Source organism: Rhea americana, unplaced genomic scaffold (genome assembly GCF_003343005.1).
Source record: "Rhea americana isolate MKP2758 unplaced genomic scaffold, rheAme1 scaffold_208, whole genome shotgun sequence".
NCBI classification, from domain to species: domain Eukaryota; kingdom Metazoa; phylum Chordata; class Aves; order Rheiformes; family Rheidae; genus Rhea; species Rhea americana.
This window is the reverse complement of record NW_028186239.1, coordinates 296,108-368,196: the sequence shown is the minus strand read 5'-3', so window position 1 is coordinate 368,196 and position 72,089 is coordinate 296,108. Positions and strand designations below refer to the sequence as shown.

General features: G+C 38.1%; 2 protein-coding genes across 3 annotated transcripts in view; both read left to right on the top strand.

Annotated features, from left to right (window-relative positions):
• Window positions 1-27,413: 27,413 nt before the first annotated feature.
• On the top strand, window positions 27,414-66,107 carry LOC146596182 (putative N-acetylated-alpha-linked acidic dipeptidase). Of its 2 annotated transcripts, none has more exons than XM_085304364.1 (19): window positions 27,414-27,603; window positions 29,051-29,159; window positions 31,715-31,901; window positions 32,683-32,784; window positions 40,244-40,369; window positions 42,365-42,551; window positions 44,002-44,095; window positions 49,539-49,637; window positions 50,486-50,571; window positions 51,621-51,740; window positions 53,128-53,210; window positions 53,521-53,584; window positions 54,137-54,204; window positions 55,930-56,021; window positions 56,834-56,924; window positions 57,539-57,803; window positions 58,999-59,080; window positions 60,947-61,039; window positions 62,054-66,107. In XM_085304364.1, exons 1-19 carry the CDS (start codon window positions 27,486-27,488, stop codon window positions 62,241-62,243), a joined length of 2,256 nt encoding a protein of 751 aa, XP_085160490.1. In that variant the 5' UTR covers window positions 27,414-27,485; the 3' UTR covers window positions 62,244-66,107. The 2 variants fall into 2 exon arrangements, with proteins under 2 accessions (XP_085160490.1, XP_085160489.1); XM_085304363.1 differs by having other exon boundaries at window positions 32,680-32,784.
• Window positions 66,108-69,476: 3,369 nt separating this feature from the next.
• NAALAD2 (N-acetylated alpha-linked acidic dipeptidase 2) overlaps window positions 69,477-72,089 on the top strand; it is a 32,846-nt gene continuing 30,233 nt past the window's right edge. Inside the window, exons 1-2 of the mRNA XM_085304365.1 lie at window positions 69,477-69,590; window positions 71,211-71,322. Coding sequence (XP_085160491.1) covers window positions 69,509-69,590; window positions 71,211-71,322 — 194 coding nt within the window. The 5' untranslated portion in view covers window positions 69,477-69,508. The remainder of the gene's footprint in view (window positions 69,591-71,210; window positions 71,323-72,089) is intronic.

The following is a 72,089-nucleotide window of genomic DNA, read 5'->3' as shown; positions in this document are numbered from 1 at the left end:
ACTGATTCACATCATCCCCTGCTAATACACGGTCTAGCACACACCCACACTATTAATGCATCTGTTTTCTTCAACTCAGAGAGACTGCAGCATCATAAACCACCTGCTAGCATTGCTCTTTGAAGACAGGGCTGAAGAAGCAGCATGCTTGCATTAACAATTTCAGGCTCGTGTGATGCTTGCTTCAAACTTGGACTCACCTTACTCAAAATMATCAAGTTCACCATTAAGCCAGGAAGAAAAGTAAAACAATAAAGTAGGACTGAATTCCCAACTGTAGCAATATTTTATGGCCAAGAAAACCAAATCTCAGCAGAACATGAGAGATTCAGGAAGCAGGGAGCTGCAGAGAATCTTAAAATATTCTCTTCCACTGTACAACTTACACAGGGTAATTAAAAACATATACAGGAAGAAGTTATGTTTTGGGACAATACAGAGGAAGGTGATTTAGTTGCTGTAAAGAAATACAAAGAAATTATGAATACTTACATAGGAATCAGGAGAAATTAAAAGTAAATTCCTTTCTTTACAAAACAGACAAGCCAGTTACAGGGGAAAACATGTAGATTCTTCTTGATTCATGAGCCAATATAGAAATTAAAGGAAGAATGCAATAGCATTGAGACTCTGAAGTAAAAGGAATATGGCACTTGCTCACATTCATAAGAGCTAATGAAAAAGCATGGGCTCCAGTATCATGAAATCCTCTGGAAAACAAGGAAGAAAATAATGTAATCCAACGAACCATAAAGTCTAACTTTAGAAAAAAGTAGGGTAATCTCAGCAAATTCACAAAAAGTGTATCTAAAAGAAAGCTAGCTATGATCATTAACAGTGAACTGAGAGGAAAGAGATCAAAACAGTCTCATTAAGAATGTTTTTACATATGCACACACTGCTCTCAGCAAAGCAAAGTTCACAGGCCAATTCTCCTCTTAATATTCTGACATGAAAGGGGAAACACAGTATTCGGTCAACTATTCAAATTTAGACCTACAATTCAATAAAGCAAATTTCTTTTTGGCAATCAAAGTACACGGGAACCATTACTAAAAAGCCCTACAAAAAACAAAAACAAAAAAAAAAAAGGAGTTCCTATCCACAGTTGATCTCACCCAATGAGAAAGAAAAAACTCCATCAATTATAGCAAAATTTCCGCAGTAGTACAACTCACTCATTCCAAAAATCAATGGCACTCCGAGTCATCTTCTTGCATTTAATTCACTCAAACCTCTACTGCTATACAGGGAAGTGTATGGGGTGGAATGTAGCAAAACTAGAAATATTGTCCAGTTTAACCAAAGCAGTATATCTGGATGAACATTTAACAACATACAACACTAACATATCTTTATGGCTTCTAGAAAGCTGCCTTTTGGGGAGAATGATACAGGCAAAAAATCCCCCACTGCATTCCYGCTTAAGAGTTCAGAAGCTGGTTTTGACTGACTGGCAGCCCTGGTCCTGGTTGTATGACAAAGACYGGCAGACTGCTTCCTCACAGAAATTCAGCCTGGAATCAATGTATAGGAGTCAGTAACACCATCATAGAAAATCCTGTGTACAACCCTAACCATGCCATGACAAATTGGACTAATAGAAAAAAATGTCTAAATAGACATACAAATCACATCCAGTGGGGAAGATACTACTAACCACAGAAATGGCTCTTGACTCCAAACAAATCCTTTGTCTGAGAATCAACAAGAAACAGCTTAAGGACTTTTCTTTCACAGTATTTCAGTGTGGCTTTTGTCTATTATTTCTAAGAACAGAAGCATGCTTTTCTTCTAAGTCAATACTGGCAAATAAGACACATAGCTAGATACCTCAGCTCCCTATAAAGCTGTTAACAGCAGGCATTCAACACCTCAAACACCTTAATTCCTCTCTCTCTCTTCTTATAAAAAGTACTTGTGATCTAATTGATACCATTTCTAAGAAACAGAAGAGAAAACCTTATGTTTTCATTGTGGTATCTGGGAATTCCTTTACAGAAAGTGCATCATGTTACCCTGAACATGTCTGTAGGGCTTTAAGAGCAAGAYAGAGCAGTGCAGTTTAAATTGATTGCTTGGGAGAAATATCTTTAACTCTGCCCTGAGAATGCCTTAAAAAAGGCAGAGAGCTGAATGTCAGGTAAGGTTCCATATCTGAAAAATCAATGTCGAGTACTGTTCTACAGTCTGGAGATTTACTGCAAAGTGAAAGAGTTAATTAAATACTTAATTAAGTAACCTCTTATATTTGGGTATTTTAGCTGAAGAACACCCATCAGCCAAAGTTGCCCTAACSACACCAGGGCAGACTGGGCTAATAGAAAGAGAGCAACAACAAAACTTATTTAAACAGATACATAACGAGGAACAGGACAAGACGGAGGATTTGTTCTGCTGTTACCAGATGATCAGCAAGGAGACGTCTGAGTGAAAAGCAATTAACTTGCTGGCTAAGTGTAGCCCATATATACACTAGATTTATGACAAACAAACAGGATGACATGGATCATATTTTGAAGCAATATTTACAGACTCCAAAATGGAACTGGTTCAGATCCAGTCTCACAGATGCAGCTCCCATTGCAGTAGATGGAAATTGTATCTAGCTAATTATCTCTATGTAACCAATTATAAAATTCCAATCCAAGATTTCATTGAATTATTTTGGCATTGTTTAGTTGACAAAGTGTGGCACCTATTACTAGCAGTTCTATGTATTTTAATAGTCCCATTCAAAGAAATAAAAAGGGTATTTCAGTAAGCCCCGTAAGAAACAGACTACAAAAATCCTATTTCAGCAGCAGGAAGAAACATGTCCCTTCATACTGGTACTCCGTATTCTACTCACCTAGAAAATGAGCAGGCAAATCAAGCTAAAGCAAAGAAAGTTTTCAGACAAGTAAGAATGGAATTTCATTGTGTTCTCATCAAATAYTGGTCTTTACATCATGATAGACATGAAAAGAGGCATAAGAGAGAGAAGAATATGGCTCTGTATGACTCACATGTTTGATGAAACATTTAATCTAGCCTCTTGCATGTAGAAGCAAAATTCACGTTATAAGATCTCTTTCAGGYATCCTCAGAGAAAGGCCAATTAGGCCATAAATTTTTTGTAGATGATCTACAATAGGGATGTTTTAATTGTGGCCATTTTCAGTAGAAACAGCTGATCGTTGAGGTTATATCTTCTCCAACTGCATTAAGACTGGCTGGGTCAAAACAGTGCACATCCTGTAAGAGACAGAGAACTGCATACATGCAATTCCAGAGTCCTCTGCTCTTCCCATTGATTTGCAGGGCTAAGAAGATGTTGCCCTGCATAGTCCCAAGGTATCTCTCTGAGGATAATAGAAGAGATAACACCAGTCCCAGCATTACGGAGCTAAGAAGAAATAAATCGGTTAACAAAACTCATGTTTGAGAAGGTACCATGTTGAGATCATGTGAGTTCACTCAGTCCTCCATTCTGCAGCACTAGGTTTGGAATCTAGGTTGCCTCAAATTGTCAGCCACGGAAACTATTTGTACACACCCCAATGAAGCAGGAATTTAACAAAAATTCTGTTAAATTTTCCATTTTGTAATTTTGTATAGGATAAGACAATATCATATCACTCTACCAAGGTACTGCACTGAAAATAAATTTTGTAACAGCTTTTTCTTTTTTTTAACGTGTGCAGGAAATGTGCAGGAAAAAAAATTTAGTTAGCCAGAAAACAACCATTGACATTTCTAGTTTAGCTGGAAATTGAGAATTTAAACAGCAGCAATTCAGTTATTTTCTTTCAATAGTTAGTAATGGTCTGATTTACTGACAGAAGCACCTATTATCTCCCATGGCCTGAYAGAAAATACATTAGTTTCTTTTATCATCCAGTGCATGGAATTTAATATAATGTTACTGTGGCAGAGGGCACCTGCAAATGAACCAGATGTTGTTAGTTCATGATGATGACTGAGCAATACACTTTTGCATGGTCCTCATTTATGCTTTAGCAGTTGGTCAGAACATCTGGTGCTGGGAATTCATCAGCCATTCTTCATCAACATACTAACATACTGATCTTAGGAGTGATTGTGAATGTTGATTGGTTTTCCCTAAAATCCACGGAAATCACAACAGGTACGTGCAATATAAAGGAGAAAGAGAATCAATGCATAACTATGAACAAAATGAAAATAAAACAACAAGAATAAAAAACAAATTTTAGGAAGGAAGGGACTAGGTAAAAACATAWATTGATCTGATACTTTTCTATGTCAGAAGCTCAGAATTGATGCAAGAATATGTAAAATCACCATGTTAGTTGTTTTTGGCAAATTAAAACTTCACAAACAGCAGTAGAGAAGCATCTATATTACAGCAGACTTGGGTTACCCTGGTATTTTTACCTCTGTAAAACTTCTATTATTGCAGTCTACCCTGGCAACCTTGCAATCATTGTCTTAGAAAACAGGCCAGCACTACTTGCACCTCTGCAAAATATAGACAATAAGCAAGAGGCAACTCTCATGCTGAGCACCCTCATGTCCTTGAGCAATGAATTACTTTCCTTTCTACTTAAGCATTTAAAGAAAGCCTTAGAGTTACCACACTTGTGTCTATACTCGCTTTTGACTGGAAGAGCAGCTCTACAACCATGTGGCAAGCTGCCCTGCAAAATTCTAAGGATGTGCTGAATTTCAGCTTTCTATATGCATGTATCTGCAAGCATTCCATTCTGTCAGACAGAAGACTATAGCTCACCACCTGTATCTATTCCAGAACACCTCTTTACAAGTCCTGTATATAAAGTCATTTAACTTTCCACATGGTAAACAAGAAGGATGCAGATCAACTGAAGAAAGTTCAGGGAATAAGGCTAGAAAAAAAAGACAACTAACATTTCCTAAAAGGAAAAAAAAAAAAAAAAAAGAGAGAGAGAGAGAGAGAAAAGAGCGGGGGGACTGTTTTCTTCTGTTTTCTTTGGAGAGGGAAGAATGATGAAGTGTATATTGATCTTCAAATAGGTAAATGACAGCTATAACAAGATAAAGGGTATAAACTCCTATTCATTCCCACTGCAAGTAAAATCAGCAGTAATGCGTTAAATTACAGCAATAGAGATTTTGTTCAACATCAGAAAAGAAAGGCTTCCTAACAATAAGGAAAATAAGGCACAGAAAAAGTTGCCAGTCAAAACTGGTGAAACCTCTCTCACAGAAGATTTTTAAAAATTGTTGGATAGGCATGTCAGAAATGGAATCCACCTCATAAATACGTACATTCTTTTCTGCTTTCTGTGGTCCTTTCCAACCTTATTTTCTATGATCAGATTTTCTATGATCTTTAARTCAGGTTCAGAGAGACTTTTCAAGGCAGTGCTATCCACTTCAGAGAGCAGTTAGACATCTGTCTGTGACTTCTGATGTACTTCCAACTTTAATATTTTCAGATAATATAAAAAAGCATTTCAGTTGAAGATTCTTTGTTTGATGTTTAAGTCATAGATTTTTCTATGGCTCTGAAATGCAATTGCAGTTTCTCCAATATATGTCATTTTTTCTCTTTAGACATCTCCATTGATTGAGTAGAAAAAGATAAAACTATTAAGTAATATCTGATGTCTCTATTTTGCTACACATCTAAGATCACCAAATCTAAGAAGGGTTGTGTGACAAGTGGATTTTAGCATTCTGTCAGTCTACAGAATTTTGATTATGCCCATTTTACCTTTTATACTTATCTTGCTTGCCAGAATTTGTGATGTACAATATTGAAGTATATCTCAACAGAAAGTTGTGTAAGGGAGAAAATTAAATAACTGTCTATGGACTTCTCTGATATCAAAATCCCAAGCTTCCAAGAATTCCACCTGAATCAGTTCTGGGAAAAGAGCTCCAATAACTTATATATTCTCAGCTAATTTGATTACTTGTTTCATTAACATAACAATTTGTTCTAGACCCTTGAATGATGACTGTAAAGTATAGTCAGTTGTTAACTCCATCAATGTAAGTCAAACCGACCATTGGTAAAGGGTAGAAGAAGGCTTTATTATACAAGAAAAAGTATTCTGCAGTTACTTTACGGAGCTTATTACAGTGCTTCACTCCTTGTACAGTTAAAAAGTTGTCCTAATACTCACCCTAGTTCCTCACCACTGAAAAACATCTGCAATACCCTGCTCTTCACAATATTGTGAAAGTATAACGAAATTCTATTTTCTTTCCAGTTCTGAGGCAGCTGAAGATCTAAGAATCTTAGAAAAACATGAGGCCATTAAAGATCTAAGAAAAGGGCATTAGTATGATTTTTTGATACTAAACTGTGAACTAAGAACATATTTTTAATCAGTCAAGTAATAAACACTAGATGATATGCAAACAAAAGTACTGAAAGAGAAATGGAAGTCATTTATGAATTATTGTAGGTTCTGCTTCTACAAAATGCACCAGTTAGCTGAGTATTGATTTTCTAGAGCAAGGAGCTCTACAGGAGCTGTTTGCTAAATGATCAATGTACTATTGCTTGTTCAGTGAGTGATGAAGCTTGCCTGCCTGACAGATCATTATCAGCCCTACTGATCACATATCTTCCACATTCTCTGACTAATACAAAGAAGGGCCATGAGGAGTGGACAGATATGACAGAAATGCAATCCACAATGGCACTGCCATTATCACACAGAGATCTATAGTTGCAGGATTCTTCATGCCTGCTGCTGATACAAGTGACTGAAAAAAAAAATACTTCAAATTAACCTATATGTTCTTTTTAATACCATACTCATTTTTTTCCTGGCACATTTCCCTGACTTTTGACATTGTAATCATGAAGTGCAATTGAAGGATAGAGCCCATCTCCCCGCTCAATCACTCCTCCCCTCTCCCCCAAACCACATTGGTTTATCTCACCTGCTTTTAAATGTCTCCAACAAAGGAGATCAGGCTCTCACAATACGCTAGCATAGACAGTCCGCTTCTGTTTTTCATTTACTAGTTAATTAACTAATATCTAAGAACAGCCATACTAGCTCAGCTCAAGGGGCTGTGAGCCCAGAATTTTATCTCCAAAGCTATAAACAGAAGAGTGCAATAACACGGCAAACACATAGTAATACTTCTACAGACTGTGCTCATTGCCTTTAATGAATTCTGGCTTGGTAAATCATTGAGCCAGAGCTGTTTAATTTTAACCTTAATACACTGCTTAAAATAAACCTATAAAGCGTAAATTATAGGCAGAATGAGTGAAGTCTATATACTGAAGAATTTTACATACTCAGAGTTAATTCAACATTCAGTCTTGTGTGTTGGGGTGAATATCAACTGAAATTCTTCAAAGGAGTTCCATTAACTTTCAGATCTTATATCCTACTTCACCTATCTTCACTACTATCACTTATGCCAATGGCTCTTGCTAGACTTCAGTATGTTCTGAATTTGGCTCAGGAAAACATTCAAGTCTAAACTTTTCAAAATTCATATTTAGAAAAAAAAAAGAGCCAATTAAAAGATTTTCACAGAATCACAGAATGGTTGAGGTTGAAAACGACCTCTGCAGATCATCTAGTTCAACCTCTGTTGGACTAGATCCAATAGGATTTCCTTCCCTCCTCCACTTGAAAGAGCTTCTATTCCTCTCCTCCTCTCCAACCCTCTCTCCCAACCTCGAGAGTTATCACTAGTGACTTTATCCCAGGAACTTTTTCATTTTCAAAGAAACAAAAAGAATTTTGTTAAAAAAGGTTTGGAAAAATGACGATTTCAACAGAGGAAGTCTTACAAAAATCGTAATTGTATTTGTTTCTAATTTTTTGAAATATAAACATTTTAAAACAGTATTTTTTTTACATAATTTTCTTTTTCCTGTCCAGCTTGCTTTCATATATTCATTTCTGCTTCAAACAACACAGAAAGAAAAGAAGCCAAGAGAGTCTGCCAAATGAAAAATGACAAATTGTTAGTGAAAGAAATATATCCAAATATAACAGGTGTTAAAAGAAAAAACAATTTGCATTTATAAGAAGTATTGCTTGCATGCCCTTGAAAAATTATGATTGAATTAACATTGATCTAACATCCTCATTTTGTAGATGCACCTCATTGTACTTGTGATTTTCTCCTTTATTTTGATTTGCCTCATTAATTTCTGCCTCTTATAAAGATAACCCACTTTAGGTGGTTATATTCTGCAGCAAACAAGAAGCTGGGAATATTTCAGATAGGTAATGACACAGCATTTTAATATTTTCTCTAAGTTCAGTATAAAGATATCTGCATGCTAAGAATAATTTTTAGATTTTSGAACATCTCTGTAGTATACTCATGAAGGATTAAAACGGTATTACACAGTTTTGCTTGTTATATAGTAGATACATGGCTGAGCCAATTGAAAAGATTGCAATCCGAATACTTAGAAAAATTAGCCTGTTACTAATTTACTAGGCAGACTACCTTGACATGATAATAGATAGAYAGAATGGAGACAATACAGAAATTCTTTTCATTTTTAGATATGGGCTTATGATGAGCAGTGGCATACTTAAGATACCCACCTAGTAAAATTACTAGATTACTTCGACTGCCAAGGAACAAATTTAAAAACATGCAAAATACTCTTTGCAAAATACTCGAATGACTGAAGTATCTATACATAYTTTTTGGAATACTCTGAGCCAAGAGCTGGTATCCAAGTCAAGTTATGAGGGGATTCAGTAAAGTTATTTTAACCTTCTTTGGATGTTTCTTTCTTCCTCTTTCAGCCTGGCTCCCCTTGGATGGCTTCAAACTAAGATTTTAGACTTTGAGCAGAAAAAGGACAAAAGGAGGGGAAAAAAAGGGCATTTTATTTCTGTTGTGTAGGAAAGTCCTGGTAAATATTTGAAGAATACTGATAGGTTACTCAAATCATAAAATCTCTTAGTTTAGATGACTAATATAGCCGCAAGCGTGTAGCTCTGAACAACCAACTTGAGGAAATTTTCTTTTTATTGATCTTTCATTGATTAAAAATGGGGAAAAATAACCGGTGATCATTTGACACTGGATGCAGAAGACTAGCACATGCACACAATCTGCAATTCCTATATTGCTTTATTATTTCTAAAAAAATAAACTGAAACTGTGAAAAGGCCTGAGTTACACACAAACATATGCCCATTTACAAACTGACCGAAATTCTTCACAGAAAATAGTGCCCTTAAAGGGTAAGGGCATAAATACTATATTGATATAGAGCTGTATTTGGGATATGAACCTGTTTACCTTTTCCTTCCTGAAATTCCCAAGGGCTTTATTAGCTATAAGGCAGTATATTAGCTGTAAGGCAGGAAAAAACTTACTTTTTTAGGGCTCTAGAGAGGAAATAAAGGGCACATGCCTTTGCAAAGCTCCAGTAATGTTATTTTGATTACAGGGAAAATTCTTTCTTAGGGAAGCTATTAACTAGAAGAATTTAAAAATGCTATTTTAAGATACAGGAGTAAAGCAGTTGCACTTCAGCAAACATTAGCAGAATGATTTCTGGTTGCTTTTAAAGAGATACAGAGGGGTTAATTGGCTTGCCTCAGAAACACAGAAGGATATGCTGACAGGCACAAGTAGTATTCTGCACACCAGACAAAGAAATACAGATATATGCTGTTTATGGAAGTACTGTCAGCAAAACTGACAAGCACTGCAAGTTGTCCATTCACACAGTGGTGAAAATCATGTAAAGTCACAATATAAACCTCAGAGGAGAGAAAGACAGCCTAGTGGCAATGGCTTGCTCATTTTATGGGTACGCTGAAGGAAGATTTCGAATACTCCTCCAAAGAAAACTTGGATGACTGTGAAAGGCCCCTTCCGACCTGGTCTAAGAGCACTGTAAAAAGGAAAAACAACTGTTCCAAGCTTTTTTACAGGTATGAGAGTCTGTAGCAGATRCTTAGCACTGGGATTGCTGGGTGGGGACTACTGAGGTACAGTGACTATCAAGCTCTTTCAGTCAGTCTGGATGCTTTTGGATAGGAGAGTTATCAAGTTGTTGGTGCTGTTTTCAGTCACGGATCATGTCAGTCCCATCTTGCTCATGTGAAAGGGGCCCAGCACAAAGCAGCCTTGGAAACAGACATGCAAGACTAAGGAGGCRGAGACTGACTCCACAGTGAAAACACAGCAAGCCTGGTGACTTCCTGTGCATGTAAGATTTATACAGCAAGCCCCCAAAGCCTTGGAAGCCTCATTGGCAGTGTTGCCCACACCACCAGTTTGTTCCTGCAGAATGAGATTAACCCAGCATTGCTCATACATGCACTAAGGCTAGGATGCATCTCCCTTTTGCCACATTGGGGGGCGRGGGGGGAAATAGCAATTCCAGTGATGGATTATGTCTCTCACAAGAACAGGCAGACCAAGATAGCATCCTTGGCATCCCAGTAGCAGAAAGAAGACACATCATGCCACTCACTAATACTCAAGTTAGACAACCATCTCTTTCCTGAGTTTACCAAAGTTCTTCATCAGTTCTGCTCCCTGCATTTCTGTAATATGAGCAGCTTTCATACTGGCACTATTTTTCTACCCACTTCATCTGATATTGTCAGTCACAAATATAGTAAAGGGCCTTCTGGTTTTGGAGTCCTTCTCTTACACACATTTTAAGTCCAAGAAGGGTGGTTAGGCCTCAGGATTCTTGCTTGGTATTATATAGGTTACTTTAAATAAACTGGTAGTAAAGTCCTGGATATGCCTTACAGCAACTGTGCCTATTTCGAACCGTGAGTGAAAACAGATCTTTGATCCTCAGTCTCTTCTGAACAAAATCAAGGTCATTTATCGTATCCYGGCACTCTTGAGACAAGGTGCACAACTGAACTCTAGAGATGAAGGACAGACCATAGCACTTGATTAGGGCTACAAAAATGTAATAGCTAGATAGATCTATAWTCAGAAATTCAACCATCTGATAGCAAGGCAGACTTGAAAAATCCATAGACATAAGTAAAAAATAATACAGTTAGTAAGACTACTGAGAGAAAAATTATACAGAATGAAGAAGCTTCTTGAAATGCTCTTTCAAGCCATGACTCAACTCTTAATTTCTATTTGATTTTTGCAGRAATTGTGCTGAATAGTGAACAGAACCTGCTTGAAAGGGGACATAAAAAGCCAGCTGTTTAGTGTGACTCCTAGGAGCTGGAGTCTGGCCCTCTCAGGAGAGATGATTCATATATTTTAGACCCTATCTGGGGATCGAAAAAGTATTTTCTTTACACATGGAAACACTTGCTGTCCCTAAATTCTTTATGGTCACTAAATTCTTACTAGCCAGTACCACCCTACCTCCAAAAGAAGAAAAAAATACTAATCAAAAATGTAAAAAAATCTAGTTAGAACTTTTTTCTGCTCCTGTTACCCCTCCTCCTAAAAAGAGGAGGACAGATATCAGTGCCTGTTATTCATTTCAGATGGCTACTATAATGACAAATATAAATGTACTGCAAGAAAAGGATGTTGGAAGCATGATATATTACATTCAAAAATCTTTTTGAGGTTGACCTGGCTTTCAGATAGTGACAGCTTTAGTCATAACGCAGATTTGTGACARAGTCTTTGAATTTAAACTACTCTTKAGACATAGACATTAATCCTGGAGAGTAAAGGCCATTAGCTGTATTCTTTAAAAGAGTTATCAAATCTGATCCAACTCTCACCTAATTTAGAAAATACATCTAGTCCAACCCTAAAAAATGGTAAGCATAATCCCATCCAGACTATGCCTTGAAGACAAACATAAGAATTTCCTAACACAGATTTCTAATCCCACAAAAAACTCAACTTCTTAATTTGTCAAGAGTTAATTGATTTCACTCCAATTATGCAATTCTGTGTTTGATCCAGTATTGCTGTTATGAATGAATTGCTCACTTGTTCCTTTTCCATTTTACTTTTTGTCTCTCTCATCCTAACGCAGAACTGCAATTCTCAGGCTACAAACACTGCACAGGAAAGCTGAGTTCTAAATGAAATATATTGTTTCACCATTATTGTTTTAAAAGCATTCAAGAAAATGTATGTATGTGATATGTATAATAAAATTAAAATTTATACYGTGCATCAGACCACACAGTTTTCAGATTTCTTCACACAGTCTGTGGGTAGAGTAGGTATTGTAAAATACACCAAAGAAAGAGATGTAATTTTATCTTCATTATRCTTATAGTTTTGTCACTGACTTTAACAAAAACAGGACTCAAGTCTATCAGTATTATTCAAACAGTATGCAAGAGGGCAGACATCTAAACATATACCTGACTCATTTCAAATAAATGGTACATGATTCAGAAACTAAGCAGCATCCATTTTCACACCCTTACTTGTAATTCAAAGGGGTTTATCTAAACATCACTGCTCTAGAAATCATCACGATAAAGTACTCTGAAAGCATAACATCAGAATACTTGCACAAAAGTCCATGAAAATTCACTGTGAAACCTAYAGTAAGCAGCAGTTTGAGAACGGATGCCTATTAAATTTAAAGGGCCAGATCCAGGCAAGCGTGTAAGAAAAAAAAATGTAAAAAAGGTTTTAATTTGGCAATGCTACAATACTACTAGAAATGACCAAAGCAGTCATGAATAAAACACATTTGTTAGCTCAGATTAAATTTAAGATAGTATTGGAGTATTGGGAGGATGGCCCAATGGAGACGATATGCAACTGTAAATTCCCCTAAGGAGAGAAAAAGGGAGGCTCATGTGTATCAAGCTTTAGTTGTTTTTTTTACTAAAAGGAGTTCAGACACTGTAGGGACAAGGACAGAACAAGACTATACATAGAATTAAAAGTCAAATATTGTTTTTTTCCCGAATAATTTGAAAAATGAATAAAACTGCTAAAAGCTCTCTTAAATACTAAGGCACAAATTTTGCCAAGAAGGGAGCAAGTCCTTATCTTCCTCATATAAAGTTTTGTAACAGACTTCTACAGGAGCATAGAGCAACTAGAAAGCAATTGCTTCAGCATAAGCAAATCTGCTGACATAAAATAGGATAGAGTCTTATTTATAAAATAGCCTGATGTCTGAGTACCTGACAACATGCAGAGACATCTAAGTCACACTGACACCTATTGCTGAATGATGCAGAGAGGGAGAAGTTAGGAGAATTTTGGTTGTCTGAATGAGGTAGTGGCAGAGATGGGATAGGGTAGACTGCATAGTACAAGAAAAAGGATGCAATTTCACAATCTAAATGGGCAATATGGCAGTCTAAAATTCCTTCACTTTCTACTGGCTTCTATTTCATACCCAGAAGAATCCACAGGTCATGATCTAGGGCATATCACAGATTAGTAAGAAAACAGGCRTAAGCAACAGCACTACAGTCCTTGACTTAATTTGTATGATTACAGTGCACATCTCTAACATCACAATCATTTATATCCTCCAGACCATCAGCTTGGAACTCCAYGATGGTTTCTTTATTACCATCATATTCACAAGACATCACAGTCCTTTAACGAAAAAAAAAAAAAAAAAAAAAAAAAACTTCCAAATAACTTGGGGTGAAATTAATAGCCAGGAATCCTATTAGCAAATCTCTTGTTGGTCTAGGCTATTCAGCAGCTGCTTTTATCTATCTCTGTCTCATTTTCTCCCTCCTTTCTCTGTTTCAATGAATAATTCAGTCATTCGGTAAGAATTTTGTGGGTACAATGCTATTCTATTGGTGTGATGGCAGTGGCAGGCTTTCTTTTCTAGCTTGATTATTTTCCTTCTCCCTTTGCTCTACTGCACTCAACATAGTTGTAATAACACAAATGGAGTAAAAATAAAGACCAACTTTACTGTAACATTTTTCATTCGAGGATGGCTTTATAAGTTTAAGTGATGGCTTTATAAGTTTAAGTGAACCTCAAACCCCAAGTGATTTTTTTTTAAAAAAAATTCTAGAATAGTGAGTCCGAAGAATAACACAAGGGATCATTCTCCAGTTCACACAGCAAGTCAGAGCCAGGGTTAAGACAAGATCCTAGATGCAAAACTTCATACAATTCAGAAAGACTGATTTTCCAGAAGGTGAATTCTCATGCTTGTCTGTAAAATTAAATGAAAAACAACAGCAAAAAGATAAGGTCTTTTGCTTTCTCTCATATAGAACATTTACAACAACTATTTCTGAAAGTCTTAAAACAAGTTTCTATTGCGGTTTTTAGATAACACTCTCTCCCCTCTAACAAGCACTCCACTGTGGCATATAAGAAGCAGGCATAAGAAGTAAGAGTATACTGTATAGTGTATAGTTGATGGGGATGTAAAGGCTGAGACACTCTCTTGTGCTATCTCAGCTGTAGCACCAACATTGCTCATTGGAATATAAACAGTTATCTTCTACAATAATAATAAAAGATCAAGATGTTTCTATTAAAAAAAATATGCAAGATGGAATTCCTCATGTATAACATCTGGAAAAAATCTCTTCCATTGCCATGTAGCACACATCAAAAAGTCCCAAGCTTACAATTCTTACTTACACAAACAGTACCTTAAGCAGCAGGACCAGGCCCTGAAATGGGCAAGGACCAAGTGTCAAACTGAGCTTCAGAAACATTTATCCTTTTAAAATAAACTGGCTAGCTAAGCACTGTAGCATCATCCTTACTAATGACTGCACTCACAAAATGACAAAGTATCCCAACAGCCCAGCAAAATACCAGATAAAGGGAGTTTGCAAGAGTACTTTAACTAACACACAAAATTCCCATCTGCAATGAAAGCACTTAGCAACCTCAAGGATATTTCACAATATAAATATTCCATAGACAGTACCATTACAAGACTTTTTTTTTTAAGAATAATATAATTCTGGTGTTGCAGCAGAGGGCTCTAGCAAGTGATTTACAGTTCCTATAGCACTCTGTAGACTGTGTCCCTCTTCAGTAACAGAAATATAACACGCTCCGTTCTTTCCTGCACATCTGACTACYGAATGTGAAGAGGTCTGTAACAAAAAAGCCATTAGAGATCTATAAATCGTATAATATATATTCTAGGTGGTGTTTACCACTTCTCTAATCACTAACTTGAATAAAATCTCTYTTTTTTTTTTTTTTAATCATGAATCATGTTATTGTTTCACAGCAGTTAGGGTCAGTTTTATATTCTCAGCTGTCTGAAATTGGATTTTGTTTTTAAAAAAATTAGGAAGTGCCACAAGCTCTAACAGAAATGGACATTAGCTTAGCTATTCAAGACTGCAGACCAGATCTCCAAGACTAGGAAGGAAACAAAAAGGCATCAACAGCTCTGGGGACTCATTTTAGAGTAAGAACACCCTGAAGATAATAGGATGCAATGTCTTTTATCTTAGCATAGGAATGGGAGCTAATTATCAACGCAAAAGCTCTAATAGGCATGTCCTCTCCCATTAGTTAAATGAAAGGAAAATGATGACCTTATCTTAGGACGTAACATTCTTTTTTTCTAAGATGAAAATAAAAATAGTATTGCCAGCTTTTTCTTCTGGAACGAATGAACAGTAACTGATTAAATCCTTCTTGGTCTACACATGTGAAATAAAGTAGGTCAGGAAGCAATCAATGGTAAAGCCTTTTAGAAAAGCTACCAGCATATGAAATGTGTGGGAGGGAAACAAGTGGGTCTGTGATTCCTCTTCCTTGCAGCATTTCAAACATGTAGGCTGCTGTTTAAGGTAGAACTGAGAGAAAGGGCTACTTAGCAATTAACTTCTCAGCTATGTCCTTTTTGAAGCACAGTCCCCAAATGAAAAGCAAGGATAAGATAACTGAAAAGTTGCTCATAATTCCAAGATAACCACTCTGCTTCAGCCAGTGCGCAAGAGAAAGGCCACAGTCTTGTTAAATCCTCTCCTTGTCCTACATTTTGTCCGTATTGTCAAGTGTTTTCAATCTCACACTGAGTACGAACCACTCATGCAAGTGGCTTTAATTCTGTTTTCCCTCCTAGCAAGATACATAAAGGAATCATCACAACTTCCTTCTCACTAAATAATTTAATCTGTCACTTGCAACTAGCTGGCCTGAGCTGTGTCCCACCAACAGGCTGCACCTTCTCATCAGGCAAACAGAGCAAGAGAAGTACCTGCAGTGTACAGGTTCCTGTTACAGGGCACACTCCCCTACTAAAATACATGGTGATCCCAGTACTTTAATGCAATTTTCCTTTTAAGTTGGTATGCCTTGTTTTCCAAAAGTCAAGAGTAGAGTCACATGGCACTAGAGCCTGCAGAGGCAGGAGAGCATTGATGGCCAGGATGTCCTGTTGGAGAGTGATCAGACTTATCCTTAAAAAAGTTGTTCTGCATCAAAGGGGAGAGAACCTCCCTCTGTTCATCAGCATCGGATGATTACTAAAGAAAAAAAAGTGATGATACTTAGATTGTCACTTCCTTAGCCTACACACGTGCAGGATTCACCAGTCATTACCAAGCCTTGCAAAAAGCTTCAAAATGTTTTCCATAAAGGACACACACACACCGTATCCTAAACCACTGTACTGTACAAACCAGTTCTGAGGAAACTCTAGCATCCTTTCTTGTAATCCACTCATCTATGAATTTTTTTTCTTTTGGACTTAAAATTTAATACCTTAAAAAAGGTATTTAAAGAACCAAATAAAAAAAATAACACAACCTTTTTAGATCAATACTCTCAAGGCTGGACAAAGTCCAATTAGATTTAGAGAACCATTTGCTTCCATTCTTTGCATCCAGTAAATCCAGAGAAACTCCATTAAAATCTCTCTGGAAAGAAACAATTCATTTAGTCGCTAGGCCTTGTTTCATTTGGTGCATGTCTCTGTTATGCACAGTCTCTCCCAGTCTGCCTATTCAATTATCCTCTGGCGCAGGATAGGTATTAAAATATTGTCCTTCTATATGTTMCCCAAATCCAGTCAGCTCAGAAAAACTTCCATAAGATAGGGAAAACAAAAGGCAAACACAAAGCACACATCTGCCAGCTCATGGGAAAATTCAGTTTCTTGCATTGCTATTCTTTGGTCCTCCTTAGACAGGAATATGTAGCCTGCTACACTGAAGTTAAACTCAATTCTAAGAGCTCAGGAAAACAAAAAGCTTAAATAATACTGTTTGTTCAATGAATGCTAGAGACTCAGAGACCACCAGTCACTGTGGAATACCTGGGATTTCTTCTTGGTTCTGTCTTGATAAGCTCTGTGATCTTGGACATGTCCTACTCCTCCCCCACGCTAACAGCCTAATAGTCCTCTATATTATTTAGATTGTAAGCTCTTTTTTAAGCAGACCCCATCCCATGACAAATTTGCACAGGGTCGAGCCCAGCATAAATTCATCTCTGCAAAATACTAGCAGTCATCTCTAGAAAAAYGAAGAATTTAGGAATCTATTATCAATGTATCTAAGTCAAACCTCAACTTTCTTGTTATTGATGACTTCAGAGTGAAAGTGTTTTTGACATTAGTATACAAGAGTGAAAGGCTAAGCTGTAACAAGGTATCCTAGCAGGCTCCCAATGGAGGCATACTCCAATACTGCAGTATTTCCTGCTCAATAGGAGTGATGGGGGATGCAAGAAGGAATAAGAAGGGAAGAAATTAGGAATGGAGGGGGGAGAAATTGTACAGTCTCTCATATTGAATACACAATATTTAACAAGTTTCTATATAGTTTGTAGGCTACRTTATACCAGATGCTGTAAAACTAGGACTACTCTTTTTACAGGCTTACGTCAATATAACTCAGTTGAATGTACAACATTTTCTCTTCTCACAAGCTGAGGACTTCACCTGACCTTGTCCAACCAGACCACAAAAAGAGTTGTGAGAATAATGTAACTACAGCTTAAACTGAATAAATTTACTGTGCTGGATTAAAATGCATTACACAGACGCATCTTTGCAAACATACASATTCAGCAGGCCTGATTCCTTACTTTTCGCAAGTTGTAAATGCTGTAGCTGCACTGATGTACAACAAGTATAAGTGGAAATCAGAGAGACTAACTCATCACGTTAATTTTACTGTTGTATTTTTCTTCGCTTACTTCCTTGAAAGCAAAGCAGCTCTGTCATGCTATTGTCTCAGGTCAAATATGAAAAATAGGTGGCAAACATGGTCAGATGGGTGGACAGTCTGTGCATGCCATCTGGTGGCTAAGCATGAATTTTACAGGAAAATAAGAGAAATACTTCTCTTTCTTGATCACATCTTCCTTAACAGCCTTTTTTATTTAAAAAAAAAAAAAAAGAGAGAGAGAGAGAGCATGTATTATCACTATTTTCTTTTCTTTCAGGGTTAGTAACATCAGATATCCCAACATTCATAACTGATGAACCACAAGGCAAAATGGCTATTCTATCACATGTTTACCTCTGGGTATGGTTTACCATTAGTTGTCCCAAGGTAAAATACTTATATATGTAAGATCTCAGAAATGTAACTTCTCTTTCATACTAATTTGCTTCCAGAAATTTTCAAATATTTCATTTTCCCCTTCCTCACTGTCCTCCTCCAGGGACATGTAACTTACTCCTTGAATATCAGCTCTAAAAAGACTTTAAAATACTTGTGCATAGCAGAACAATAAATGTTCAGATGTTCCTTATTCTTTGTCTGTTWGGACACCAATCATACAGACATTGACACTCACATTTCCACTGTACCACCACATCACTGGATTCTGTACTAGCTTTGTAATAATAACAGATGGTGTTTACTGACAGTGACGTCCAGTAAATTTGTATTTGAGTGGCCAAGAGTAGCAGAAGAAAGACTGATGATGTAGACATTGTGATGGAGGCTAGTGACCAAGGTGTGATGCTGGTCAAGACGTAATTGTACAAAATTTTCTGTATGAAGGTTTGTTCACTTTCATTTTCCTATAGAGTACTGTGCAATTTAGGGCTGTTTCTTTAAATTTTCAAAACACATAAGACAAGAAGGGGACCTGATGTCTTCTGCCTGCCATTCACATATAAAGAAAAAATAAAAGTAGATGTGGCTAGCCTCCTCAGAGTCCCTAATTTCATTAGCCTCACATTTGGAGGTTGAGAGGCAGACAGTAATTTTAACTGAACCATAGAAAAGTTGGAATTATTAAGATATCTATTAACAAGAGAAGGAGCAAAGTCATTTACCATTTACAACTGAAGTAATTAATCTTGTAGTGACTGAGGGAAGAAGTGGACTCAACATATCCAATTTCCAGTTGTTCTGCAATCTGCCAGACCCTCATTTCAATCAATTTAGTTTAGTGCTTGTTTCAAGCTCTGCTGGAGTGATGCATTTTCAGCAGAAAAAGGTTCAGCAGAAGAGGGCTTTTCTTTTACTGTTGAGTGGAACAGCCAACGTGACTGAATTCTTGAAGAGAATTTACTTTCTTCAACTAATATCAAATTCATGGATTGGAACRTAGAGAAACAGATGTTAGCACTTCCTTTTCCCATAGTCTCAAAGAACAAATGACTTCTGTACAGAAGCCAGGGCAGGAGAAACCATTTTTTTCCCTTACACTGCAGGACTTTTACAACAGTTATTTTAAAAGAGTTGTTTACTTCTTGCCTTGCCTTTCTTCAGCTTCTCTCTTTAATCTGAACTCTGTCCTTGCCTCATATTTTTTCTACAGCTGCATTTCCTTTTATTGCTCTCTCAATTGCTTTTTTTATCAGTCAGTGCGTGTACTTCAATTTGTCCCTCGCATAGTGATCATACAAAGTTCAGGAGCCCAATTTACTTGTGTATCGTTCCAATTTCACATCACTGCAGTTCCTTTTTAAAGAGACTAGAAAGTAAAACTGTTGCGATTCAGGTCTAAACTATGGATTTGTATGCAGTAGTGAACATCAGTGAAGTATTTAAACTCTTGAAGGACAGCTAATTTGAACCACTGGGATATTTTTCAAAGAAAAACAAAGTTTGAAATATCCACAGCAACAGGAAAAAAAATCTTTTACCTACTACATAAATTATGACACTTTAAATGGAACTTTCACGTGTATTATTTTTCTCAAAGTGCAAAGAGGGCATAATTATCTTGGTCAGAATAACTTTTCTTCACAGTAATAGCAGTTGCAAAGACCAAGAACTAGTTAAAAGTCAAGGAATACCAACAGACTTTGGTTCAGGGAAGTTACTGTAGTCTTGTGATCAGGATACAAGGCTGGGAAATCGGAGACCTTCCGGTTTCTAACAGTGACCCCAGACAAGTCAAAAAAACCTCTATACTTCAGACTCACTGAGGACAAAAATAAACACTCTGGAAAAAGTGCTTCAAGCTCCCCAGGAGAAATGGCACTGTCTAAAGCTAGGTATTCAGAATTCCTTGAACATAATGGTCTTAAAAAGAAACAAAGTAAAATCTCCAACTACAGGATCATCCTGAATAGGAACAAAAGTTTAAACAGACATTGCAAACTTGTAGAGCAAATATTTATTTCCAATGTCTGACCAGAAAAAATACCACTGAGCATCTCATTTCTGAGAAGAAATTCAGAATAGGAAACATTGAAAAAAAAWATAAACCTCATACTTTGCATTACAATGCAATCACGCAACAAACCATTACATTGGTGCCTATTTTTAACTTGTTTTCAAAATTCAAAGCTGGTATATCTTGTTCACCAACAGAATTGAAATGGATCCCTGTATATACCAAACCTCTTCCAGATACAATGGAAAATTAGAAAGAATAAGCAGCTGGGAGTAGACAAAATTGTCAAAATACATGTAAGGATGATAATCACAGCAACACTACTATTGCATAAAATTGAAAGAATACCTGTTGGCTAACATGACTCACTATCTGTAAAGAGGAGTATTTAAAGAGTAGCACAGTTTAAGTCTGTATAGGCAGCACAGAAAAAACAATTKTAGCTTTTACTCCTGTAGCATGCAAAACCTAGGATATCAACAGGTTTTAGAGCACTCCCATGCTGCTATGAGGAAAGCTAATGATGTCAGGATGCCCTTCTCAAGGCATTTGTGACATAACTAAATTGCAGTTTATTGATTTCTTAGAACAGAAAGGCACGTTTTGACATCAACCATGCTCTAAAGCYAGAAAGGATTTCCAAGTGTATATCTTTAGCACAGGTCTATTCTCCCTTTGTTTTTCACATTACTTTGTCATTCCAGCCTTTGTCACCCATGCCAGAAGAGCTGCCAGAACAATCTTTTCTTTCTATATGTGAAAAATCAGCACCTTGGGAAGACAAAAACTGAAGATAGGCACAGAAGAAATTGCCTTTCCACAAGAATTCATTCTGAAACCGTGGCAACGTTCCACATAGTTCAGTCAAAGGAGAGTTTAATTCTATGTTAGTTAACAGGCCCTTCACAATTTCCCAGTGACTTCAACTCAGAGCAGCTTGAGCTGATTTAACGTTTTGCTGCCACTAAAGGGGCAGGTATCCCCCAGATCACCTTGCGGCCAGGTCTGCAGCTTGTCTGACCCCTCCACAAGCAGTCTAATGGATTAATCCAGCAGCAAAGTAAAGTTGCAAAGCCAATACTTTTCAGTGTCACACTCAGAAAGGCTAATAAATCGTCTTACAAGCAGTACAATGAACACCACAACTGGGAGAGAWATGAACTGTTAACAGGAGCAAGCAGCAAAAGTTCTCTCACTCAATACAGCAAGTTATTAAGTCAATATAGCATTCTTACATAACTCTACCCTTCTCCCGCATCTTCCAGTGCTGGTGCTGAATCAGTCTCTGCTACAATTTAGAATTACGTCAGGACTTTCTATATGTAGCAGAGATACTCCAAAGGCCCTTCCACAGGTTCACAGTACCTTCCTCCTCCTTCTTTTGCAATATACTATCCAGAAACATGCTCTCTACTATATGAATAACCAGACATCCTCCTGCAAATAGGTGGATATTCACCTCAATAACTTCTGTAGAAGCTAAAGTATTCCAGCATTTCATTAGCAAGCCCCAAAAGCAGAGAGTATAATTATTTCTGACAGAGTAAATAATGTAACAATTTAAGACAGAAAAGAGTTAATAGAAAAGGGTACCTGAACAATAGGCAGGCCAATTCATTCCCCTTTTCACTGAGACATAAGAGTTGTTCATTTAGCAAGTTTTAAAAACTGGAGAATAAAGGAGAGGAAATAACTAGAAAGGRAAGTAGAGACAAAAGGACCTCTAAAGAAAGAGGAAGTACAAAACGAGTGAGCTTTTAGAGCACAAAAGCAAACTCCCAGCGCTATTGCTGTTTCTTTTTTCTGATAGTCACTAAAGCGTCACCAAAGGGAACATTATAATAGCAATTCAAATATTCCACAGACCTCTAAGCACACCACATAAAGGCATGGCACAAACCTGAATAAGGAAAGCTAATAAATTTCACTACCAAAATTAAAACTAACAGGATACCATTTACATTGACTTCTATCTTTGCTCAATGTTTCATGCAGGCATAGTAGCAGTATTCTGGCTTCTGAAATTTATACAGAGCTCTATAGGGCAAAAGATACTAAGATAGCTCCAGCTTTATTTCTAATGCATAGATATATGTGGCACCTCGCAGAATAGGTGTAGTTTCAAAAACACTGTAGTGACTTGTGAAAATTGAGAGTAATAAGGTTTCTAGCCACTTAATAGAATTTTTCTATATAATTTCAGTTATGGATATCTCCAAAAGACTATATAGAAGGGAAAAGGAAAATAAGTGTTATAAACCTACTCATTTTATTTCTGTGCTGTATATATGTAAAAAGGGGATAGGTGGCATGTTGAATTGAAGATACGAAGCTAGACAAAAGTATAAGAAAAGKCTTCTAGGTGAAAAATTTAGGTTTCGTTTCCTGCACTCCTATTGACACATTATAACAATACATTTCATTTAATTTATGTAATAATATCCTGTATCAAAAACACTTCAAATTTAATTAATGAATGGTTCTATAGAATAATAGAGACTTGGAACACATTTTGCTCCCTCCTCCTCCCCCAAAAAATGATTTAATCCTACAAAACCCTTGGAAGAYAGGCAAGTCTCATTTCACTATCTGCATGGCAAACATGTAACACAGAAACAGAGTGCAATATTTACAAAGCAGACAGCATATTAATCCACAAGCAGCTCTCCATTAAAATCACAGAATCATAGAAAAAATTAGGTTAGAAGGGATCCCAGGAGATCAATCTGGACTAACTTTCTGCTCAGAGCAGGGCTATCTTCAAAGTTACATCAGTTTGCACACAGCTCTGCGCAGCTGAGTTTTGAAATGCCCCAAGCATTTATATCCCACATCTTTGCGCAGTCTATTCCAGCACTTAACAACTCTTACATTAGCGGGCCTGCAATCACGAGACTTCCTCTGGTTGTTTAAACAGGACTTCATCTACTTTCTCTTCTTGATAGAGTAATCTGTAGCAGATGGCCAGCATGACATCCCCCTTCCTGGCCTCCCCTCTGATCCTGACACATAAGCCCTCAGCCAGCCTGACACCAATTCCATAGCAGAACTTGAAGTATTCAAGCCTTTCATCTGCGTCCTCTCCCTTACTGTTTCAATTGTAACAGAGTGGCAGTCACAAGCAAATTCACCTTCATTTGATAAGCTACGAAAGCTGACCTTAGACGCKCTAGAATAACTTGCTCCTCCACTCTCAGTTGACTATTCCTTAACTGGGCTGTAAATGGAATAACTAGTTTTACCTTTCCAGCTTTGTGCTCTTAGGCAATAGTTTGGTAGTTTCTGTACTAATCATCTACCTAACTAGCTTTACGACTCAGAGGAATGAAAGGCTATTGTAAAATTGCCATTCAGAGACCTTTCTCCCACTTTCCTCACAATCCCAGTCCTGAGTAAATTCACAGCATGTCCACCCCATTTGATAGGTACATCAAGAACCCTGACCAGAAATATTTGTAGGTTTTATTTGTAGTAAATCCATGTGACATTTCCATATCTAGAAGGCTAGCAAARTATAATATAAGATGTATCAGAAGAAAGTAGCATAAAACTCAAATATATTGTACACATTTGTGCAACACCTTGCAAACATAGATCCTATACAAAACAATCACATGAAAGTGGAAAAAAATTATACCACGGAAAATTATATCAAGCCAAATGATATGTAAATGAATAATCTTAACCAAAGTGTTGTCCAAGATCTGCATCTCAAAACCCAGTGATTTTGTTGTCCGGAAATGGATGAATTGAAAAAAAAATATATTTTCCATAGATTTTTCACAGCTCAGAGATAAGAAAAATATCTGATAGCATCCTCTTTTGAAACAGATTTTCTACTAGAGCACAGAGAGAAGAGAAGCATTTACATTTCCCATTTTTAGTTTAGTGAAACTTTTTGTCAGCAAGTGACCTACACGGTACTATATAGGAAAAAGCCTAACATCTTATGCATTTATCACAACTGTAATTTGCTCTTGAATAAAGCTCTTTTTATGTCCACTGGCTGCTGCTATTGTGCACGTAAGGGTCATAATGTCCTGACCAAGCTCCAGGTACACTAAAAGACCACATCTAATGGCTCAAATCAGTAATCCAGAGCTTTTAAGTGTGGCAGRTTAGTTTAAGAGTACAGAACAGCATCATAACTGTTGACAATATTCCCATCTCAGTTTCCTCATTGTTCCTTTTTATCTTATTTTATATGAATTAGTATGGTAATAACCTATTGGAAATAGATTTAATCCCTCTTGAATATTAATCTAGAGATACTTTTCCTCAGTGCTTTGTCTCACAGTACTTCATTAGCTTAATTTCCAAACGTTTTAGACAAAAATTAGCTGAGCTAGGAGCACTTTGAAGTYTGTAGGCCCAGAGGTGCTCTAGCTGTATCCATCTACCTTTAAAGGTGAAATTCAAGAGCATTGGTTAGAAAACAGCTGAAGAATAAGAGTCGTGCAGGACTCTTAAGTGCCCTGTAATGGAAAGATACAAGATCGGCCACAACCATAGTGCATCTCAACTGATGCCCTTAGGCTATGGACCATGGTACCATTCGGCATATAGCATGTATTCTGACAGCTTAACCTATGAAGTCTTAAATAAGCCATGTACTAATTACCTCAGACTCCTGATCTCCAGTAGAGAGCTGGTGACTGAGGAGATTACCACTTCTACCTATCCGGTGTATCTTCTCTCAGAGTTACTTAGGAATACTAGAACAGAAGATATGTCCATTCGTCTGCCCACTTAACCTAAAACCACTACTTGTAGCTTACATCAGCACATACAGTGGCAGTAGTGAACATGGGCACATTGTATCAGTCCTGATGTAGAACAGTGGAAGAAAGTAGACTGCTGAGTGGAGGTACAACCTTCWTCTGCCACAACTAAATTCTGCAGGGATTTATTCTCAGCTGTCAGGAGCTACATGGAAAAGAACTCTGAAATTTGTCCTTCTTGAAACTAACAGTCATTGCCTGGAAAATCCCCTTTAACAGAGATACCTGAATCCCAAAAGTACTTAAGACTTTACACACTGGATTTTAGTGTACCTAACATTTAGGGYTTTGAGAAGATCCACTATGTTCATTTCCTAACCTATGTTCCATATATATCATACGAGAGAGCTAGGCATTATAAAATGGTATTTACAAAAGCCAGCACAATGAAAGTAACTAGGCAGGCATCTGGGTTTAACTTGGCAATGAAGCAGAGTACCCCACTCAGAGTAAAAGCTAGATCATTAAAAGCAGGACAGGGTATCACACAATAGGGCCAGACTTCATAAAACAGTATAAAGAAGGAGACAGGACTAATAAAATAGATATTGGATTTTTTTTTAGTAGCTGCACATGGTCATTTGGAGTTTTATTGTTTCTTATAAATTTGGAATCTTACTTCTATGTTATTATTGTATTGCTCTTTGCTAATAAAAGGGCACCATCAACACTTCTGTTTTGCACAAGGCTTACCTCATCATCTTGTGCTAAGAGCTTCTAAGTGGACTCTGCAGATGAGATCAGTTAAGTCCAGTGTATGGAATACATCCCAGACTTAGGTTATGTTTACATCAGCAAGTAGTGTAGTACAATAGGCACACACTTGCACAATGATTCACTTTGTGTTGAGAACAGGCTATGCAAACAATACGTGGATATGAGTTGTCTCCCTAGTTGGCATCTGAGCAATGATTCTGAGCAGGAATATTTGTAAAGAGCCAGAGAGGCTAGCCTTAGATTCCAAATTACTGCCTGTTCATGGACCTAATGGTACAGCGTCACCCCAAATATGATGACCAAACTGAATGGAGAGACCTTTCCCAAACTATACAGTTGAGATTTAAAGAGAAGGAAAAAGATTCCAGCAATGTCAATTGGGTTCAAAGTTTGAGGCTTGTCCTCAAACCAATAGCTGACAGAGGTTCCATATTACACAGTCTTAGGGGTTGTACAGCTATAAAGAAATGATATTTCTAAAAATGGATGGAAGTGGAGTGTTAATTTTGGTGGGATCACAGCCCTCAAGCCTTCCCACCCTGACTCTTCCTCCTGCACCAATGGGAACCTGCAAGGTGGGAGAAAAAGTAAAGGCATTTCTAGTGCTCAAGTCCCTGTTTGTCCACCAGGAATTACACCACATTACCAATTCTACACAGAAGAGCTTTTCMAAACTCACATATTCCACTTACCTCCAGGAGCTCTGCAGATGCTTTCCAAACTGCTGAAACATTCCAAACTGTTTCTTGTGGACATGCTGCAGTCCTCCCTCTTCTTTCTGTGGTCACAGGTCTCACTACTGCCTACAGCACTATACTGCAGAGAAAATTAGGGCGTCCTCATTACAGACAGCACAGCGACATTTAGCAATCAGTCTACCTCTGGTAAATGAATCCAGAGGACAACATTATCTCTCTGGAAAGTCTTTATAAAGTGTTGGGTAGTGGAGCACAATATATATTTTAAAATATGTCTTAAAATAGTAACTTTCACCTTAATTTTTAATTATTTGCCTTCCAGGTGTTACAGCTAACTCTGCTTGTTGGCAGCACAGCCCTGCGTRAAATGACCAAGGCGAACCAGGTCTTGAAATCAGCCCTTTAGCCCCTAACTACCTTCTGTTGCAAGTTAGAATAACCGGAGTGCGAGATACAAGGGTGATCCTCCATGGGGAAGCAGGTCATGGTGGGCAAGCACAGATAGCGGGAGAAGAAAACCGCCCATGTCTGGCCCGACAGATGGGAGAGCGGGAAGTGCCTGGACAGCAGCTTCTGCACCCGGCTGGGCTCCGCCATCTCCTTCCTCGCCACAGCCATGATGCGGGCAGGGCCCGATGCCGGCGATGGGGCGAGCGGAGCCCTCACAGCACCGCCGCGAGGCGGCCGCCCTGAGGCGCGAACCGCCCGCCCGCGGCGCGCGCTGGGCACGGGCCAACGGCCGGCGCGCGGCCAACGGCCGGCGCGCGTCTGCCCCCTGCCGCGGCGGGGCGGGAGCAGGGCTTGGGCCCGCGGGGCCGGCGCGGAGGGAAGCGCTCTGGCATAGCTCGGCTCGGCTCGGCTCGCGATGTGGACCTCGCTCCGCACTGTCGCGGAGCCCGCCGGTCCCAGAGCAGCCGGCGGCCGCTTCTGGGCTCTGATCGTGGCAGCAGCAGCCGGGCTCTTCCTCCTCGGGTTCCTCATCGGTACAGTGCGGACCAAACCCCTCTCCCCTCACATCTGGGAGCTCCTCGCCCTTCCTGGCCGGGAGAGGCGTCTCGGAGCCAGGCGCGGGCCGGGGGGTAGGCGCATGCGGGCCGGCTTCCCGAGCGGGGCTTCCCCGCCGCCGGCTCTGCGGTGACGCCTGGGCCGGCCGGGCCGTCGCCGCCCGCCCCTCCGCTCCTTTACGGTCCGGTGCGTGGCACTCACTGCCCCGTCGGGTGCTCCCGGGCGCTTTCCCCCTCCCCTCGTCTTTGGGAGCAGCTCCTGGCACTTCCAGCTCCTCCGCAGCAAGGAGGGGGAGGTGCAGGCCTTCTGCTGAGAGCTTCTTTTCGGTTTGTTTGTGGTTTTTTACGTGTAGTATTTTCACTGTGGGCAAGAGAAGACTCAGTTTCTGAGGGAGGGGCAGAAGACAGGCCCGTCGATCGCGGTGCATTTAAACCACACAGAGCCCGTGTGCAGTAAGGAGGAGGATTTTCACACGCTGAGAAGACRGGCAGATTTGGGAGGAGAGCAGACAGGAGAGGGAAAGTAGTCTTTAATTTACTGTTGCATCTGCCACCTGGCCCAAGCGGCCAGCCCGAAGATGGTTCCTGCATTGCAGCTTCCCTTCCCTCACTCCTCACTTCTCTTCCTTACCTGCATAGGGATCAACATGGAGGGGAGAAGGAGAGGAAGAAAACAAAGTATGTCTTTTGAAATGTCTTTTAGTATTTTGGGGGGAATTCATGCCATTTGAAAGTGCTGACTGAATTACTCCCTCCTCATGTGGAAAAAAACCTGCCCCCATGACAGTGACGAGTCCCTCATCAGTGCCAGTGTGTTGCCTGCTCTTGGCTCCCTATCGTTTCTTCTATTTTCACTAGCCATGTAACTTCTGCTGCATTTGCACAGAACATGTCCAGTCGCTGAGTTGAAAATAAAAACAGATGTCAGAAACTCTTTCTTTCTAGCCAGGTGTGCCTCGCATCGCTTATTCTGATAATCCCTATAAAGTAAGGGAATGATTCCAGAGTAAGAGCCAGACGGACCAGAGAATGAGAAAATGGTTTTAAGACATCTCTTCTTACAAAGGCTGTCTGTATGTCTGTGCATTTTTGTAAAGCTGTTGCCTTCTTACTGAGGTGACTGAAATGACTGGCAGCGTTCTGTAAGGAAAATAGATAAGACTCCTCAGCATCCACAGTACAGTAACTGTGATGAAAAGATATTTTATTCTTCAATATCTACCTAGTCAGTAAGTTCTCTTACAGTATGTGGGACTGCCACAGATAATACTAGGCTCTGCCTTAGTTGTGCTGGTTGACTATACCTTAATAAAAGGAATTGTAACACACACTGTGAAAATCTTGCAGTCATCCCAAAGAGAATTGATTTGTATCGTAGAAAAATTGTTCTGATGTTTTCATGATTATATTTTGGTGTGTTGTGTAGGCTGGTTTGCAAAACCTGTGGAAGAGAAGACACCTGTGAGTCCTCATGAAGAGATGAAGAAGGCATTTATGGCTGAAATGAAAGCTGAAAACATCAAGCAGTTTCTTTAGTAAGCAGTGTGTAGGCTTATTAATCACAAATAATTAAAAAAAAGATTCAAACCAGAACTAGCCCACTGACTGAGGATGATGCACAGATTCTGGTTTACAGGTTTTATGCAGTGTCTCCCTTCAGATTGGACCTTATGACCACTTAAGTCAGGAGAGATACAGTGGAAAATAATGGAGTACATCAACATGAAAAAGAAGAAAATCATACCAGTGGTCCTAACTTTCAGTTTTCCCTACAGCTTAGACCATTATACTTTACTACTCTTCTCACTTCACACTTCATTATGCAGTGACCAAATTGCATACATTATCTGCCACCATTCTGACTCACTTTCATGCAGAAAAATATGTTCCCAGGCTCTCTCCCTTTGCCCAGTGAATAGCTAGAACAGACATGGTAGATATCAGCTAGTCAGCTGATGGTACATTAAACTGCTCACGAATGTAATAATGTTGCAGGGTCTTTTCTAAGATCTTGATATTTTTTTCCAAATAATTTATTCATCTTACTTACTGTTTAATACTTAAATTAGATAGATGTTTTTAAAAATCCTGTGGTTCTTTTATTAAAGCCTAAAAGCAAAGCTGCTAACATTTGTTCCTGAAGATTCCATTGGTGGAAGAGAACCATAGAGATTTTTTTAAAATATAGCCCGTAATTTCTGTAACTTAATTAAAAACTTTAATTTCAAGGAAGCTCTTGTACTACTAGTAATTTATTTTAGGGACCTTGTAGACAGTTTATTTGTCTATTAGGGGAAAGTAGCGTTTGTTAAAAGCCTTTATTAATTCTAGCCAGGAGTGAATCAAAGGTCATAGTTTATTGGAAGCAGTTGAATGTAAAAACGTGTTAGAGGGTCAATGATTTCAGGAGTAATCAGTGTATTCTGGCTTGCCTTTAATTCCTAGCCTGATTAGGTAGCTTGAAGTTATATCTCGTTATAAAGCCTTACCAAAAAAAAAAAAAAAGTTTAAAAATAATCTTACTAAAAACATGTTCAGTTGCTGAGATTGTGGCTATCCCACTCATTCCACTTTAAGTGCACTTACCATGAACTATTGCAGATAAATTAACTGGAAAGCACATTCTTTTTACTACAAAGAGTGATGTTGAAAACTGAAGCCTTAGAATTTTTTACAGGCTTAACTTACGTTTCGGTTCCTACCAAGTCAATTGTTGCTAAACAACTTTGTAAAAGGTTTGTTTTCTGCCATTCAAACTCCCTGGTTATCTGTAGTGCAGCCAATTCTGTGGTGAAATCCAGCAAATACGTAATCATGACTCAGAACAACCGGTACAGGCAGTCAACAGCTTAGAACAGGAAGAAAAACACAATATTCAATTAATGGAAACAAATGCAGGAGAATATTACTGCTTAAGTCAAATTTTTATCGAAACATGAAAGTTAAACTTTCCCAAATCTTACAGAAAACAAGCATTGGCTCTTTAACACATAACCATGCACTTGGCTCAGTATATCATCCAGAAAATGATACCTTTACTCTAACAAGGACTTGAAATACAGTGTTGATAAAGATGTTGACTTTATCAGAGGACCATTGTTTTACCTAGCAGCATTCTGTACAAAAGCAGGACTGTATAGTGCTTACAAAGAATATATAGTGCTTACAAAGTATTTTGTTTGCTGACTTTGTTCTTCTTGGAAGTCCAGAATTAAAACTTTTCCCACACTTACACTCCTTCCGCATCCAAGATCCAGTTTTCCTCATTAACACTAGCTTGTGTGGCACATGTTTCTATGACATGTTGATGATACAGTCTTGTGGCAGAATGAGGACATGATGATGACAAGCTATTTGGAGCTTCTTCRGCTCGTTTTATCACGACACCTACTCAGTGGTCTGGGCAAGTTTTTTTCAGGCAATAGGTGGCTCACTGTTCGAGATACCTTGCACTGTTACTTGCTATGTATGACAGAATGATTTTTAATTTACAAACAATTGAGGTTTTTCTGTTCCTTGTTTGCATGCCACTGTGAACTCMCTCTCTCTTATTTGCATACAGGATGCAGAGATACATACACAAGACACATGTCTAGATTAATAAATATTTGTGCTAAATTAATTAAAATATTAAACTGAGAAGAATATACAGTTCACTGCATGTAGGAATCAGGTGGATTATGCACATTTTTAAACTGACTACATAGAGATAATCATATTCAATTATTTCATCATTTAACGAGAGAGACTGGTCTCATTAGATGTAGTAGTGATTGGCCATCCAGGTCATCCAGCAGAGGAAGAGGAAAACAAGGACAAGACCGCTCAGCTAATGTTGTCATGTCATTTCTGCTAAACCACACCACTACAAAGATCACACTTGTGGTAGCTCAGGACAGACTGAAACCTTTTACCTCAACTTACGTGTAAGGCAGACAAAACCAGATGCAGAGAGGACTGGATCCCTGATTTAATTTGGGTACATCTGCTCATCTCTAGGGGGTTTTCCAATGGATTTGTTTCTAAGTAGGCAAGAGGAGTTCTGATTATAACCTGCAATGCCTGRCCTGACTGATTTTTTTGTCTCTAGCAATTTTACACGCCTTCCACACCTAGCAGGAACAGAGGAGAATTTGCACCTGGCAAAGCAAATCCAAGCAGAGTGGAAGGAGTTTGGACTGGATTCTGTTCAGCTGGCTCATTATGATGTCTTGCTTTCCTACCCAGATGAAACTAAGCCCAACTACATCTCAATAATTGATGAGAATGGAAATGAGGTAAAGAAAAATTTTCAACCGGGGTAAAAAAAAATCTCCTCTATATAATTCCTTGGAAGACTGCAAGGGAAAGTTATCATCTGCTCTCTTGATGGTGTTGGACCTCATTCAAAACTCAAGGAATTGATAGTTCTGGTTTGATTTTTTTGTTGTTGTTTCTTCTTTTCCTCTACCTATATGCTAGGTATACTAATAATTACCTAGACTCATATACCGTATCAAGATGTATGAATTGAAAGAGAATTTTGTAAGAGAATTATTTTATGTAATTCAACCATTTATAAATTGTTACCTTATTTAGAAAGGGGAAGGCAGTTGTAGTCAGTGTCATTATTTGCACTGAATCATTTTTACAGTACTGGTGATTGTGCTAAGTTTAGTTTCTTGAAGCATAGGCCTCTGAAAGTACTGACATAAGCAAAATCAGTTCATTACAGTGCAGCTCTATTGCTTGTGGAAGCTCCAGAGATGAGCAGAACAAAGCTATTTTTTACTGTTATGGTCTAACCCTGCTTTTATCTGCTGTATAGGGACCACCAAAATGGAGCCTTTGTTATTTAGGTGGGATTTTGTGTGAAGAGTGGAGATGCAGTTTGCRGGTTAACACCTAGAATATGCATAATGAAAGTGATGCCCAGTGCTTGTAAAAGTTTTGGCCACTCCTCATTTAGAGTTACAGAACTAGAATCCTTTAAGAAACAAATGCCTTTGAAATACACCTTAGTACACAGTACTTCTTTCTCATATTGTCTGTTTTACTTTTTTGCTTCTTTAAAAGCAGATTTTCAACACATCGTTATTTGAGCCTCCTCCTCCAGGATATGAGACTGTTAGAAATGTGGTGCCACCTTACAGTGCATTTTCAGCCCAAGGAATGCCTGAGGTAAAATAATAGAACTTGGATATTCTTAGCTTTTAAGTTTTATTTGTTCAAAACCTGACATTGTAAGTAGAAAAGATGTGCTAGCGCTGTGCTAGTCCTGGTATTCTAGGGAGTTCTGCAGTGGAGCAACTTTGTAATTGAGCACTCATCTCTGTTTATATTTTTTCTCTGTTTTGAGTCAGAATGGGTTTTTTTGCCTTTTCTTTAAAAATACATAAATAAATGTTTAGTATTATCAGTTGCAATAAGATTCCCATATAATACTGTGAATATACCCTACTGTTTCCCATCTTGATTAAGAAATAAGATTTTTATATTGAAGTAGCTAAATGAATAACCTAATTTCAGAATACTGCTTGCTCACGAGTTGCACTGACAGCTATCAACACAGAGCGTACAACATGCCTGAAAATGGCTTTTGCTAGCATTTCCATCAGAGGGGCAAAGTCTTACTGAGATCTGAGCTTAATCCTTTCAATCTTGTTGTACAGATGGTGCCAGCTGGCAGGTTTTCTTTTATGAAGCTGGTGCATGTAACAGGAGTTTTATGGTCTCTGGTCATTAGTGGTTGCAGCTAATAATTTTGAAAATCAGAAAATATTTCTTTGCAATATCTCTTCTGTCTCTGTATAAAATCATAGAATCACGTAGGTTAACAGGGACCTCTGCAGGTCATCTGGTCCAATCTCTGCTTCGAAGCTGTATCCAATGTTGAATCTCAGCCTGCTGACTGTCTTGACTCTTACTTAGCCCAGTATTTAATTCCTGTATTTTCCAACGTTTGCTAGTAAGCTGTGCAAGTTCAGAAAACAAAAGATACCCTGTATTCATATGCCTCAGATATTCAAAGGCACCTGGAGAACCAGACAGGTACAACAAGACAGAGAGACCATATATGAGAGCTTTGAGTGTTTCAAAAATTGCAGTAAGGGTTTTGGAACATAGTGTAAGGTAAAATTTGTGGATTCTGACTTCCTATCATAATATAATATTCCAAAAAAGGACAGAATAACTTCATCATTTTATTTGATATCTGGAGAGCTACATTACATGGTGGGATATGGGAAATAATAAAAATTTTAAGAAGATGAAGTTTCCTTCTTTATAAAATGATTTTATTTTAATCAAATATGAGAATATTATTTCTGAAAGAAAGAAAACCTAAAAGACATTGTCTTTTCAAAATATGATACTTATGTTTTCGTTGTTGCATAATACTATGACAAGAAGCTATAGGTGCTTAGCCACGGCTGTTAAGAATAGCATTCTCCAGTGAGCAACTGTCTGCATCTGTCCTGCAAATAGCACAGCAGGGAGCATGTATGTAGCTCAGCAGGGAGAAGACTGAATGGTCTCTGTACTCCTGTGAATTCTCCCAGAACTGTTTGTACTTTTTATTAAAAGCTATTCCATGAAAAAAACAGAACTAACCTATGGAAAGAGAGTTGGAACTTGGCAAGTGCCTTCATCAGTCTTATGTTCTGTCTCTGCTCATGAATTTTGCAAATCATTCCTACTTATGGCTCTAGGTTCAATGAAGGAAGAAAGCTGCAAAGTACCTGCATGCCAGCTAACTATAGCCTCATGAGAGTAGGCCATRCTCTTGGAAAGTGGGAAAAAGGGGTTCAAAGTTCTTTATATTAAGAGGCCCAAAACTCAGCTCTCACCTTTTCTGGAGGAGTACCCTAATCAGGTAGTTACGTAAGCTTGGGAACTGCTAGCATCATCACTTTTTCAAGCAGCTSCTTTTTTAAAAAAAAGATTTGGAAATGACTGCATTTTGAAGGATAAATCCTGTCAGAGTGGGATGCTCACCTATCTGTTGGAATCCCTGCAGAGATTCGGAAACAGTTCCACCTTATGTCTGTTTTCAGTGCATGGGAGATTTCAGTGCATTTCTGCTTTCAGTGCATGGGAGATTTCAGTGCACAGGATTGCAACCCTGGACTTCAGGAGAGCAGACTTTGGGCTCTTCAGAGACCTAATTGGTGGACTCTCATGGGTTAAGGCCCTAGAAGGAAGGGGGGACCAGGAGAGCTGGCTAGTATTCAAACACCACTTCCTCCAGACTCAAGAGCGGTGCATCCCTGTGAGTAAAAGTGCAGCAAAAGGGGCAGGAGACCTGCATGGGTGAGCAAGGAGCTCYTGGCCAAATTCAGACAGAAGAAGAAAGTACACAGAACGTGGAAGAGGGGACAGGTTACTTGGGAGAATTATAGGAATGCAGTCAGAGTATGTAGAGAAGCTGTGAGGAAGGCTAAGGCCCAGATGGAATTAAGTCTTGCAAGGGATGTCAAGGACAACAGGAAGGGCTTCTTCAAMTACATCAGCAGCAAGAGGAGGACGAGAGAAAATGTGGTCCCGCTCCTGAATGGGGCAGGGGCCCTGGTGACAAGGGATGCAGAGAAGGCAGAATTACTGAATGCCGCCTTTGCTTCGGTCTTCACTGCTAAGGGCAGCCCCCAGGAATCCTGTAGCCTGGATGTGAGGGAGAAAGTCCAGAGAAGGGAAGACTTTCCTTTGGTTGAGGAGGATAGAATTAGAGCCTTCTGGGCAGGCTAGACATCCACAAATGCATGGGCCGGATGGGATGCACCCACGGGTAGCGAGGGAGCTGGTGGCTGTTGTTGCCAGGCCGCTCTCCATCATCTTGGAAAGGTCCTGGAGAACTGGAGAGGTGCCTGAGGACAGGAAGAAAACCAGTGTCACTCCAGTCTTCAAGAAGGACAAGAAGGAGGACCCAGGCAACTCCAGGCCAGTCAGCCTCACCTCCATCCCTGGAAAGGTGATGGAGCAGCTCATTCTGGGTGTCATCTGCAAACAAATGGAGGAAAAGAAGGTGATCAGGAGTAGCCAGCGTGGATTCACCAAAGGGAAATCCTGCTTGACCAACCTGATAGCCTTCTCTGATGGCATGACTGGCTGGGTAGATGAGGGGAGAGCAGTGGATGTTGTGTACCTTGACTTCAGCAAGGCTTTTGACGCTGTCTCCCATAACATCCTCCTGGATAAGCTCAGGAAGTGTGGGTTAGACGAGTGGACAGTGAAGTGGATTGAGAACTGGCTGAAAGGCAGAGCTCAGAGGGTCGTCATCAGTGGCGTGGAGTCTAGTTGGAGGCCTGTGGCTAGTGGAGTCCCCCAGGGCTCAGTCCTGGGTCCCATCCTGTTCAACTTCTTCATCAATGACCTGGATGAGGGGACAGAGTGTATCCTCTGCAAGTTTGCGGATGATGCCAAGCTGGGAGGAGTGGCTGACACACCCGAGGGCTGTGCTGCCATTCAGAGAGACCTGGACAGGCTGGAGAGCTGGGCAGAGAGGAACGTCCTGAGGTTCAACAAGGGCAAGTGCAGAGTGCTGCACCTAGGCAAAAATAACCCTAGGCACCAGTATAAGCTGGGGTCTGCCCTTGTGGAGAGCAGCTCTGCAGAGAAGGACCTGGGAGTGCTGGGGGATGACAGATTGACCATGAGCCAGCAATGTGCCTTTGTACCCAAGAAGGCCAATGGTCTCCTTGGGTGCATAGGGGAGAGTGTTGCCAGCAGGTGGAGGGAGGTGATCCTGCCTCTGTCCTTAGCCCTGGGGAGGCCTCATCTCGAGTCCTGTGTCCAGTTCTGGGCTGCCCAGGACAAGAGACACATGGAGCTACTGGAGAGAGTCCAGCGTAGGGCTACGAAGATGATCAGAGGGCTGGAGCACCTGACCTATGAGGAACAGCTGCGAGAGCTGGGCCTCTTCAGCGTGGGGAAGAGAAGGCTGAGGGGGGATCTTATCAATGTGTACAAGTACCTGAAGGGAGTGTGTCAGGGGGACGGGGACAAACTCTTTTCAGTTGTCCCATGTGACAGGACAAGAGGCAGTGGGCAGAAATTGAAGCACGGGAAGTTCAGCCTGAGCGTGCGGGGGAATTTCTTCTCTGTGAGAGTGACAGAGCACTGGACCAGGTTGCCCAGAGAGGTTGTGGAGTCTCCTTCTCTGGAGCTCTTCAAGGCTCGCCTGGAAGCAACCCTGTCTAACATGCTGTAGGTGCCCCTGCTGAGCAGGGRGGTTGGACTAGGTGATCTCCAGAGGTCCCTTCCAACCTTACTGATTCTGTGATTCTATGATCTATATTCCTATACTGTTACAGAAACAGAACTGGAGATATCTAGGAAAACTGGCCACTGAGGTAGGTGACACCAGCTGAGTATAGAATCTAGCAACCTCCAAGTTAATCAGCCACTTTGGATAGGCTTCAGCTTCAGACTAAGCAGAAATTTAGATATCTTTATGTAGATACCCATACGTGCTTTGGTATCTGAACTTCCGTGGTAGTCAGTGGAGGTTTACTCAATACAATCAGTGGACGCTAGATAACAGTTCAACTCATCCTAGTGTAGAACTTGACATTTAGTTTAGTTACTTAAGCATTGATATCTAGTGCCATTTGAGATGCCCTAGGATATACTGACTGGCTGTCACTCTAGAAGAAAACRGATTTCTTGTGGATCCTGTAGTATAACTGTTACCCCTGTTCTTGGATACTTTAGGCTGTCTCAAATGACACTAGACCATTATGCCTTAGAGGTTGAACCTTGAGCACTGTCTAGGTTCCACTGTTGAAAATATCTCCGTTGAAAATAATCTATATGTAGGCACCCAAATATAAATATCATAATATTTAACTAAATCCTACCTTTAGTAACTTAGTTTTATCACAGTGTCCAACATGCTAGATTTTTTTTTCTAATTTCTTATCATTTAAAGCAGTAAGAACATCACCAGTGTTGCTTTACTATGGCTGTAATGATTTGATTATCCCATACTTATGGTCAGGAAGCAGTATACTTTCATTAGGTCAGATGAGACTGCTTTTTATCAGAAGGAATTATTTCATCTCTAAATGCTCCAAAGTGAGTAAACTTTCTTTCCTTTAAAAGACTTCACAACCATTCTGTGATAGGGAGGGAAGTGTCAGCATATGCCAGCATCCATTTGAAAGAAGCCACTGAAAAACTGAAATTATAAGGCAGTTCAGCCTGAAAAGCCCTGAAAAAGGTGGTGGGAAGGAAGGGACCAGATCATCTGATCCAATCCCCAGTTCAGATGAAAAGAAGTTAAGCTTCGTCCAATAGAAATAGTGGAAAGCATACGAAGTAACAAAATGAAATCACATTCTGTTCTTAAATAAAGTAAAATCAGTTTGGAATATCAGTATCATCAATAACAGTAAAATCCTACTCCTTTCCTTTTTAAGTGACTTGACTATACAAGTACTCACATACAGTTAACGATGGTCACAACCAAGATAAATGCTTGAGCCCTCTAACAAAGCTAAAAGAGCCCACAAGACATTTTGTAAGAAGAGTCCACATTACATTCTCATAACTTTTATTTTGTAATATTTTTTAAGTGGCAGTTCTATAAACAGGAAGGATTTTATTATGTTATGGTGTAAATTGTCACAATGCTCTGATGATAAATTCATAGCATTGATGTAATCCTTAGTCATGTTAATGAAAAGTAAATATGACAGATTGTCAGAGCTGCAAAAGGAGTTGCATTAAGCAAGTGTGATTTGCTATGTAATATATCCAAAATTGCTTGAATTTTCAGATAAGTACCTTTTAATGTAGTTTCATAAATCCAAAGATTAATTACTCTGCAACACTATGAAAAATGTTGTTTTCTTTCCCATTATAAATTGGGATTATATACTTTCCATCAGATACAGTTATGAGAGCTTTTCCTAAGGAACAGAGCTGTGCTTTTCTTTCTGTGGTGGCACTAAGTTAATCAAAGACCTTATAAAAAGGCAAACTGTAAAAAATAGGAATAAGTTTTTACTAGAAAATTTTACTCTCATAACTTGTTTTATATTTCATCRTAGAACAACTGCTCTGATTGTGGCAACTGGAAAATTGCCCTTAATTAAAGCTCTGCAATTATGTAAGCCAGACCATTCAAACCAGCATGTTTGTACTTACTTGAAAATATACAATAGCCTACAAATTTAAGCATTTTCTGCAAGATAATCTAAAGAATTTACGCTAAAATGAAGGCGCAAATTCTGTATCTAATGTTGATTCTCAGCCTGCTGACAGTCCTCTTATTAGCCTAGTATTTAATTGCTGTACTTTCTGAAGTTCGTTAGTAAGCTGTTCAAGATCAGAAAGCAAAAGATTTTATTATGTTAAATGTTTATTACATTTAAATAATCTAATTACAGTAGAAAATCTTTCTCAACTTCAGTAGAGTTATTTTCAATTTTACTAGGAGAAAATGCTAAGTGGATAAATTCAGGAAAGTGTCTTCAGGAATAATCATTGTGTTTGTGACAGAGTGTCACAAACTGTGTGTGTGACACATACTGTGTGTGTGTTAGCAGGTGTGAAATTGCTCCCTTTGTTTATATACAGTTCCCCTTATTTCATTAATTTACACTTATTGAGATTCTGGTTCATTTTGCTTAATTTAAGAACAAATTACAATTTGAGCAGCATAGTGATTAAACTGGTACAGTTGAAATGACCGTACCACAGTCTTATCAGGTTATGCTGTATGCTGTAATATCAGCTGAGCTGAATGTCTTGTCTGGGGATTTCATCAGAGTAAGACCTTTGAGCYTGTACTTTTTCAAAAATAAAGTAGAAGAGCTCTTTGGATATGTCTGGTAATACAGAAAAGTCCACTAAGGAAGAGTTTCTTGTCATCTTATTTTAGTTGTTTGAAATTATAGTCATGTACCCTAAACTGCTCTTTGAGGATCTGTTTATAGTCAATGAGAGGTGTCTCCAAAGTGCAATCTATTCCTTCTTTAAAAAAGGTGTTTAAAACAAGTTTGGAGTGAAAACTCCTTATAACTTCCAAACTCTTATCACTGACTGTAGAGCACTGCCTAACCTCAGACTATGCGTACATCTTTTAGATAGCTGACATTAAGGAAGATGAATCATGCACTAGTGTTGAATAACATAATTGAAACACAAACATGAAGGATACTTCTTTCATGTGCAAAGTGTACTTATTATGATAATCTGTAGCTTCTGCAAATAGGAATCAAGGTTCCTGAGAATTTTGTAGGGTATCAGCACCAGTCTACTGTGATGCTTAAGAAACAATTACTATTTACTATGATGTCTGGGTCCAAAATACCTCCAGCTCTCTTGAGACTGACTCCAGCTTCTTACAAGGCCAACAGAAAGAAACAAGGGCTATACTCAAAGCACTTATTCTGTGTTTCAGATTTAGAGGTGGTATCTTATATTCTCCACGGAGACCAAAGTTAGGCAGCTTTTCGTGGTAGGAGCCTAAATTCATTAGATGTCACTTGCCTGTCTATTTGGGTCATGATCAAAGAAGAATTCATGCTAGAGCCAATACCGGAGCCCGTTGCTCTTAACTTATTTTCTTACTAGACCACATCCTCCTTCTCACATGTTCATTGACATTCTTGTTTCCAATTCTGCCTCCTTCTATTAGGGTGAGTTAGTGTATGTGAATTATGGCCGCACTGAGGACTTCTTTAAGCTAGAACGTGAAATGCAAATCAACTGTACAGGAAAGATTGTTATCGCTAGATACGGCAAGATCTTCAGAGGAAATAAGGTAATACATCTATATAAAAAAGTTACTTGTGCTGTCTTCTATTTGATTCCAAAGACTGAAAATCTTACTTAAAGTCTTCTGGAGATTTTAGTGTAGTTGAACTTTTCACAGAGCTGTGTTCAAAGACAATTCTTGAGCAGGAAATTAAAATATATATTCAGTATATATATGTGTGTGTGTGTGTGTGTGTGTGTGTGTGTGTGTATACACACACACACACAAATATAAAAAATACATCTAAAAGATCAAAGTAAATACTTTGAATAATTATGTGTTATTTATATTCATCTACATACTATAAATTGTTCCAAATATTACTGATGTTTTTAGGCAACACGTTCTAACCAGCTTATTCTTCTCCAGTGGTTCAGCTGTGCTTCAAAACACCTATCCTGCATTTCTTTATAATGGTTTCTCTAAACTAGGGAGAGATTAATCTGCAGGGAGGTTATTTAAAACTCGGTATATATTTATTCATGTCTCCATCACATAAATATTTTCAAACTAAACATTTCTGCAAGCATCCATGGCCTGACAAGAAAGTACATAGTCACAAGCTTACTTCAAGTACATACTGAAGTGCTTTTCTCAATAGGGATGTCAAATGACAGACTATTATAAGTGTATTTAACTTTTGCACAAAAATTGGTCTGACTGTGATTTGGGTAGGACTATATTTTGTATTTCTCTGTTACTTCAGAGGGCCAAACACTGAATCTACTCTTTGGAGTACCTAATCTTATTGTATGTTTTTGACTAATATGTTCCCTTTGAATGGCTAACTCTAATTTACGTATTTGCCATTTTCTCCTGTGAAAAATGTGTGACTCATACTCTGGGCCAGCTAATATTTTCACTAAGTTGTTCATAAGTTACCATCTTTAAAGGTACTATCTGAATGGAAATGACTTAAAAAATTAAAGAAGGCAGTGTTGTCTGAGTCGTATATTAAAATAAAATACAAGCACATCAGACTACTAAAATTTAAAGGGGCAGTTGTGCTGTGGTTTGGAAGTGATCTCCTTATTGACACAAAGGGACAACATGTTCATTTTTAAGGAAGTATTTCTAACAGCTGTTTATATAGCTCAAACTAAAGAATTAGGCAGCCTATATGCAGTCTGGAGAACTGTACTTTCATTTAGATTTCCTAGTAGTGTGCAAGAATAGGATAGAGCATGAAGACAAGTACTGTATTTCCTAGAAAAGCTATGTAACTCTGGATTAAAATACCCAAATTTGAAACTGTTTTGAGGATTAATTACCACTCACATACTATACAACAGTCTTACCTAGTAGCAAAATAAATTGGGATGTCAGAATGAACTATATTCTGTCTCTCTTCATCTCCGTCAACCAGGATTACACTAATATATTTTGCCATTGATATTGGTATGAGAACACTTTCCTTAATCAAAACAGCATGCAGATCACTCCTTCTGCCTTTATAAGGATATGCATTGTTTGGCATTAGGCTTATTTACAAACAAAGGGCAATTTCAAGCTCTCTAGTAATACATATTTCTGTATAGTCTGAGCCTTGAGATGCATTCAGAAGGTCATCTGGGCAAATACATGACTAGCTGAAAGATAAGGTTGCATCAATGGTTGTGATACAGTTTTTTCATCCATGATATATACATTTTAATGGTCTGGTAATAGCTTTGATCTAAGTGACAGAATACTAATTCAGTTTATGTAGTAATATCTTGGAGGATGATTTCCAWGTTATTGCAGTTACCCTTCTTACTTTCAAAGCAACAGCAGATCTCTTACATTCATATTGAACTTGGTATCTGTATATGTATTTCCAGGAAATTACATGGTATGAGATAGGTATAGGCCACATTTTTAATTCCTATAAAAATTTCTTTACTTAGACCAAGCAGTATAAAAGGATTTGAGGTATAATCACTGTAGTTTATAATACTTTTGCCCCTTGAGCACTATGTCAAGCTATAAGGGACCGAATAGGACCAGAGATTTGCTTTGCAGGTAAAGAATGCTGAATTGGCGGGTGCCAAAGGAGTCATTCTGTACTCTGACCCTGCTGACTACTGTGCCCCAGGAGTAAATCCCTACCCAACTGGCTGGAACCTGCCAGGTGAAGGAGCTCAGCGTGGAAACGTATTAAACCTGAATGGGGCAGGAGATCCTCTGACACCAGGTTATCCTGCGAAGGGTGAGTGACACTGAAGAAGACATTCTCTGAGGGCCTGGTTTCAGAAGGGGTTGGGAAGGGTGATGGGGATGTTCTCTCCCTTGGAACAAACTACAGCTTTTCTTTTCCTTTTGGGTTTTGTTTGTTTTTGCTGTTGTTGTTGCTGTGAGGGGGCAGCTTTGGCCTTCGCTTCAGCACAGCACTTCTGCAGATGATACGTAAGAGAAAGAGACTATAAGTGCAGCACTAGATTGTATAGCTTCACCTACCTACAAAAGTTTACTCTCTTAAATAACCCAGAGATCATGACACAAGTGTTCGACAGTTGAAACGCTATTTTTTATTTCTCCTTCACATCAGCAAACCAGGAAAGAGTCTGTCTGCACAGCTCACAGGTTGCTTTGTTTTTGCAGTTCCCCTTTCCGCAGGTGTGGGCTGCTTGCCCTCCACAGGGGCCCCACCCCTTATGGGGGGGTCTTCCACACTGAGACTCATGCTATTACCATTCCCTACTGGTTCATCACCTTCACCTCACACTGCTCATTTGAGCTCTGCCTGAGACATTTCATTGAACAACGAATCCAGCTCATTTTGACTGAAATGTGTTAAGGACCGCTCATGCCAGTACCTGAGCCAGCATATCTGAAGGAGACAGTCACTTCAAGAAGAGTAGTGCCTAAGTGGTGGGAAAGTTGTCTCTTTGGCCAGTACAGCTTGAGCTGGATGAGACTATGTGTCCATAGTTGCAGCATAGCAGCAATAGACTGTGGGGATGATTTCTAGTTCCTCATACTAGATCCAGTGAATTCTTTTTCATCTCAAGTTAATGAATTTCTGTCTGYCTCCCACAGTAAGTGTCCTATAGTAAGGAGGAAAATCCACTCTTTTCCACGTCTGCTAGAGAAAGAGCATTCAAGTGTTAAATTTTACTCACATTGTGAGAATTAAAATTGTTTTGTAAAAAAAGAAAAAAATCAAAATTTTATTTGAGTTCTGACAAAACAGATTTTTTTTCATGAAAACAGAAAAAAAACAGAATATTCAGTAACTGAGTGTAGAAGATTTTATTTACATTCTTATTAACTGGCAAAATTTTTCAGTTCTCACCTGAATGTTCCAAGCATCAGACTCCTGTCTCTCTCTTTGCTCTTGTTTTTGCTCTTTGGCTTTGTCCAAAGTCTCTTTATGTGATAAGAGATATTTCTACCCAAAAATATTTCAACTCAAAAATTAGGAATTAATCAAAAATTTCTAGACAACTCTAGGTGTATGACTGCAGACACTAATGGGAAAATTTTTTTAGTGTATCTCTGAAAACATATTGATGAAGCATAAAGAATGACACTGTGGAAATGTCAACCTAGTTTCTAGGAAAATGAAAAACTTTTGACTCCTGATTTTGAACTATGACATGAATTATACAGATTCCCTCTGAGAGTTGTAAATATGAATACCATTCGTTTGTTTTCAGAATACACCTACCGACTGGACAAAGCCAGTGGTGTAGGTCTCCCAAAAATTCCAGTTCATCCCATTGGTTCTCATGATGCTGAGTCACTACTACGGTAAGTACATAGGCCACACTGAGAATTTTAAATAGATTGCTTTGTGAAAGTCATAAAAATTTTTGAAAAGAAGGGGAAACAGCTTTTGTGCTTTTCTTCTAATGTAGTTGTTGAAATAGTACATTTGTTTATAATTAGGATCTATATAAGGGAGAAACATTCTAGTATCTGTTACTATATATTTGATATGTGCTGAGTGATCTGGAAAGGATCATTATCATGATCAGTCAAATATTTTATGGAAGTTATACACTGTATTTTAGTTTAAAAAAAAGTATGATTTATATGGTCACCATGATACCTATCTTACAAAAAAGACCACCAATGAAATCATTTACTTGTCAAGGAAATATTTATCATTCATGTTTAATGGGACAGGACCGGTACTTTGCTCTTCTGTTAAATGAAGGCATGTGCTCTCTCAAACTAAGAACCCTGAGGAAACTCTGAAATGTTACTGGGGATTTAATAGGCATGTGCAAAGTGTGCTTATTAAATATGCTAGGTACATGAAGACAGGGTGCCAGCTTGCCAGATGAAGGCATTAAAATTCATAGTGATCTTAACAAACCAGATACATTTCCTGAAAAAACTAAGGTGCAACTGAGTGGCAAGTGCAGCATTCCTCTCACATGTAGGAATAATAATTTTATCAGGTGTACAGGCACAGAATAACAGATACCAGGGCTGGTAAAAGTACCACAGAAAAGAGCTCAGGATAACAGGTGAACATAATAGTGTGTGAATATTTGTAGAGCAGTTTGTATCTAAGTCACATGAGTAGTCATTTTGCTCTGTCTGATGCTTCTGTGGGAATATTGAGTCCAATTTTGTTCATTGCATCAAAAAATATATGAAGCAGTTTACCAGAATTCATAATACGCTAGAGAGACTGAGTTAAAGGTTAGAAAGCGCAGCGAAAGAGAAGGCTGAGCCATTGATGGTTGTTTAGAAGAAAGAGATTCAAGGGAAATGTAATGAGAGTCCTCAGAACAGCTAACTGCAGAGAGGAGGGGAATAAACAACTACTTACTACTGCTAGGAGTAAGATATAAAGTGAAAAACACCATATTCAGGTGTTAGTCAGGTAATTCAAGTATAGGCTTTTCAGTTTTTAATAAGGAAAAAAATAAAATGCAGAAATAGATTATCTGGGGAAACTGTAAAGTCTCTGTTGGTTGGGGTTTAAGAATAAGGCAGGCAAGCCTCTTTCATAAATGAATGGACAAAGCTGTTCTGTCTTGGGACACAAGTGAAATAGACTTCTCACTGCTCCACAGCCTTCTCTCTGTTTCTTTCATTCTATCAAATTCTTATGTTCTCGTAGGATTCAAGACTTCTTTTACAATCTGTTACACAGAGACAGTGATAGCTGCCTTAGCTAGGAAAAGAGACTATAAAATAGTGCATCGGTATGTTTATTCAGGAGTCCTAATACTGGTTTAGCTTTAGCAATGTGATTTTACTTTCAGATTTTTGAATGATAYGAAACAGTGCTATTGTTATACTATAATACAAACTCCTGAACCATACTGCCAAGCATTATATTAACACAAATTTTAATCCTAAAAACAACCAGTTCCACAGCAGTAATAATATGCATTGAGTTATTTTGAAATTTAAGCACAGTCCCTCATCTAAAGATAACAGATACACACCGGACATATGCAAATTAAATGCAGAAATCCTATGAAAATGAAAACACAGTAATCTTAAAGACATCTGGCATGGTTGTATATCAGGGATTGCTCTAATGAGTGATGGTGAAGGGAACACTATATGCTAGTCCATATTCTCCAGTCTTTTGGTTCCCTGCTTCAYAAAAGGTACTTTTTCYTCTCTTTTTTTCAGCTTTGCAGGAATCTTAATTTGAGCCAGAAGACAAACAAGTGTTCTGTGTTGGTGACAGAAAGCTTGTTCACAAATATCTTAAATAAGCATTTGGGAAATAGAAACATTACTGTCTCTATTTACAAGGCTGACATGAGTTTTCTGAAGCACTGGGGTATTATTAAATGTCAAACTTACCTTTGCTCACATGTGGCTCTTATCTCCTAAGTGKTATGAATTACAATAAAAATATTAAGGTGTTGTTTTCTACTGGGGTTAGGGAGGGCAAAGGAAAATAAAGAACAATTATCTGTTATAAATTGACAGATTAACATATATTTTTGATATCCTCTGCTTAAGCAGAATTTTAGCTTCAAGACCTAGTACCTCAAAAGGATTTTGGTATTCCAGGTGGAATTTAGGTAGCTAATTCTAATTTACTGACTCACAAAAACTTCTGCTAACCCACTTAGTTGTAACAGCATTCAGAAGTTTGTAAATTTTTGCTGCAAACATTATTTCRGGCACTGAAGTTTGTGTTACTTTGTTTGCTATGTGAAGAAATGTATTTGGTACAAAGTCTTAGAGGCTGCTGAATCCAGTAGTCTGATAGATGTGAGGCTGCTGTGGCTTTAGGTCACCAGGTTTGAGTAGCAAGGCTGAGTGTCTATTCCCAATAGGTACGTGCACACGTGCCTCCCACACAGGCTGTCATATAGATCAACACAAACAGAAAACTGCCTTACTAGGACTCAAATAAACGTACAGCACTCACACAAACACTAACAGCATGGACAGCCTAATCCTGCTTGTCCTCTCGGGCTAATCAGAATTGAAGTCAGCTAGCTGAATATAAATACGTATGCACACATATATGTCTATGCACATAGTATGCTTCACTCCAGTAGTTGGCCTTAGACACTTAGTCTATGCAGTAGCTAGTCCCAAAGCCTCTGGTCTCCTCAGYTGCCGGTCCCGGATGTATGAGTTCCCAAGGTTTGCAGCCCCACTCTAGTTGATARTATTCAAACCACTTCTTATTACACACACAAAAACACAAACAGATCTATTTGGTAGTTGGTCCAAGCATATGGTCTGTGGTCTCCTCAGTTATAGATACTTGGATCCTCTGGTCTCTCTGGTAACTGCCCCCAAGACCTATAATCTCTCCAGTAGTTTGCTCCTAGACCTTCCTAGACCTGTTACTCTACTCACGAGCTTCTCTGTCTTGAAGTTTGCTAGCGAATTACACGTACCTACTTGCACATACACAGGATTGAAGTTCCCAAGGAAACACACAGCCCTCCAGTTGCTGGCCCCTAGACTTATAGGACCCTTTGACTTGTGGCCCCTTCTCCAGTTTTTAGACCTCTCGCCACACGCACGTATACGCAGAGTAGAGAGCACCCCCTAGAAAACTAGTTAGGAATATAATTTAATGAAAAGAGGACAGACTCTGATGATTAGGCATAGGGCATGGCCAAACAAGTGTATTCAACAGCTGTTTACACTTGGATGGACTGTTTCTCCTCTGTTTTCCTATGTTTGTTCCTGCCCAGTCCACTCTGATCCTTCCTTTTCCTGTCTGTGCTCCTTCCTCTAAACAGCCGTGATAAATCTTGCACATCCCCRCAGTTCCCTTAAAACATGGATTTTACATAATCCCAAAATGTTCTCTGCATATCATGATGAGTTTGGTACCCCTTTAGGCAATAATCCCCTTCATCTGCAAGGTATTCTGGGGAGAGTTTCTCTAGCTGATTCATCTTAACGGCTTTCACACCRTGGACAATGGGCTGATCCTTCTCTTATGATGGCTTTAGGAGCAGCCCATTTGGGTACTCTGTTTTCACTGGTTACCTTGTCTGTCATTGTTCTTCTGATCTTCCCGATCCTTTCTGGGCCTTTGTGTCCCTGGTAACTARCCTTTAATTACATAACCTAGCACAGTGAACAGCTACTTCCTCACATCATCTTTCTTGTCCTGTCTTTCTTTGGAACTGGGAGATCCCTTGGCCCTGGAAGTAAGAAATCCACAGAGAACTTAGACTTTACAGGAGAGTTCTCTGACTGCCAGGCTGGGATGGACCAGTGAGCAGTTAGGGTGCAAGATTCATAAAAGTGGAAAGAGAATAAGCAAGAGAGAGTCTAGTCTTTCTTCTGATGAGAAAGGGAGGGAGTGGCAAAGGAGCTCTGGTCTCTCATCCATATGTTATTTTGGATTGTTTCCAGTAGATTTAATACAAAATACATGGTTAGCCACAGAAAAGATGCCAGAAGTAAAGATAGACGCCAATGAGTAATTAAACCAGTAAACAGCTTCTACTCTTGCCTCCCTATATTTTAAAGAAAAGAACGAGTCAGTTTTCTGTATTGCCCAGGAAGATTTAGGTATTTAAGTTGTATCTCCTCCTTTTAAATCCATATACAGCATGTTGTCAATCTGTTTTGGAGATGTCCAGCTTTGCCTCATTAATTCTGTAGCAAAATGCAAGTATCACATTGATTTCTGTGGATAGTACTGGGAGTGGTGCCTAAAAGTCTTTCTGCAAATTTGGGCTAAAATGTCAAAGGTGTCTCAATCCTACTGACTTTCAGGACTTTCAGCTCCTTTACTGTGGAACATTCCTTGATTCTTCAGTTGATAGAAGAGGTTTTTCCCCTGCTGGAGGATACATACAATTCTTGTTTGCTGAGGAATCTTAGCATTTGAATTTTTTAGCATCTAGATCAACTGGTACACTCAATAAACAAACTTACCTGTTATTAAAGTAAAGTTTTTGTATCAACAGAAATATCAAAGGTATAATAATTCCTGGGAATGTGGGTAAAATTGCCTGTTTCAAGGTTTCCATATAACAATTCTTTGCATTGTTTTAGGCTTGCATTCTTGGAAAAGAAATTCTACTCTGGTTCTATATGCAAGTTTTCCTGAGAAGTAAATTGAAGCTACTTATTTGCATATAAGGCAGAATTTTAATGTCTTTGGTGTCATGAATTTTCATGTCTTGTGTTCATTAACACTGTAACACATTTCCTCCCAGACTTTTATTGACTAATATGTCTCCAAACTCTCTTTTCTTCCAAATTTTACACTCATCACTGTTATGAAGATAATTGCTCATAGTAATAAAAGTATAAGTTTAAATTATTTTTTTCCACCGCCAACTAGTAGTTGTATAGAAGATTAATATGTATAACTATGGGGTAGCTAGATAGCTCTCTTTAATACTCTTAAGTTGTAAATAATTATACCTCTTGTATAATAATGAATGAAATGAATTATGGATTAAGAATTATGAATGAAATATAAACCCTTTAAAGGTGCAGGGTTCTTACTTTCACTTTTGTCATGAGAAGTCATAAATTCTAGTTTTTCATGCAGTCATATTCTTACATAAAAATATATTGAGAGCTTGAAGACATGCTGAAATCTTACATGAAACAAAGCTTGACTGAAATACGTATTTGCAGTAAAGGAAATATACTTTATCAGATCATTTTGGTCTGTTTTATATGAGACCTGAAAAAWTTCGTTCTGGTTCCTCTCCGATGCTTTTTGCTATTGCAAGACACTGTAACTGATACTCGTATATGTATTTTTTCCTCATAGTAACATGGGAGGACCTGCACCACCACACAGTAGCTGGAAAGGAAGTTTGAATGTATCTTACAACATTGGTCCTGGTTTCACAACAAATTATTCTACAAGGTCAGTTTTTCTTCAAAAGGAAAATGTGTTCAGAGTCAGGGAAATAGAGCTACAGCAATAGAATTTGACCAAAGATAGAAGGTTGGTGTTACTCAAATCATCTTTTTGATTCTGACTGTTTCCTGTGCTGAAGTGAACTCAGTGCAAAGCTTCAGCAGATTTACATCTAATTGGATGGATATATATGAATTGCTTTAGATTCAAGCAGATCTTGAAACAAGCTTCATTTGGAAAGCTTCTAGACTTTGACAAACTCTTCAGTGAGCCTGGATATTTTGTGAGACTTGATTTTGGTACGTAGTCTTCTTTTAATTTATGCGAGTCTCTAGCTTTTGGTCTTAACTATTGCCTTAAATAAAACAATGTAAATCTACAAGTTAGATTATTCTGGAAAACAAGTGCTCTAACTGAAATGTAATATTTTTTTCAGATTGTATTTAAACTGATTTAGTGATTACAGATTAGGACTGAAGTTTAGCTATTTCAGTATTGGTTGAACTATTATTTTGACTTCATATGAACCATTTCATTGTTCTTTTACTCTCCTAAATTTAAAAACAGTCTACTAGCAAAATATTCTTTTTCAGTTTGGAGTTCTGAGCTTCTTATCCAATATAAATCTTGCTGACATCAATAACAGTGTTTTCAGTGACCAAATGCTGATCTCAGTTGCACAAGTATAAATCCAGAAAAGTTGCAGAGGAATCTTTTCAGATTTACTTTGGTTTGATGGAGGATAAATTTGACTAAAATTCTTCCATTACAAACAATTTATATTATATACTTCTAAAAAGTACCAGATGTTTTGTTAGCTAATCTGGTGGATTTTCACTTTGATTTCTTACTAGGAAGGTGAAAATGCACATTCATAGTAACAACAAAGTAACAAGGATTTACAATGTGATCGGAACCATCAGAGGAACSGTGGAACCAGGTAAAGTAACTTGTCTTCTGTGTTTCATGGGTGTGCAGTGATCTCTAGATACATCTAGTAATAGTTACAGAGGGGGCAATGACAAAGGGCCTTTTCTCTGAGATAGCTGCACTACATGAGCATTTCTGTTGAAATATTTACTACCCCAGTTTTCATAGGGTACATCAGCACTTATTATAAATGCTGAGTTTCAAGAGGGAGTCATAACCTAGACAGAAAAGTTTGTCTTCAGGCAAGTAACTGCAACTGAAAGAATATTCTTAAGTGGATATTTTTCCCTGGTAATCTGGAATAGTATTATGAGCTGCAGAAGTTCAAAAAACAAATGGAAATGGAGAACAGCACAAGTCTGTAAAGATTTTGTATTCTATCTGAAGATATAATTTCCAGCACTATTGATTTGTTAATTGTCTTATAGTCTCTTGTAATCATAGTGATCTTAGTGATCTTTATAACCTAAAAAACAGACCTGAAGACATCTTTAGGATAATAACATCATTTAATCTGACTGCAATACTTGCCTATTACCTGAAACACAACTGTTACCATGTTACAGTATCACAGAGATCTGGTCTGTCTTTTGTCATATTAATCACATTTCCATCATATTTTTGACAACTTTTTTATAATTGACTGTGTACTATATTCAGAGAAACACTGCCTTTGGCATACTTCAGTGTTGCAAGTTGGCATGGTGAACAAATAKAATTAGYTGGTCACCTTTACATTCTATTGTGTAATGTGACAAGATGCTCCTGTCTTCAGAGGAACTGGCATTTAGACTATTTTAARTCTCATGAGATCAAGTTACTGCATTTGACAGGTTCTTTAACATTGACTTAAAATGCAGAAAAATGTCTTTGGAGATTTAAAGTGTCTTCTGCCATTCGTTATGTATGTTATAAACTGTTAAGTTTGTTATCTGACACCTACATAGATGATTAGAAATTACTTCCCATTAACATTACTATAGTATAATTTGTTTAAAATAAATCTTTTTTTTAAACAAATTATTTCTTTAAATAAACATCTATAATTAATTTCTCTAGACAGATATGTCATCCTGGGAGGCCACCGTGATTCTTGGGTGTTTGGTGGCATTGATCCTCAGAGTGGGGCAGCTGTGGTTCATGAGATTGTGAGGAGCTTTGGAAAACTAAAAAAGGAAGGTAATGTAATTAAAGAATAAAGCACACCAAAACCACTGTTTTCAGCTTTATCCATTGATTTTTCTAATATTCGAGCATATACTTAAAGACATGCTTGTATGTTCTGCAAAGTCAAGGCCTTGAAATGAAAATTRCTAACTTAACATATTTACTTTAGCTATCACTAACAAGTTTATAACTATTGTATGCATCATATCCAATAGTGTATCTCTGGAATAGCATGGTGTTCYGCACCTATTAATTGCAGTTCCAGTTACAACCTTTGTATCTGTGCAGTAGTTCTATTCAAGAGAAAGTACACTTGAAAAACAAAATAAAACACCACACAGAATATGTGGGGAAGACAGTGAAATAAATATGCCATTCAGGTATAATTAGTTACTGTGTATCTGAGGCTGGTCAAACTGCATGCTTCAGTGGTCCCTTAAAGTTGAYACCTTGGCAGACTGCGGCTTTGGAAGAGCAACATTCAGATCATCTGAATGTACTTTGGAGATAGACCCCAGAACAAGTGAAGCATGTTGATGTAATGCAGAAAATGAGCTGTATAAACATAGTAGAAAATAATAGTTTTGAAATACCTAGTGCCTAGTTATATTAGAATAGGTTCAAATGTCAAGTGTACCAGGTTTCTACTGTCAGAGTAAATGCTGTCTTACCACTTTACATGCCATGGAAAGAAACTCTGACATGACTCAAACACCAAGCTGTAGAAGTTTTGTTTGCTTACTCGTTGCACTTAAAAACTATTGGCATTTCATTTCATTTCCATTCCCACCTTGTTATTGGATATCATGAGAAACAGTGTCTTTGGAAACCAAGTTGAAAAGGAAAAAGAAGGAAAAAAAAGGGGACCAAAAGATCAAAAAGACACCGATAACCTCAAAGAAATCTGAGTAAAGATGAAGATGCTGGCTAATATAGCCAGTTCCATTTTGCCTGAGTTTAATCAAATGCAGAATTTGAAGTGAAAGATCTCCACTCGGAATGTGATATGTCAAAGTTACAGGGAATTCCTTTAGGTTTTTAAATCCAGCGTTTCAGAAACAGATCAAAGAAATACAGTAATAGAAATGAAACATATTAAAAAATGTTTCTGTTATATTAGACATCAGTTTAAAATGTTTACTGAGTTTAACTGAATGGAAGGAACAGAAAAGTGTTCTTTCAAGAATTCACACACAAGCACGTACTTTTTTTTTGTCCATGGTTTTGAATTCTAGAAAATTTCATTGCTGCTATCTGTCTGTCTGTCTATTGGCTCTATCTCGACARGTCAGGGTAAAAGATGAGCCCTCCAAACTGACATTTGTTTTCATGTTAGTTATCAGTATATACCAGGCAGTCTCTATTTCTGTAATACATTTTTTGTAGTCTTTTATTGCAGGATGGAGGCCAAGGAGAACAGTGATATTTGCAAGTTGGGATGCAGAGGAATTTGGCTTGTTAGGATCGACAGAGTGGGCTGAGGTAAAACAATAAGCATTCATAGAGAAATTTTCACAGAGCAGATCTTTAAGAAATCTGTATCAGAGAGGTAAGTTCAGTTTGCTCAGTCTCTCTCTGTCTCTCTCTTCTTTTTTTCCTCTCTTTCTTTCTTTTTCTATTATACCTCCCCTCCCCCACTCCACACATACACAAGTTTCCTTACTAAATAGCCAGAATATATTACTGCCTACAGGATGTCTTTTTCTGAAACAGCTGTTACTTACTCCTGCAAATGTGAAAAAAGTTCTGAGGCAAAAAAGTTCATCAACATTTTCTTCTTTTCTTCTAATAGGAAAATGCCAAAGTATTACAGGCACGAGGAGTGGCTTATATTAATGCAGATTCCTCCATTGAAGGTATATAGTCTTGACTTGCATTTTACAGCAATAGAGATGGTATATACAGATGACTGTGAGTCTGTTTGGCTTGGAGATCTGTGAAAGGTTCAACATGAAAGGTTCAACATGATAATATCATTGCATTAGTCCAGGAGTACATACATAGGGAAACAATAACCTGAATTGTAAGTACCCTTCAGATATTTCATGTTGCATAGGGGAAGTACATTGCAATAACTACACCATTCAAGAAGCTGTGAGGGAGAGAACAAAGGCTGTGCCCCTGTCAGCACCTCTGTAAATTCTGTAGAGTCAGCTTCTCTTCTCATAATGTGGGTAGTCAGCRTAACGGTTGCTTCAGAAGCTGGACTATAATTCATCCTAAACCAGTACAAATGCACTGACTACAGTGAATCAGGAGAGCCCTTCTACATAGGGAAGAGGGAGAATCAGCTTCTTTCTGGTAGTGATTGTATACCTCCAGTCCCCTTGTTATTTACAAAYAATGGTGCAAGGTCTAAAATGAGTTGAACTTGCTTCCTGGTATAAATAGTTTTTCTTCTTTTTCAGGAAACTACACACTAAGAGTAGATTGCACACCGCTGATGTACAAACTGGTGTACAGCCTGACTAAAGAGGTAATGCTTGAAATTATCAACCAGCCATATCAAATTCTATTTATCTGTTTCACTGGCACCTGCTTATATGTGGCATGAATGAGTCAAGTCTGTGAAATAAGTGCAGAACTAGGCCTTTGAGGACTCGGTTCCAGCAGGGATGTTTGGTACTCACTTATTGGATGGGCATCTGTGTATAAAATGCGATGTCAGATATTGTTTTCTTTTATAACTGCAACCGTTCTTTTTAAGTTAATGGCCAAGTAATTCTTAGCAAATAACCTGACTCTCTTGCATGCAAGATGCTCCTTGTACTAAGAGTGGATCTTAGAGGCTGGCACTAATAAGCCTTTTAATTTGGCATTTTCTTCAGTCTTTCAATCTGCATTGGAGACATCTATTCAGGAATATTTAATTGGTCTTTTATGTGTGTGTGTCTTATATATATATCTGTGTGTATAAATATRTATGCATTTATCTTCAACTACTCTGTGTGTTCTGTGTGTTTACTGTATCTGTGTTCATCTGCTGTATATATTCACCCATCTTCTTTTCCAAGGTCAATAATTTGTTATTTCTTGGAAGCTGCTGTTAGCCTGGTTCAAAAGTAAAGGAACTGTAAAAATTTGGAATAATCGTTTTTTGCAATTGGAAAACAATAAATAAAATTTGTATCTGTTAAAATTAGGTGCCCTGCTGAAGATATTTCTGTCTTGAACAACAGAAGTGCTGGTCACCCACAGTTCCCATGGTAATAGGGGAACTGAGTTCAGGTGTTCAAAACTGTCAGAAAATCAGATCTGCAGAGTCTCAAATTGGACGCCAAGAATCATTAAAATGTTGACCTAAATGCCAATAAACGTGGTTTGATAAACCTTTGTAAAGCTAAGGAGCAATAGCATAGGCTGACAAATGCATGTTACCACAGTCTGTTGGTAGCTAATGTCTGCAAAGAATTCTGATCAGGAAGTAGGTCTTTCATGATCCCATCTTAAACTAATCTGTGGCAAAATGCATTAACACTATTCTGTGAACAATTAGCTTCATGGCCAAAACAGATAAATATATTATTTTTATTTTGATTGCTATTCTTGAGTAATAATTAGAAAACTGCCTGTCATTAAAGAAGACAGAAGAAAAAAATACCTACAGTGCTTATTCTGCTCAGTAATCTAAAGAATTATCTGAAAATAGTGGTAGGAATTAACTTGATGATGATTTTTGTATCTCTGTAGCAGCCGTACTGACAACTGTACAACTATTCTATGTTTTGCTCTTCTAAGGTAACTACTGAATCCATGAAAATCATTTGCCTGAACTAAAAAAMTGAAGAATCAGTTTTGAATTAAACAAAGACAAAATAGTTTGAATTTTTCTGCCAAAGTGAAACAAGAAGTTTTCCTTTTGTGGATTTTTACATATTGAATACTTAAATATAATGGTTGAAAATCTCATAAAGAATAATATGAATATTTCACATAGGAAATAATTGACTTGACATGTTTTGCTTTCCCTGTGCTTTTTGCCATCTAAAACTGCATATTTTTAACAAATAAATGATTSCTCTGAAAAATGCTGTGCACTTGAAATGTTTAAGGGGAAATGCAGAAAGGCTGAGGGACTTAAGTTTATGACTTAGTCATTATTCTAAGCTATAGTCTTGAAGTGATGGCAGGATGTAGATTTGTTGCTTGGTAATATTTAAAACTGTACTTTTTGTCTTTTGTTGCAATACATTTTTTCTAGATACCGAGTCCCGATGAGGGATTTGAAGGCAGATCTCTATATGAGAGCTGGTATGAAAAAAATCCATCGAGCGAATATAAAGAGGTCCCCAGGTCAGTGACAGAAGAAAAAGGGTAYGGCAGAAGTTGTTACAGCTTAGAGAGTGTGGGTTTTTAAAAAATATCCACCTGAAAAACTGAGTACTTAAAAGAAACATTCTCAGCTGGTATAAATTTCAAAGTTTTCTTTATTGCAGTTGAGCTATGGTATTGTACAATAATTTTGTGAAATTGCCTTTGTAATATGATCAGGAGGCTTTATGTATGAAAAATAAAGTGTTGATGCAGTTTATAAAGTTTAGATGCATCAGGCTAGTATGCACAAACCAGTGGCAGGCTAAATAGATGCTAACATAGCAGCTTTCTGTTGCACTTACTTCTGATTTCCTGGAAGGCCTCTGATTTTGGGTAGTTTGAGAGCATACAGGGCAGGTATTTACAACATTATCCTTCAGAATTACCAGGAGTACTCTACACAGTCTCGGAGACTGATTCTCTTATATGGAGTTAATATGGGTACTGTTTTGTTTTTTTCTGAGTTGAGAGCCTGGGGATGATGGTAGTGCAGCAGAAGAAAGGACATTGGGTCTTTTCAGTGATTAAAGATAGCGAGTCAAATTGTCCTCTTGAGTGTTTGATTTCTCTGCTACGAGGCTGGCCTCTGAGAATATGACAGTTAGTAAGAGATGCATATAATGTAGGTGTCACAGGGAATTTATGGAATGCTAACAGAAAATGCATGCCGGAGAATGGCTTTATAGTGACTGAGACTAGAGAATAAATAACTTACTACACTGCTTGGAAACATACTAAAAATTAAACTTTAAGTAGTGTCATTCAAGGCATTTTCCTCTTTCTTGTTAAAGAATAAATAAACTAGGTTCTGGCAATGACTTTGAGGTCTTTTTTCAACGGCTTGGCATCGCTTCTGGCAGAGCCCGTTACAGTAAAAACTGGGTAAGTCTGTGCCTTTATGTTTCCCCTGTAACAGTCTGAATAACATCAACTGTAATTCAGCTGTTTGGATTGCCAGCTTTTTGGAACAAGAGTATCATTATTGGTTCTGTTCAGTGTGCCAGAGTGGAGTCCCAGCTGTTAAGTACTACTACAGCACAATTTTTTAATAAATAGGAATAATGGTCAACTTAGAACAGAATGTTATCAAATGGAAGATAAAGGACTTTTGCTTAGAATAAATGGATGTGCTCAGAACTGCCTGTGGCTGGTGAAGGCTTATCAGTGGCTTATGATAGCTTATGAATGACTTAAGAAGAATTATGAATCTTTGAATTCGGCAGTGGTTCTTTTATTATGATGAAGATAGGTTTGACTTTGCAGCGCRCAATGAGATGAGACCAACTCAGAAATGTACGAGGGGCAATCTAGCCACTACAGAAAGTCAAATGAGAAGAACTACTTTACTTTCTGTAGTGGCTAGAGAGTATTAGTGTGACTTGAACACTTAACTTTACAGTGCCTTGAATCTCACAGCAAAGGTTTTCAAGCAAAGCTGAAATGTTCACAGCTGACCTTAATAATAGTTTTGTTTGGTTTTGTTTGTTCTGTTTCAGAATGTAGAAAAATATAGCAGCTATCCAGTTTACCACAGTATCTATGAAACCTATGAAATTGTGGAGAAGTTTTATGATCCCACTTTCAAGAATCATCTGACAGTAGCTCAGGTACGGGGAGGGCTGGTGTTCGAATTGGCCAGCTCCGTTGTCCTTCCTTTTGACTGCAGAGATTATGCAGCAGCTGTGAGCAATTATGCTTACATCATCTATAATTTGTCAAAGAGTCATGAAGAGGAGCTGTCAACATACAGTGTATCCTTTGGTACGTACAATCTTTCATCACAATCCTCTTTTGTTAATGCTAGCAGTGCCTTATCTGAATACGTAAGTCTTAGTCATGAACTGGTACTTACTTGTGCCTTGTGCAGTGTGAACAGTGAATAAAACAAGAGCCATATTCTCAAATAATTTGAAATTTGAATATGTTTAGATCACTAGTATACTAGTGTGGAAACTATGCCACTGCCTTGTAGAGCTAACAGTGAGATGCAGCCACATGTTAAATGACTTGTGCATCATACATCCATGTTGCTAGCAAGATACATTTTTTTGGTCCCTGCAAAAGTCACACTTCTTTCCAGCTCTTGATGCTGGATATTTCTCTCGATTCTGGTCATAGGATCATAGGATAATTCAGACTGTAAGAAATCTTAGAAGGTCGTCTAGGTCAGCCTGCTCGAAACTCAAAAACACAGTTGCTCAGACCTTTATTAGTCCAGTCTTGAAAACCTCCGAAGATAGAGACTGCAAAACCTCTTTGGGCAACTGTGCTTGACTATACTCAGAGTGAAAAAAAATTTACTTATATCCAGTTAGAGCTTCTCATGATTTCAGTTTATGGTTTCAGTTAAGTGATGGCAATTGCAAGCCTCATGAGATGTTTGACKGAAGGCTTGGACAAGCAGGCATGGTCCATCCCTGCGCTGCAGTAAAGATCTTTTGCTGGCATGTGAAATTTTATTCAGATAATAAGGATTCACAACCTATCTCATAAGAGACGTCCTCTTTATTGTAGTATATTGTACTGTCAAAATTATGTACTGCTCAGTCTTATTGGACTACTAATAACTATTACAGATATGAACACACACACATACATCCCCATTCACTCTGCTTGATCGCTCCTGTTGGGCTTTGTAAAAACCTACACCTACTTGAATAATCCAGTTCTGGCAATCTGTGCTTTACTTTCTTTAAGTATTCAGAATTTAGTAGTAAATAACAGTATTCACAGAAAAACTAATTTCTGTTCTCTCCAAGGCAAGGTTTTACACAAGATCACATAGATYTACTCTTTAATGTGGAATGTGGGGTTCATTTGATTTTGTTTTTCATTAATTAAGAACCATCAGATCATGACCACAGTGAAAGATAAGTAGTTTTAATTTGAAGAATTTGATTTATTAAATGATTTCTTCAGAATATGAAGTTAAATACGTCTGTCCTGCTCTCTCCAGATGCTCTCTTTTCAGCTGTGAGGAATTTTTCAGAAGTTGCTGCTCACTTTCATCAGCGTCTGCAGCAAATAGATGTCAATAAGTAAGATGAACATTTATTTTTTCCAGCCAAGTAATTTTTATAGTCCTCTGGGCTCACAGATCATAGTCTCCTTGCATTTAGTTCCACAAATAATCTTGGTGACAAACAGCTGTCAGTCATTTGTTCCATTTGAAGTCCTTATGGAGTATTGTCTTTAAGGGTCTAGTTACTCCATGAAACAAAATGCAGAAGTATAGAACATCTGAGTGTGGACATTTGAGACACTGTAGAGCCTGGGAATCTAGCTGTGTTATCTTTGAAGAGTGCCCGAGCTAATTAGTGTCAATTCTTGACAGGTCTTAGCTCTATGAGGATACATGATGTGACGAGACTGTTGGTCAGCACAAGCAGAGCCAGCTCGGGTGTGTCAGTTCCTACAACTGCAGAAAATGTCCTAGGGTTTTATGACAAGATTATCATTAAAGAAAACACATAGACTTTCAGTTGTCAGTACTCTGTAATTCTGAAGATATTGGTACTACTTAATGCAGAGAATAACCCCACCATGACTGTAGTATTGTCAGGGGTTTTTTTTACAAGCTTTACAGAAATTCTATGCATCACCTGTGCTAAAAGTCCTTATTAGCTTTTGACTCAATTCTTAATTTAGTCTCTGTAGGCCATGCCCAGAATGAGAAACCAAACTWCCTTCTATATATGTGTACTTATAGTTACATTTCTTGGGAATAATCAGATTTAGCTGTGTGCTTTCCCATGTGGAAGGTGAGAATAAGAACCATCTTTCTGATGGTGACAAATTTAAAGGTAAATGAATTTACAGTAGTTTCCTCATGGATAGATGTTTATATGGGCTTCATATTTATAGTACATTTATAGCGCATTGTATTATTTCAGAAAGGCTCATTTTGATGAGCAGAGAATTTGTCTTTATAACTAGAACGCTACAGTTATTTAGCCAGTTTCTGGTTTATGTTCCATTTACAAATTTCCATGTCCTCTCTGATCTCTTCTATCTTGCTTATTTTGAATMTGTACCTCCTGTCAGTTATCAAAGTTTATATGTTTGATTTACTATGTAAATCTCAATCTGTTTATTTTTCTGGACCACTAAAATATATCAGTAGATATATATACCAGATTCTACTTCCATTTACASTAATGTAAATTTGAAGCAATTTCATTGATAATAGTAGAGTACTCTAGGCTTACAGTGATATAAATTTTACCTCAGTCTTAAGTTGCTTGGGGTATAGACTAAGAAATCCGTGTGCATTCAGCACATTCTTCTTAACAGTTCTTTTATTTGTTGAACATCATTACTATGCTTAGAGCTATTCAAAGCACACAGACACAGATGGTCTGTGCTCTAGGGAATTTATGATCTGTGCAGTCAGAAAAAAGCAATTCTTGGATGACTCAAAGGATGATTCTAACATCACAAGATTTCTCAGATGATGTGGTTCTACATAAAAGTAAATGTGACTTTATAGAGGAAATTTTGAAGTGATTTTGAGGTGATATGGTGTTACCTGGATTTGTGGAAAATCAGGTCTTTAAAAACCTGTCATAGAAAAGAATGGCCTACCTAAGTACACTAATGAAAAGGAGATCCAGRAGTAAGATACGGCGTGAGAGAAAATATCTGATAAATCTGTTTTCTTTGACACTATTGCTTGTCCTTTAAAAACAGTTATAGGAAACTTCCAGGTTATAAATCAGTCTCACAGTCTAGATCAGTGTAATACTGTTGTGCAGGTTGGCTGACATGGGCTGTCTTCTGTGGGCTACACTTGAAGTTCAATGTCTTAGACTTTCATAAATCCAGAGCTGTCAGTGCTCTGGCACAGGATGAAAATGGACTGAACACTTCGCAGCTAACAAGTTCCTCTGTTATCTTCTTTTTAGTATACTTGCTGTCAGATCTTTAAATGATCAGCTAATGTTTCTAGAAAGGGCTTTCATTGATCCTCTTGGACTGCCTGGCAGGCCATTCTACAGGTAAGGAATGCTTGTTTTTCACTTTCTGTCTGAGTACCTTATGAGAATCCCTTTATGATTTACAGGTCCCTCGATGGAATTRTAATGATTCTATTCAACATAGTAAAAGTAGGTAAATAGGAGAAATAAGATTTAAAAGGGAAAACAATGTTAGAGCAAATTCCAGTAAGATATACTGTACAGAATGCAAAAGAATCTTGTCAGAAGCCTATAAGGATCAGTACATCCATTTCCAGTGATTTCGGTGGGCTTCTGATAGATCTAGAAGTTTGGCACTGAACTCAGTTCAAATCATTTCAGGGGTAAAGGATATTTAGGAAGTTAYTGTGACTTGAAAGAAAAATAGAGTATAGTTAGAACATCTAAAATTTGACTGATTATAGCAGAATAGCCATACTAGCAAATACACTATAAAGTGAAATACTTCARTAACACTGAAGTGAATTCAGTAGTTCTCTCATCCAGTTCAAGAAATAAATCTTTCTTGARAGGCAGAATAGTCAAGTCTAGCTTTTTGGTCCTTCTCGCACTGTGCATAATTCAAAACAGCAGTCTTTCCACTAAAAAGTACCTCCAGCAAGTGAGCTTCAGATTTACAATCCTTATACTTCTCATAACTTCTGATAAAAATATCTGTTGAGAAGTTTCTYGTTAAAGTATCAGCTTTCTTACCTCAAAACATGCCTTTAACTGTCAGAGAATGTGTGTATGTCTGTGAGAAAGGCAGCTGGCCTTTTTACCTTTCCCTTCCATCCAAGGCAAGGCAAAGGAAAAATACTTTAGTCAGTTTTATCTCAAGTATTCTTAGCTACAGAATTTTTGAATTCATACGRAATGGCGTAGCTTATATTTTATTTTCTTGCTTCATAGATTATGGGTACTATCAGTATAAGAATCTTACTGCACCTTCAGTGTCAAGAATTTGACAGCTGATACAGRTTAAATTTATTCAAAAAAATAATACATTTGATTTTCCTAATGCAGAATGTTGTTTTTTTCTCTACTTCCCTACAGACATGTCATCTTTGCTCCAAGCAGCCATAATAAGTATGCAGGAGAATCATTCCCAGGAATCTATGATGCCGTATTTGACATTAAAAGCAAAGTTGATCAACGTAAAGCCTGGGAAGAAGTAAAGAGGCAGATTTCCATTGCAGCCTTCACTGTGCAGGCAGCAGCAGAGACACTGAAAGAAGCAGCATAAGCATCAGCAGCATCAGCAATATCAGCATCGATGAAAGACTATATATGACAGTTTGAGGAAACAAAGCATTTAAAAACAGTAGGAGGATTATTACAAGAACACAAAAACCAAGTCGTGTTCTTTGCAAATAGTATACCCAAGTGGAATGCATTTAACAATGATAACAAGGTAATATTCTCCATTAAATGAGCCCAAGCTTTACATAACTTCTGAAGTGAGAATCTACATTAAAAAAAAAATCATGTTTTCTCTCCGCTTAATATGTTAAGAATTGTTAACCATTGGGTGTATTTTCAGAGCTTTTTATTTAGCTAGCTTGATTAATTTTTATAACATTGCTTATAGGAAAACAGAAGTTTCATGCAAAAAGATGGGAAGACTGTCACGCACAGTGTGAAGGATGTGTAACAATAATAACAAGTTTTGGGCCGTCAGCCCAGAATTCAGTTAATGATGTTCTTCTCCTCACATGCTGGGTCTTACAGTTGTTTGCAAATAAAATTAAGCAAGAAGCCTTCTAGTCACCAGGGTAAAGACATGGGAATACATCTTGTCAGCCACAAAGTGATCTCACAAAACGTATCTTTCAAGATGAAGACCTACTTTTATTCTCTCATCGAAAATCTACTCTTATCATGCCTTGTCCATATCAAGACGTTTTTAATATGAAGACAATTAGAAGCAAAGAAAATCCATTATACTCTTACTATGAAAGAACACCAAATTATTACCATCTTTCTACACTCTGTATTTCTGCTTTGGCCTGCRGCTTATTCTTATTACTGCTTGAAAGCAGTGCACCGGACAGCTGAGATCAGACAGAGAACACTTTCAGAGAAGTCAGTTCATACAATGTTTTGTCACTGGAGGGTTATTCAGCTTTTGCTCTGCAAATATTTTTGTGTAACTTGACCTGCCATTTCAGCTGAGGCTTCCACCATTTCTTAGAAGACTGTCCCATGATCTGGTGGATTTCAGTGTCCCGGCAGATGCTTATGTCTCTGTAGCACCTCACTTATTCATAAATTTTTCTCATCTCTTTACATTAAACCCCTTTAGGCAAGTGAATATAATTAAAGTCGTTATTTTACTTGACTGTTAGTCTTTCTCATGCTATAATCTGGCTAACCAGATAATGGGAAATGCTCTCACACCCACCGTTACTCTCAGTTGATTTTTATTTTTTTATGAAAGAAGGTTAGAGTAAGACTATGGAGACATAATCTTCCACTAAATTTAGTTGTGCAGATGGGAGACATTGCTCTCTTCACCTGTTTTATCACTCCTTGCTACTGGAGGTGCTCTTTATGCCAGTGGAGCAATTCATTCCAATGGTCTATAATCCCTCTCTGGCAAAACTAGGCAGGTTAGTTCGGATCATCAGTTAAGCTAACCTAGATGATTTTGTCTGCTGCAGTCCAGGGAATGATAACACAAATCCACTATCCATGTTGCAGAGGGAGAAGTGATGAACAACTTTTATTGACTAGCTGGATTCAAAAAGAGTATTTTTCCATTGCTTAGGAGGATGTATCCAGAATTGAAGCACCAGAGTCCAAAATTGTAGAGCTCTCTCCCTAATTAACGTATAAATTCCCTCAGCAACTTTTTCTCTCAGCTCAGAAGACATAGCTTTTTAATCTCTTGCTTAATCTTAGCATTATTTTATTTAAATTTTCCTAGGGACATTTCTGGCAATAGCTGGCAGATAATACACAATGGCAGGGCCAAGTACCTAACAAAATATAGAGCATGTTACTCTAACCTCACGCTGTGGTGATACTAGGTATGGCAACATCCATTTAAAGAAAAATCTCTTTTAAACACACAGTTCAGAGCTGTGCCCTAACCACTGTAGTGGATAGAATATGGGGGCAGAAGCTCTCTCCTGTTGACTCTTTACCCCTAAGCAGAAAAACCTTTGGGCYGATAGGTTCAGAGAGAGAAAGCACACAAAAGGCTGATTGTATTGTAATGGTTTACAATGATGTTTTGGAAAGGTAGGATTCAAACTGTCCAGTCCCTTCTCCCAGATATGGGTGTAGGTTGTGATGCATGTCTGTTCATTGCAAATCACAACCCTTCACAGCTGAATTTTAAAAGCAAATAGAACTTCACTTTTTAAAGAAAAGAACATCCTCAGATGGAGTCAGTCCCATTCTTGCCCCCAGCCCTGATCCTGTCACCTAAGTAACAGAGACATGAGGTTAAAGACTGTATGCTCCGTGCAGTCTCTAAGTGTGTTGCCCATCTCCCTTTTCAKCATGAAAATCTCAGTCCTGAGGAGTCTTAACAGTTGGTGCTGGCATCTCTTGAGACAATCACTATGATTCTTAATCTTCCTTATCCAGCATCATCTYGGATGTTCTTGGCCCCGCTACAGGAAACCACCCCAGCTTACAATATAGGTTACGACAAACCAGTGCTTATTTGATTCTTCTCAGTATGCTAGGCTGCAACTTGCAGCTGAACAATAGCTTCTTCAAGAACTGCTGAGACATCTTTGTAGCAGGTTTGGGACTTGTTGAGAGAGGGGAAGACAGACAGATGGTGGGAAACATGATAGGTATTCTGTGGTAAACTGCACTCGTAAGTGTRTACCTCAAACTCCTTCCTCTCTGTGAGGAAGGGAGCGCAGGCATCTAATTCCACAAGCTACAAGTTAGGCATGGCAGCATCTGGCATTTAGACACATTGTGGCTCATTCACCCAAGAGATCTTGATCAGTTTTTAACTTTCAAATAAAAGGCCCGATGCTCTTTAGTCTTCAAAGATTCGTAGGGAAATTCTGGAAAGAACATGCTTCTTCCTCTATCCCTTTTTATTTTAAGTCTTTCTATAGAGTAAATAAAGCCTTGAGTTCCATAAAGACTATTGCAGGCAAAAATGGCTAGTGTCATACTCAACAACAAATGGCAAAGCATATGTAGCTAATTACTRAAGCTGTCCAAACCATATGACAAAATATTTGCATGGGTACGTATGCAACTGGCTGCTTCCTATTTGCCTCTGTAGGATTTTTAAACAACCAGCAAAAATGAAAGATGTATATGCACAAAGGAATGTTCTTTCATATGACTAATTTTCTGGGATGGTACAAAGAAGCAAGGATCTCATTTGACATTTATGAATGAAGTCAACGCAACTGACATGCCAGTGAATAAAGCCATCTACCTCCTGTCGCACAAATGAGGGACAAGAAATTGGCAAAATAAATAATTGCTCAGTATTGCAAGCTCTGTCTCTTAATAAGTTCTTGGGAACTTTGTAACTGCACTGAGAAACATTTCCAGTCCATTGATTCTTAGAGCTCAAAAAATTGAAACAGGCAAATGAGCAACAAGATGTGTGTTATAAGGCAGTTGACTAAGGAAGAGCTGACAACTAGAACCATGTACAGCAAGAGCTACCTTTTAAGCATCTGTACTCTGTTAGAACTATCAAGGTAGCACAGAAGTATCTATTAGTAACTCAGGCCTCAAGTGTGAAATTCTTTCTTACACAAGTCAGTACAAGGTTTGTGTGCTAATTCTCTTTCAGTGAGCTAGAACTTCAAGCAACATAGAAAGTATTTGCTTGACTTCTGCAGTGAATTGAAATTCACTCTTTAACATTGTCAAGTGCTGTTGACCACTTATTCGAGCAGTAACATTAAAGTATCTGGAAATGAAATGAAAAGCAACATTTTTCTTTGAAGAAAGTACTTCCTATCCTATGGCCACCAGTTAATACTGTCAAAGAACTTCATACAATGACTCTCCTGTGCACTTGACATGTACATCAAATGAAGTGGAAGCATACCCATGGTTATGATGGACAGGATCTACACCTATATTAAAATAAATTCTAGCTATCACGATACAAGCCATGTAGATGTTGCGTATTTGACTGAAGTTTAAACTTTGGACTTTGGTTCATAGGTCTGTTGCATCATTTCTGAAACAGAATGCTCTCACTACAGGACTTAACTCAAGTGTTGGCTTAGTTGAGACAGACTAATCACTGGTAGTCAAAATTTCTGAAGTTAGACCTGTGCTCATCTCTGCTTCTGTAAGCAGTTTGAAATCAGCTGCTGGACTAAAGATAGTAGTGTGGTGGAGCAGAGCAGCCAGCTCTAGTTACAGCTGGAGAGAGGGAGTCTGGATAAATTTTGTTCTTTTCCTTGACTAACAGCGGGTCCCAAGATCAGGAAGTTGTAATGAATGGAAGGATATCGCAGAATGATACGATCATAGAATAATTCAGRTTGGAGTTATTCAGGAAGTTTCTAGTCCAACCTCCTGCTCAAAGCAGGGTCAACTATGAGGTCAGACCAAATTGCATAGAGCTTTATCCAGTCTTGTCTTCAAAACCTTCAAGGATGGAGACTGAACAAACTCACTGGGCAACCTGCACCAGTCCTTCACTGCCCTCAGGGTGAAAAGGCTTTTCCTTATRTCGAAATGGAACCTTGCATTTTTTCAATTTGTGCCTGCTGTTTATCATTAGGTAGTAACCATTGGGGCTCAGCTGCTGACCAGTTACAATTTACAAACTATGGCTTGTAAAAATAATACACATTTCTGCTTATTACACAGAAAGAAATTATCTTATGTACTTGGCTGATAATACCTTGGTTCCAGCAGGAAAAGACCCAAGCAAAATAGGGAGGCCAATGGATCTGTTGGTTTGGTCACAAAGTGACTCAAAGAGACATGAGCCTTTTGGCGTACTGATCGTCTGAAAGCTCTGAGCTCTGGCCTTTGCCAGAAATGCTTAGTGACAGCWAATAGTGAAAGGAGATTTGGTTTGGAGCAGCTTCTTCTACCTCCTCACAGTTGGGACTTTCCATTCCAAGCATGCTGTACTTCAGACCTTACCGTGTCAGGCTCATTTTTCTTTGGCTCAGGTCATTCTGAGGTGTTTCAGGATACCTGAAGATACTACAATCCTGAAGATACAAGATACTACAACTTTGGCTTTGTGGTTTAGTAACATGTATGGTGGGTTTTAGGGCATGTGCCAGGTCGCAGGAAGTATTTTAGCATGCAGGGTAGCTATTACATTCCTTATGCTGTGTGTTTCAGAGCTTGCAGTATGTGCAAAGAGAAGAAAGTAAGGGAGCTGAAGAAACTGGAAAAAAAGGGAGGAAAYAGAAAAAAGAGAGAAGCTGATACAGGAGRACGTAGCTTTATTCCCTCTCCTTATTTTGAAAAACTTAGTTCTAGCTTCTCTGTCCACACGCTCTTTAAGAAGCATCTGAGCTGCTGTGCCTCRTTCCCCTTTACAGAGGTGAAGCAGCAGCATCTGCAMATTCCATTATCAAGGCAAAACTTCTGTGGATGAATGGAATTTATTTAGACTTTATATGCTGTTTTTCTCATCTTCCTAGGAAATGAGTGAGATGACTCAGGGATGCTCTTACAGTATATCAGCAGGTAATTTCAAATATATATAAAATATAGATATGATCCAGGAGGGACACAAAACWTGATGCTTAGTAAAGTCATTCCTTACACTGGTCTCCACCACATACCAAACTGATTCAAAGCATAGATTTGTATTGTATGTTATACTCACTTTTACTGAAACAAAATAGCTCACCATAYACTGCAAGTGCATAAACTTGGCTAATCCATGCAGTGTAAGAATATACCACAACTTATAACTAATGGAAATTAGAACTGTGTCACAAATGGTAGAAGTCTTTTGGTCATTGCTGTTTTAAATATGAGATTCCAGGTTCAGCCTCAGTACTGGGTTTGGTCTCAGTATTGCTGATGCCATTGCCACTTTAAAAGATGCAGGCATATGAATAAATACCCTTYATATTTTCTTATTGTTGCTGTTTTTATCCTCTACCTCCACTGATATTATCATCATATGAGGTCTAATTTMGATAGCAATCTCCAGAAGTTCTTGTCACTTTTCTGTCTATTATGTGCCAGGCCTACACCTGTGGTGCTATATAAATGCTAATAATACACCAATATGCTAATTCTTTRTAATTTCTGTAGGTGGAATTCCATCTGGTTTGTATATGTCAAGTGAGATGGTGTGAAAAGTCCGTGCTGTTCAGAATTTGTGATGGCTTATGAGCAGTTGGTAAATGATAGAAAAACAAGATCACAAAACTGGAYGTGCTTATCGTTTGGACATAGCTATCCAGCCATATGCTTAAGACAGTGGCTGTATGTGGACCAGAATACCTAAGTGATGTGATTCTTTTCTAAACTCTGTCTTTTTTGAAAAATCCCAGTGAAATSATTGAAGCATGAACCAGTCTTTTCAGCTGTTTCTGAATATTTTTGATTCAATCTAGTATATTTGAGGAAGGTTTGATACTTGGAGCACTGTCATTTCTTTCACAGGATCTCTCTCCTTTGGACTCCTTGGGGAGTGTGTGGTGAGAATCAGAGCATGTCCAGGCTCCCAGAAAAGCTTTCCTCTCTTCAACCAATTATTAGTTTCAGATGGGCAGGTCCTTGTTTCCAGAAGGATCAGACTTGGCTTCAGTGTGACAGTGCAGGAACCCACTAGCAGTGATGTGCAGGGCCAGGTAAGTTTGTACAGAATTTCTGGGTTGGGATTGTGTCTTTACTCATGAGATCGTCATGAGATAGCGATTTGGCTGAGTTCAACCACTAAAACTAGGTCCTGAGAAGCTTGTAATCCACACTGTACAAAGCAGAAGAATATAGGAAATAATTTTGCAACTTTTAAAAGTTTCAAATTGAATGACGCCTGGAAGAATCCCAGTTGGCTGATCTAGGTTGTGTTTTGAGCTACCCTAGTATTCATTACTTGCCAAGAATTAGTTCAACCACAGATTGCAAAGAGGAGTAATACTATGCTTCTTCAGTAAAGAAATAAACAAGTTTTCCCTTCCTCCATTTCATCTTTTGGCCACTTCTACTGGGACAAATACTAATTGCAATTAAGCTTAAAACAGGAACGTTCAAAAGCAAAAAGTCCTGATAATTAGTACAAATTAGTCTTTAAAATAGTATRTATGTATCACATAATTTAAAGGCATATTTATTGCGGAGATATAGCCACACACAAGCTGTYTTGTGGTGTGAGACTAAGAAATGGAAGTATTTTATTGCATCATTATTATAATCATCCACTGATTAAAGCTGGTTTGGCAGGACCGGAGCTGAGAATCACATAAGGCAGGGTCAGCCCTGGGATTGAGGGTGGGAAGAGGAAGAGGAGGAGGAGGAAGGCGGCTGCTTGCCTGCACTCCTTACTGACTGCAGAGCTGCTGGCCACCACAGTGCCATATGGCTGGGAGCAGGACCACTCTCTGCACATGGCTGGGCTGCCCCGGGCTGCTGGGCTGTTTCTTGCTGGGCTTCCTTGCAGGTGAGTGCAGAGGCACCAGGACTCAGCCTGCAGTCTTCRCCCTCTGCAGATTTTTATGTCCAAACCCTGTTGTGAGTAACTGACAATGTGAACCCATCAGGGAACTTTTACAGCTCTTCTGGGATTTTGTAAAATACTTGCTTGCCCACTGTTTTTCTGAGAGATTGTTCTTCTCTCTGTAGCAATGTGGGCATTTGGGGGGAGTGAGGGGAATGGAGTAGTTGCACACTTCAGCCTAAGGTGAGCCCTGATGAATGGTCAGCTTCCCATAACAGGCATTAAAAGAGGAGATATTAATGGAAGAATTGGACACTTTCGTGACTGTGAAAACTCCAGTATTTTTTTTTTTTTTTCATTTGTATTTCCTGATTTTTTACTGCAGCTCTATTTAAATACTCSTATTCAGTTGCTGTCTTAGAAATTAAGGTCAGAATGAAGAGGAGGAGGAGTTTTGACTGACAGCCCAGTGGGGTTGCTAAAGTTTCCATTATGCATAGTGTATTTCAATGGAACATCAGATCGTCTTCTGCAGTCCCTTGTAGCAGTTCCTTGTAGCAACTTTAAAATTGTATTTCTGCATCTGCCTGTTTTATTTTTAACTTGCACTGTAGCACATGATTAAGACTAAAGCATGAAATAAAGATCCATGAGGGCTATTAAATATAAAAAGCAAATATAAAGCAAATATAAAAAAAAATAAAAATCAGATATAAATATTTGATTTAGGAGATCCCTGAACTGCAAATTTCTGGAGACTGACTTGGACAAAGAAATATCCTTATGTGCTTGTGCTGTTCTTACACATTTTTCTGAATATCAGCTTTTGGCCACTACCCAAAACAGGCTACTTGCAAGATGAACTTTTGTTGTGATCCAGTATCACTTTATTATGTTCAAAGTGTTGCTACAATTACATTTAAACCTAACAGGTCATATATATTGTGTATGCGACAACACATATGGTTGTTTTTTTGGACAAATTCTCCATTTGGAGATTTTATAGCTAAAATAGAGAAAGGATTTTTTTTAAGGGTGAAATAATATATTTAACATCGTCCTCCTTTCAGATTTATGGCATCTGAAATGTCTTTAACTTTTCAAAATTACCTAAGATCGCAGTTCATTGATTCCTTTAATTTTTAAATATACTAAGCTCCCTTCCCCAAATACATAAGTATTATAATGCTGACAAAATGGCTGTTGAGTCTTATGCCTTCACTTTGAATATGCTCATGCACATATTTTTAAATAGATGTATAAATTAAGTGAGATTTTCATTACCAGTATGAGGAGTCTAATCCTCCCCCTGTGAATAAGTAAGTCTCCAGTTAAGATGTAGTTTAGAGATTAATGAAAGATGAATTTGCTTTAAAAAAAGGAGTATAATTACCAGAGATTTAGGGTACACTTTTTTAATTGAATTCATCACTTTTATGCAATTCAGACAAGGAAGTATATTTTACTTTTCTGTTTCGCCTGTGTATTTGACAGAGGGTGTCCTAAGCCCTGTTCATCTTCTTGGGTTTGATGAGACTGTTCAGTACATAAGGTTGCATATGGGCTTAAATGTGTGGGAACTGGGGCTCTTGGTAAGTAGAATGCTTTTCAAATGTATTTCAGGATGGTTTACAAAACCGACTGAGAAACCAACCAGTCCAGCAGATATCTATCAAAATGCGAAACAGAAACTTATGGCTGAAATGAAAGCAGAAAATATCAAGCAATTCCTCCGGTAAGCCCTGTATGCCTTGTTTTTCAAATAATGTTATCAGTCACAAAAGTCAGAAGGTAGTAACATCAGTTCCAAGAAACAGTCTTTGAATGCAGTGCTGGTAGGGTACTTTGGAAATACTTGTTTTGTACAAGATGTTTGAGAAGAGGAAAGGGGAGGGACTCACAACCCTTCCTTCCCCTGCACTTTTGAAGTTAACCTTTCAGAATAGTTGTACTGTTAAGTATACTTCCTTTGAGCTGTATGGAGGAAATGTGAGACCTAGAGAATGCAAAAAACCCATAAATTAAATTTCTAGTACTATTTTCATTTTTCCAAATTTAGGTCCTATTTTGTGATGTATACATGGGGATTAAAGTATATTAAAGAGTTAAAAGACTTCCATTGGTAAAACTCTTATCTGTTTTCAAGTTAATTCAATAATATTTATTTATAATAATAAAATATTTTAGAATGCTATACATGGATTGCTGCCAGTGCTTATCATGCCTTTTTTATTATGAAGATTTTCCATAGTCTTGATTTAAAGTAATATAGCTGTCTGTTTTTTTCTCACAAATCTTTGAGTGCAAATAGTTTTTATAAGGACAAAGTTTKCATGGCTCTGAGTTGCGTGTGTTACAAGTGATAATTCCTTTAGTGCATCCAGACTGAATAATGTCTTGTTACATGGGTGTTTGAGACTCCATGATATTCTGTCTTCTCTTTCAGAAGCCACAGGTCCCTGTCCAAATGCAGTGTGTGTATATGCTTGGTTAAGCCTTGTA